The sequence below is a fragment of the Thermobia domestica genome, chromosome 7, assembly GCF_964235325.1.
Source record: "Thermobia domestica chromosome 7, izTheDome1.hap1.1, whole genome shotgun sequence".
NCBI classification, from domain to species: domain Eukaryota; kingdom Metazoa; phylum Arthropoda; class Insecta; order Zygentoma; family Lepismatidae; genus Thermobia; species Thermobia domestica.
In genome coordinates this window covers 185,290,995-185,363,083 of record NC_137460.1, presented here as the reverse complement: position 1 = coordinate 185,363,083, position 72,089 = coordinate 185,290,995, and the positions used below count along the sequence as shown (strand labels likewise).

Here is a 72,089-nt window from a genome sequence, read left to right as displayed (position 1 = left end):
TTTAAATAAATATTTGGAGGGCTAAGCCAACTTTTAGGGGGTCCGTGGCCCCCCCTGTCCTCTCCTAGCTACGTTCCTGGCACCGTTGTAAGCATGCGACGAATGTACAATTTTTAACAGTATGACATAAATGAACATTCTTTAGGGCTTAACGAAACGATCAACATAAAATATGTGGAACATTTCCATTAGAACAATAAATAACGCGAAAACACTTAAAACATATTCCTTAACCTATTGCCTAGAATCGAGCAGAAAACTTCAATATCATGAAATCCTTTCACTTAAAAGCGAATTTTTTACAATAAATTAAAAAAAATAAACAGACGCCACTTGGAAATGTCATCGACGAAAGACAGGGGGAAAAGTAGATAACGCCGATGTTAATAAATCTGAAAAAATCTACAAAGTGAAAAAAAACTGGCCTGTTCCTATTTCAGGGTGATTTACCCTGTACTTTAATGAAACGAAACGAAACGAAACCATTTGGTATGTTGAGATGGAAACACTTTGAGATGCAAGAACCAACTGAGTTCACTACAGGCGCTAGAAGCGACCTACGCAGGTGACCTCTCTTGATACTGATACAAACTACGTAGTGGATCCGCCCGCTTTAACTTTTCTATGTGATGAAGTATAGTAGGAAAAGTTATGCGGTCATACAACTCCTGCGATGGACTTGGGAGCTTTATTCGATAAGCTAAGCGGAAAGCATGGCGTTCGAGTACTTTCAATTTGGCATAGAAAAAAGGCAAAGCACTAACCCAGGCAGGGTAATCGTACGTCAAGATGGGACGTAAAAATACCTTATAGATATTCAGGACTGTGGTAGGCTGTAATCCCCAGGTATTGCCAATAAGACGTTTAAGTAGACTTAGACGATTGTAGACCTTGCGAATGATTTCTTTCAAATATGGCCGCCAAGTTAGATGATGATCGATAGTAAGACCTAGGTAAGTCATCGACACTGATGTTAAGAAGATTCGGATTTTCTGTATTCGAGAGCGCTTGCGAGGTGGAATAAAGACTATTGCCTGCGTCTTAGTGGAGTTGATGTGAAGTCGTCACGTATTGCAGCATCGAAGGAAGGAGTCAATCGCTATGCTGAGAGAAAAATTAATCTGTTGAACGGTCCGGGCTGTGCAGGGAAAAGCAGTCATCGGCATATTGGAAAGTGTGCACATTGAAAGGAAGTGCCGGCATGCCAGCTACAAACAATAGATATAGAAGGGGTGAAAGAGCGAAGCCTTAAGGTACACCAGAGTGAATAAAAATAGTATGAGATAGAGAGCTATTGATGGTTACATAAGAGAGGCGGTTAGAAAGAAAATGAAAGATGAAGCGGAGGTAAGATAGTGGAAGCCGGAAGCGGTTGTAATACGCATAATTTTATATATATATATATATATATATATATATATATATATATATATATATATATATATATATATATATTAATTAACTACATTCATTGCTTAATTATATATATTATTTAACTATATTCATTAAGGTTAACAAAGTAAAAAAAAACAAGACGGCTGCAAACATCCAATTCTTTTCTCCTTTTAAAAAAAACAAACAAAGGATAGTCCTCATTGTTTTACGGCCATACACAAGAGAAAAATAGGGAACAAGCATGTAAGTTTCGTGGTTTCTTTCATAAAATTTTAGACTGTAGCGTCTTTACCACCCTGGAGAGAAATTTTAACATAGACAATTCAGTGACTGATACAAAACAGACCATTTATTTATTTTAAGATTCTTACTTGTAGCTTGTCACCAAGGCACTTTCAAAAAAATGACCATAAATATAACAAACAAACTGCGGTTTTAAACCGTAGGTGAACCATTTCCCAAAACTAGCTAACATGCACACAGTTCAAACTAACTGGGGACAATACTAACAGAAACAAAATGTTCAATACGTTGTCACATTTATAAAAGCAATAAGCACGCTAAATTTTAAAGTATAAATAAAGCTTCGCTACTAAAAGCGTATAATAAAATAAATAACATTGCCGCGAGAGGGATAATACTATTTAGTAATGAGACGAGCGAGAATAATGAGCTATATAATGAATTATTAAAATTAGACGCGTAAAAATGTGGCAACAGTTAAACACATGTTTAAAAGAAGCTACCCAACGCCGTGAATCTGACACTTCGCTTCGGAAAAGAAGAGAAAACCACCCAAAATCGGCTACGTAAGGGGTCCAAAATGGCTGGCCATGACGCTAAAAAAATAGTTTAATTATTCAACACATAAGCAAAAACACAAACCGCATGGTAACAAAAAAAATAACACGACTAATTTTTATGGTCATTTTAAAAAAAATTCTCAAGACTCTCCGGCATCTCCCGATATTTATTAAAACAAGTAACATATACTACGAGGAAACCTAGTCCCCAAGAGCGGTCAGTCTGCAGCCGCAAGAGAAAGAGAAAAAAAGAAAAGGTCTTTGAAAAGCAACCCTAAGAAAGAAAAAAACATCACAAAACAAGGAACGTAAAAAGATGGGGGTAGAAATACACAGGAAAAAAAGTGGGGGAATTTTCTTAACTAAAATTACTGTAATACGTAACAATAATCAAAATTAAGTATATTTTATACGCAAAAATAAACAAATAAATAAAACACTATTTCTTTGAAAGAATTTCCCTATATCTATCTGTCTGTCTGTCTGTCTCTCTCTATCTCTATGTATATGAAATCTATATATTACGTATAATCATATAAGTATTAACAGCATCAATTTAGTGCTAGGCAAAAGATCATTCCTAAACTAGTTAAAAGCTGTACATAATCGGTAAAAATATTTAAAATAAAATATTATTATTATTATTATTATTATTATTATTATTATTATTATTATTATTATTATTATTACTGGTAACTAGTTTTTGCATAAAGAATTGTTAAAAAGGAGGATCATTTTAGTTGTGTATAACATATTCAAGTAGATATAGACATTTTATAGGGTTACCATAATTATCATTAGTCTTATTTAACCAACAAATATTATAATTATTAACACTATCAGTGATAGAAATATTGTTTTATTCAACATTATTAATACCACCATTATATATCAAGATAAGATTGTCATAAAAATATAAATATTCGTATTCCAGTAAGCAACGTCTAAGAAAATCAAATTAAATTGTCACAAAAGAATATAATATTTAATAAATCGGGTTTGATAAATAGTAAAATCTATATTTGAAAATAAGATAATTTCGTAAGGCATTCACATTTGTCACTGGAGGATCATTCAAAATTGGTAGCGCGGCAACCTCAGCGGGGTGTCTCTGGCTAAAGAGGGTGACTTAAATAAAAGGGAAGGTCTTTCTTAAGAAACAGGAAAAAACCAATGAAAAGAGAGGGTGGTCAAAAAAGGAGAAAAACCAATAAGACAGAAAATGGAACTTAATGAAACAAAATGAAAAAACAATTATTGGTTAGATTAGACAAGGGTTGTGTCAAAATGTAAAAAAATTGGTCAAGGGGTGTGTAAAGGACAAATAGGAAAGGAAAAACAAAAATGAATAAGTAATTAGTGTAAAATGATAAAAGAAGAGGACAGAAAAGTTTTTGGTTAGGTTGAGAGGGTCAGGTTGTCAAGGTCATCGAATCGCGAAGTCCAAACTAAATTCAGGGATAACAACCCATATAATAAGATATCTTCGCGCCCTGAGCGTTGAAAGACAGTTTCAGTGGGGCAAGTAGTGGTAAAAATGCGGGAGGCCGCAAGAGTACGCTATTTTCGGGCGGTAACAAAAGGACAGTAGTTACAATTCCATCTTATAACAAAAAACAAATAATAAATATAATCGTTTAGTCAACGTATTATACAAGTGCAACATTGCCTGTAGTAATAAAACTCCGTAAATGGAGTAAGCCTTTGGAACTCTGCGGACTTTTCAAGAGTGTGAACCATCTAAAACTTTCCGGGGAACGAAACAACAAAGCCACACCGAAACCTTCCACGGGGACAGCAGAGCTACCTTACTAGAAGAAAAGAAAGATGTTCAATGAACAGTAATCAAAAAGGAGGTAAAGTGGCAAACATTTCATTAACTAAATTTTGAGTGCAGTGCGCAATAAAACTAAAATTCCAAATAACACACCCTCAAGTTAAAGTTATTTATAATTTGAGCAAAATTAAATTTCCTCCCTTTTGTTTTGCAAAATAAATGTAATTATTGGTGTTAAAAAAAGGCCAACTTATATTCTTGTGTTGGGTGAGGTATAAAATATTTCCAATCAACCTGTAAATTCAGAGTTAAATACAATTCTACAAATAATATAAAGTTAATATTCTATAAATAACATTTATCATTCAACATCATAATAACTGTATGTGTATTTGTAACTTTTATTTTATTTTTCATTTCAATTATTAAAATAACTAAATAAACAATAAAGTTTTCATTAACCAAAATTTATTGTTAAACAAATAAAAAGTTAAAAAAGTTATGGTACAGGTAACTTTAAATAAAAAGCTAGCAGCAAACAAAGGCTCAACAAAAGCCCGAGGCCACAAAACCCTAAAATAAAAGTAAGTAATATTTTAACTTTAAAGTTTCAACAATATTTTCACATTTATTACGCAATACGCTTCCAGCCAGCGCGGCCCATTTCATTTACACGGTGAAGTTTAAACATGAGAGCTATGTGCCATACTTTATCAAAAGCTTTTTCGAGATCGAAAAGAATGAGACAAGACGGACGTGCAGTATTATAATGATTCCTAATGAGATTTATGAGTCTGAGTAATTGGTCATTGATGCTAAAATTAGGTCGGACACCAGCCTGATGCACAGGTAACAGATTATGGATAGTGAGATGAAGATGAAGCCTGATGACAATAAGGCGTTCTAGGATTTTATTAAAGACGGAGGTTAGTTGAATCGGTCAGTAAGATGCAACAGAAGCTGGAGGTTTGTTAGGCTTTAGAAACATGAGGGTAGAGGAGGTTTTGCAGTCTGGGGGAAAGTAGTCGGTACGGAGAATGAACGTATATATATAAGAAAGAAGGAGAAGAAGACAGTGAGGTGCTTCTTTGATGTGGCGGTACGTTATCCGATCCAGACCAGGAGCTGTATTCTTTTTACGAGTTACAACAGATGAGATGTCAGCAGTAGAGATAGGAGCGGTAAGAGAATTATTACCTGGGAGGATGTGCGTTTCACTTGGTTGTAGATATGGTGCTGATAATATTAAGATGTCAGTAGGATGCCTCCGGGGAAAGTCTGGTGAAATGTGTCTGAATGTAGTTTGCAGATGGTCAGCAAAAGCGTTGGCTTTTTCTTCATCTGTATGTAGCGGACAGTCTTTAATTAGCAATGGAAAAGGCGTCCGGGTAAGCTTGCCCGTTAGCATATTAAAGCGCTTCCTGTACTTAGTTGGGTGGGAAGTTTCTGCTAAGGTGTTGCAAGTCTTTACCCAGTTACGGAGTTTATATGCCTTGACATAATTTCGGACTGGCGCTGGAGCTTGCGATGATATCGAAGAGCTTCTAAGTTCCCAGTGCGCTGAAACTCACGGAAGAATTCACGGGAACGGTGTATAAGAGATAAGTAGCTTGGTGGTAAGCGAGGTTGATAACTGGTGATTGCAGTCGTTGTTATGTGGAGGTCAGAAGCATGACGGATAGAGCTGGTGATGTCGGAAATACGATTATATAGGTCTTCTTCTGTAGTAGGCGGCTCAATATGGGTAAGTCGGCGGTAATGGTTGAACGATAATCGTCCCAGTTTGCTTGGTCGAAGCGTGGAATACGACGAGGTTCCGGTAATTCTCGAGGAGTAGGAGCCTGTAGTTGATCTATGTGAAGCTTGATGGGAAGATGATCACTACCAATGAAATCTAGTACCTCAAGAGTGCACCGTTGTGAAAGGTTGATAGAGGAAATTACTACGTCTGGTGTGGATTCAGTGATAGGTCTAGTGGGCTTGGGGATGTGAAAAATATGGTCTGTGGTATAAGTTGTGATATAGCCACAGAAGCGTTATTTTTCATTATCCGGACGGGTGTGAATGTTGATGTTGGCCATGATGATGTAGTATTTAAAGGTATTGGATATATATTGAAAGAATGAATGGGGAATTGGGTGTCCAGGGCGTACATAGATGGTATCTATGGTAAGGTAAAGATAGTGAAAGTACAAAGTAATAATGTGACTCCGGCAGATTAGGCAAGGATGGATGATACTGGCGATGACTGATTGGAGAATAGAAACCGATGGCCACACCCCCATTTGCTCGACGTGCTGCTACCGTAGAGTTACAACGAAGGAATGTATATCGAGGTATTTTGAACGACATGGATGGAGTAAGATGAGTTTCGTTGATGAGGAAGGCTTGGATGGTTTCTTCTAAGAGAAGCTGCTCAAAAAGGGTATAGTGAGAGGCGAGTGACCGGATATTAACAAATAATAGAGAAATACCCATAATTACGGTGCAGCAGAAGGGTTGTAAGTTTCGGGTGATGCATGTTCCTCGAATGGGGTAACATGAAAGTATACGTGTGGGCCAGAGTAAATGGTTTGAAAGGAACATTTAAAGATGAGGCGAGCAGAATGGTTGACCAAGCCGAGAATGTGTTGGCGAAGAAAAGGGTGGATATTTTGAATAGCGATAGTGAAAAATGAAAGTAGTTGTTGGATAGTAATAGCTTCGTCGGCAGTTGGTGGTGGTAGAGCTTGCTGAGTTGGTGGTAAAACAGGTCTTAACGGAACAGTTAGCTCCGGATTTAGAGTCTCAGCTCTAGGCCGTGCTTTGCAGCGATGCTGCTCCGGACATGTAGAACATTGAGGGGGCTTAGCTAAGTTAGTGCAAGCCTTAGTGTTGTGGGTACCACTACAGTATCCACATTTGCTAGGTTGAGTGCATTTCGAAGTCGGATGAGAATTGTACGCCTGACAGCGTTCACATCTCTGTGGTAGAGGTGGTGGTGATTTGGACGGCTCGACTCTATGCTTCTTTTTATAGATGAGAGCGCCATAAGTTAACAGGTCATCAATGGTAGCTTGTGAATTAGTTAAAACTCGTATCATGTACGTGTCTCCATGATCGCTTTTAATGCGAAGACACTTAAGTATGGAGTGACCCTCGAGAGTAAGTTCTTCCTAAATCTCGTCGTATGTGAGGGAAGGATTAACACCCTAATAACAACTCACAGAGCCGGTGGTTTGCGTGGTGGTGGCGCATGTTTAAACTCCTTGGAGTCGAGTCGCTTCATTTGAGCATGCTTGCCAAAACTTTCAAAGCTGCATTTGTTACGTACAGTGGTTAACAATGTTGAATCATAGGATTTAAAGATTATCCCGTTTCGTGTACGAACAATTTGAGCGATTGAAGCGCGGGGTAGGTATTTGATGAGCTGTTGGGAAGCCAGCTTGGTGTTTTCAAATTTGGTATCGAAATTAGTAAGTAAGAATGAATGAAGACGAGGTTTGGAGTAATCTTGTAGAGACGGAAATTCATTACCGTCGTCGAGGTTCATGGACGAAACAGACTGGTCTGATTCACTCACGGTGTGATGACGCTTAGACGGTGGCTGAGTTGAGGAAGCGTTATGTTTATCCAGTGTGCGTGATCGAGATCTACCAGTATTTTTGCCTTGAGAAGCAGATGTATGCCTTCGGTCAGTCCCCTGGCCCACTGACGTGGGATTCAGAGGCTTCCTAGGAGGTTGCTGGGGTAGTCCCGGATGGCTACCTGAAGCCATCCAGATGGATGCAAAAGACTACGAGGGAATGAAGGATGAGGTTCAAAAAAACGTCCTAATCGGGTGAAACCCTCTGAATTCTCTCCTCAACACTTCGCCCTAAATTCAGGTCTACCTGATCTGCGTCCACAGAACAATAATAACCAGAACACAGTGCCTCGCTGGGAAAACCAAGGACAGGTTAGTATGTGCCATTAAAAGCGCCTGAGCTTCAACCTATAACTTTAGCTTTCAAATCTTTCATTTACGGTTATGTGTGATTTCACGTTAAATAGAGACAAACATTTTAAGTATATGTACTTTAAATAGTCTAAATTAGTTAACTATATCTTTTTCATAAAGTTTATGATATAAAATTGTTGTTCAAAGCCTTTGTATTTTAATAAGCCTTCTCTAAAATCAATGCATGTGAATTGTGCTTCCATCTTCCGAGTTCTTTTAAACTATGTTTATATGTTTGTGGTCAATCCTTTCGACAATGAGATCTCGGAAACTACAGGCTCTAGAAAGATGACGTTTTCACTGATCGATTGGAAATTTAGCGTAGATTGTCCAGTTCTAATTGAATATTTAAAAAAAAAACATGGCCACTATTTCTTTATTATATTTTCTTAAGGTACGCTGGAAGCGTTGAAATAAAAAAAAAAGAACTAAAGCATCATATCATATGCGTTATACATTCCAACACCACAATGTTGTATATTAGGGTTGTATATGTCTCAGGCGTTTGTTCCATGGCCAAATAATAGTGAAAAAGGAAGGATAACCATTTCTTAGTGTTAAGATAAATCTTTATTTTTTGAGTGTTTTGCCCAATGAATACCATATATAACTGACATTATAATTAATTGTATATGTAATGTATTTGCTTATTACATACTGCATGCAAGAAGAAAGAAAACACTGGTCATACATGAATTAGAAACTCCAACTGGAAGTAGGCTCAATTCTTGCAAACGGTGCGAGATATTGAGAAAAAGTAATCGAAAAACTCTCCCCTTTATAATATCCCTTGCCGATTTTTTTAAAAATCAAGACGTCTTTCGGGACGCAGACAAGGTTGGACGACGACAAGCCTGGACACTTAATTTTGGTCGCTCCCGACGAGGTTGGACAACGACAAGGTTGGACGACGATAAGCTTGGACAACGACAAGCTTGGACACTTCTCAATTTATCCTCTTGCGCCAGACTCGAACGAATTCTTGAGGTGTACAAGCTTGTCGTGGTCGATCCCGACAAGCCTGGACACATCTCATTTTGGGTCGCTGACGACAAGGTTGACCAACGACAAGCCTGGACACATAGTGTTATCAATGTACAAGGGCAACTATTCTCTCAGATTATACTGCAGTGTTATTTTTATAACACCGTGATATTCATAAAAATCGTAAGAAGTACCACAGACATGATTATTCAATTACAATATCATATATCAATACTGAAAAATAAAACCCGGTTTAAAATTTAAAAAAAAAACGAGTACTAAAACCCAAAAATACTTAGGGTTCAAACCTATTAAAGCCATCAGGCTTTGGGGCCACTACGTTTCGACAACACCGTTTCGACGCCAGCTCAGTTCGGCGAAAATTTTATGTACAAGGGCACACATCCCATTTGATTAACATAAGCGCCGAGCTGAAACGGTGGCTTCGAACTGAGCGGGTCCGTCAGGCTTTAACGCAGCACCTAGTCACAATTAACCGTACTTGTGTCTGCAAAGGGACATGTACATATGTTGTGAGGAATGAGAAGGAGATTTATGCTCATATGCGAATGATGCACTGTGTAGAGAGCGCAACTTCAGCTAGTAATACTCTTATTTGAGCAAAATGATGATAATCTCAATACCATTACAGGAATCGTTACAGAAATCTGACGCATGTCATATATTCTTTAGTTAACAGATGTAACCTTGCGATTATGGAGAAAAATATTCCAGCAATTGAATTATTTTCTTTCCTTACGAAGCATCCTCTCTCAAAAGAAAAATTGGGACACGTGAAAATACGTAGGAACAAACCATTCCTACCAGGAATGCATTAAACTAGCAGAGAAGAGAAAAAAGGCAAAATTACGTTGGCTACAAAATTCGAATGAAATAAGTACACAAAATTTCGTAAACATCAGGCGGGAAACTTCCAAAACTTTCAGAAAAAAGAAACGAAGTTTTTTGAAAGCTAAAATTAAGGAACTTGAAGATAATAGTAAAAATAAAAACATTCAGGACATGTATAAAGGGATCAACGAATTTAAGAAAGGCTATCAACCTCGTGCGTATATTAAAGAAAGCTGACGGAACAGTTCTCACTGATACAGACAGCATTTCAAATAAATGGAAAGATTTTTTGACGATTTGCTTAACACGCAACCAAAAACTAATGTGCGTGGAGAAAGGGAGATACACACCGCAGAACCATATATTCCAGAACCCAACCGAAGTAGAAATCGCTATAAAGAAATTAAAGAAACAAATCTCCGGGTGTAGACAAAATTCCGGCTGAATTAATTTTAGCTGGAGGCGAAAAATTGTGGAACAAGATACACAAACTCATTCTCCATATCTGGAACAAGGAAGAATTGCCACAAGAGTGGATAAAATCAATCATTGTTCCAATTCACAAGAAAGGCGACAAAACTGACTGTAATAATTATCGAGGCATTTCTCTTCTTTCAACATCCTATAAAATCCTTTCAAACATTCTATTAGCAAGATTGACCCCATACGTAGATAAAATTATTGGGGATTATCAGTGCGGATTTAGACGAAATCGATCAACTATCGACCAAATATTTACCATTAGCCAAATACTCGAAAATAAGTGAGAATACAATACCCTGGTACATCAACTATTTATTGATTTTAGAAACGCTTACTACTCGGTACAACGTTCTTACAGAATTTGGAATAGCGAGAAAGATAATTAGATTAATTAAAGCATGTTTAAATGAATCCCAAAGTAAAGTCCGGTTAGGAAAATTTTTATCCACGAGCTTTCACGTCCAGAATGTCCTGAAACATGGAGATGCGTTGTCGCCATTATTGTTCAACTTTGTCCTGGAATACGCTACAAGGAAAATCAAAGATAGCAACCAGGGCCTAGAGTTGAACGGTGTTCAGCAAGTTATGGCGTACGCTGATCATGTAAATTTAATCGGGGATGATAGGAGAACAATAGAATGAAATGCAGCGGTCTTATTAAACGCTTGCAGGGACATGGGTTTAGAAGTAAATGCAAAGAAAACTGAATACATGGAAGTGCATCGGGACCGTAATACGGCAAATTATGAATGTGTTAAAATATTAAATAATATTTCTAATAAAATGGATACTTTCAAATATCTAGGATCAATATTAACAGACGAAAATCATATTCACGAAGAAATTAAATGTCCACTAAAAACAGGGAATTCGTGTTACTATTCAGTTCAAAATCTCTTGTCGTCGCGAATTCTGTCGAGGAATTTGGAGCTTAAAATATATAAAATGATAATCATGCCTGTTGTTCTGTATGGTTGCGAAACATGGTCGTTTACTCTGAGGGAAGAACATAGACTGAAAGTATTTGAGAACAAGATCCTGAGACGAATATTCGGACCCAAGAGGAACGGGAATGGGGAATGGCGGAAACTTCACAACGAGGAACTACATAATTTATACGGATTACCAAACAGGTTAGGGTCATCATGTAATATGCCATTACAGTCTAATGAGATTACGTTTTGATAGGAGGGTGCCCGAAATTTTTTGCACCGACTGTACTTGACGTTCAACAAAAAATTTCTGGCTGTTCATATAATTCATAATATTGTTCGTTATTCTATTTCAAATTAACATGGAAAACTGTAAAAAATTCATTACGGATTATAGTTTTGGGAATCAATATCTTTATTTATATATTAAATTAGTTATAAGTCTTGTATATGGATATGTAAATGGATTATTACAATTCTTACGATGTCAGTGCTATTTGAAAACATAGGTCCACTATTGGACGGAACTTTTCAGATTAAATAACCAATCTAAAATTCGACAGAATTTTCAGGACCACCCTTCACCTCTCTTTAGATACCTAGGTCCCTCTAAAAACTAGTTTAATCCAGATTTTACCAAATTTTATTTGTTTCAAAGCCCCACCGCCAAAAATGCTTTGTTTTGATTGGATGATAAACCCACGCTATGATATTAGGGCGCAATTATTTCCATTCCATGCCGGGAAGTGTTACTGAAGACACTAGATTCTGATCGTCTAGCTTAAAAAGTCGAAAAGGAGCTAGAAAAGCTGCAAACAAGGTAATATTTGGGATTTTATTAACATGTACAATCACTGGAAGTCTTGAGGAGCCATGAACTATTAAATTTCATAGTAAAACTGGACTAAAAAGCTGAAATAGTAAGTGCAATATAGTGACGCCATGATTGCATCCACCGATCGCTATGGACAGGATTCCGAAGTAGTGTGATCTCCGTTTTCCTTTTCCTAAAACCGGTTCTGAAGATCAGTGTTTTCCCCTGATATTTTTCACCTTCCAATTTTCCTGCTAATTGAGGGTTATAAGACCTGTCCATATATAGATTTGTTTATGTAGGTAGCGAGTGATTTCTTTTTTTTTTTTTTTTGAACATATATGGCGGCATTTAATTTTGTTGTAGTTAGTATAGTAATCACAATGCACGTGTAAATTTACAGTAAGGGCTCCTATCTGACTCCCAAATTGGGAGTACGGCTTCCAGCGGGATGAGTTGAACATGTAGTTTGTTCCGGGTTCCTGCCCCTTCAGGGCAGGGGTCCTATTGTTAGCTAATACTTCGATACGTCCCCTCGGGGCATTGATTAAACTCTTAAGAATGTGATTCAGTGAATACAAGGGCCAGTTGGCCCTGTCCCTTTCTTTCCTTTTCCTTTCGAGCCGATTTAAAGTGGTAAAATATGAATGTTTTCTGTGTATATTTATTAGTATAACATTTATTAATGATAGTGACGATTGGTGTGTATTGGCATGATGTGTCTTGTAGTTTAAGTAGTATGTGTATATTTGTAATGTAGTATCAGTGGTAGTGGTAGTTAAGTGATGAAAGAGTGTGTGAGATAATTAAATATGGACAGTGTAGTATTTGCTATGCGATAATTTTTTTATTATTCCGTCATTAAGTGAACTCATACACAATATTTAAAAGTGAACGTAATATAGTACAATAATTCCGTGTACAAGGTCATATTCAGTTGTTCAAGGGTTGATTATATCGTCGCTAGCCCCTAGTGTCAAAAGTCAGTAGTAACCGCCATTCGCATGTCGATATTCTTAGTGATTTAGTTTCCATGAAATTGACCTTTCTTTTCGAAATAAAACCTAGAAGGTATAATTCACAGCCCATATGGATGTACAGTTAGGTCAAGTGACCCAAAATTAATATATCCTGAAAACTACAACATTCTGCTTAGTCTAGAAATCGAAATATTTAAGTAAATAAACAATACGAAATTTTTTAACAGAAGTCGGGCGATATGATGCTAGTTCTTCGCTTTGAAATTATATTAAATGTTCATTTTTCCTTCGTGGCTGCAGAATTTCATTGTTGTCAGAATTTCATAAACATTAAATATTATCGCAGATAATTCTATTTTCAGTGAACATACGTAGGATTTTTTTTCCGTTCTTAATAAAGCTACCAGGTATTACATAGCATTGTGTGTGTGGTGAAAGAGTCTTGAGTTCGAGTGAGGTTGTCGTGCGGTGATCGGAATGGGAAATGTTTGTAGTGATTATAGATTTTAAAGTGTTATGATGAAATGTGTATATGAGCCGGGCGTAGATAAAGGAGATAGGGTGTTTGTAAAATATAGCGTCGTAATAAATGAAAAAATGAAATGAAATCTTTGAGTTTTACGTCCCACGATTATGCCGGTTAGGCTAAAGGAGACGGTGATGATGAATAATGAATGAAATGGTGGAATGAAGAAAGTGGGAGGAAACGGGAGAACCCCGAGGAAACCCACGCACACGGTGTTTGTCCACCACAAAGTTCACTTGGCGGGGGCTGGGATCGAACCCGGGACCCCAAGCACCAGAGGTGAACGCTCTACCACTGAGCCACCGCGGCCCCTCGTAATAAATGAAAAGATGATGATATGAATATTATATGAATATTAATATGAATATGAATATGAAGTATATGAATATTGTTGTATATCAATATAGAAGATAGGACACCCATATAGTTAAATGTATAGTAGCCCAGTGAATACTTCGCCGCGTGTTGATATATAGATATTGAATAGATACGTGTAGCTACAAACATCTCAGGTTCTGACCCCTGCACCATAATATCACGCGGACCGGAGGGCGATATATAGTCGGACTATGGTAATACTTTGTAGTTTAATGTGTTATAATAATAATCAACCATAGTAATACCATCTGATAGAATAGGTAGCATCATATAATCGCTGACTATACATATTGAATAATAAATTATGAAAAGACAGTAGTAGTTATACAACAGGGCTGTAGTGAATTATATTTTCTGGTCGGTTTTAAAAATAGAATATCCTGCTCCGTGAGATTTTTTTTTCTTCACGTTACCTACTCGGGCTTCACCTTAATATGAATATGAATATGAAGTATATGAATATTGTATATCAATATAGAAGATAGGACACCCATATAGTTAAATGTATAGTAGCCCAGTGAATACTTCGCCGCGTGTTGATATATAGATATTGAATAGATACGTGTAGCTACAAACATCTCAGGTTCTGACCCCTGCACCATAATATCACGCGGACCGGAGGGCGATATATAGTCGGACTATGGTAATACTTTGTAGTTTAATGTGTTATAATAATAATCAACCATAGTAATACCATCTGATAGAATAGGTAGCATCATATAATCGCTGACTATACATATTGAATAATAAATTATGAAAAGACAGTAGTAGTTATACAACAGGGCTGTAGTGAATTATATTTTCTGGTCGGTTTTAAAAATAGAATATCCTGCTCCGTGAGATTTTTTTTTCTTCACGTTACCTACTCGGGCTAGCTTACAATGTTCATGGAGGCGACAGCTGTGACAGGGTTACAGAATCAAAACAATTAATTATTGAAATCTATTATACCGTACCCGGGCATCGACCTCTCCCCCCTTGAATATTTTCGTTTTCTTTTCTTAGTTTCTAAACTAGATAGTGATGGAAATTAATCGATGCCTCAGAATTTAGCGCATTCTGCGAAGGGGAGCTATCGGTGAAGTTTGGCAATAGAAATCACCGATCCAAAATCCAGTTTATTTATTTTTTTTTATTTTGGCAAATCACAAATTAGGGATATCTTAGCTATTACTCTAGTTTCATTACTGTCCTTGAACCTTCTTAGTTCTTCTGAGAGGCCGAATATTTTTATTCCTTACTTAGAGATTTCAAAATTGGGGACGCAGTTACCTGGTCCCTTCCCCCTCTCCCTTTATCCTGCTGGTCTGGGCCGGATACGGGGATCGGATTTCAATCTTACAAGCAAATTCTTGTGGGATTGGGATCTGATGGACACAGAACTTGCATCCTTGGCAGCAGGACCTCCCTCCTAGTTTACGTATTTAAGTAAACTACCCTCTTTCGGCATATGCGAATATTTTTGGCTATGAGTTGTTATATATTTAAATTCGATCACTCTTCTGTGTAGTGAGTAGTACTTTAATCTTTCTCCTTTCGTTGGCGCCGCTTTCTCTCCCTTGTCTCTTCCTTCTTACTTCGAGATTTTTTTTTAAATTTTCAACCTTCCCCCCCCCCGCCCGATTTTGAACTTGTCGCTTACGATTTATTTAACGTACAACTCTGATCTGAAATTACCAGCTGAGACGTTGCAAGACACGATTCATGGATAAAGTAGATAGTGATTGGGTCCTCCATCACATTTTGATCTATCGCCGAAATGAACAAAGACTTCGTAGTTGACGACACTTCAATTATGTTCTTTCACCGTCGTCCCTTTGAGTTTTTTTTAATCCGTTGGTCACTTTCCTTTCCGTTTTGGTTTTCGATTACCTTGTAGTTGATCTGGGCCCAGAAATTGTATTTTAGGTTATCTAGTTATATCTTTAGGAATGTTCTATGTTACGTGTCTGCCTCACAAAGTTTTTTTTTATTTACGCACGAATTGATTATATAAAAGTTGAAATTTATAGACGCGCGGTATCAGGTAAAAAATCAATTTTCTTTTTCATATGTAATGTCGGAAGTCATTTGTTTTCTTGGACAATGTTGCAACCTTTTCAAAAAATTTATTGTTGGGGTGATTAATTTAAATGTGTGCGCATTTATTATAAATATATATATAGAGAGAGGGAAATGAATACGTCGAAATGTATATGTAATTAGTATGTGAATATGATTTTAAAGTAAAAGTATGATATTAAATGTATTATGAATATATGTAAGAGAGCTCGTGTCTGTCCCCCTAAACGTGTATTGGTTGCTATAGTTTACCAGTGAGTTTTCCGACGAATTTAAGAATGTAGATTTGGTCAAGAATACCGCCGTGCACTCAAGTAATTTTCCTTTTCTTCTGAATCAATGTAAATGATAACCTCTGTAATTATGTAATGGCATGTATTGAAAAGTAACGGCAGGTCTAAACGTAACCCACATCATAACGAATATTATCCCTGAACAACTAACCTAAAATCATTGTGAAAGTGCACCTTGAATCCTTCTCACCTGCATATGTATCCTGTGACTTGACCAGTTTTTTTTTCTATCCTCAATTTAAACCATCATACTCCGTACACCTGTGGAAGATTGTTTTTCTTTTTTTTTTTAAATCCGAACCATGTATACAGATATATAAAAGTGATCTAAAGGAAAGGTCTCGTGACGTGTCCCAGTGTTGGATAAATAACTTGAAATTATTCAATTAATAAGTTTGGAAATAGACCGTCTAAGAGGAGAAACACCCTCTGGTGTAAGTGATTTTCTCGAAATCCCTAGATGGGTATAAACGTAGCAGTGTGCGATTGCAGATATAAACTGTTAAGAGTTACAAACCAAATATAGTCGATGAATGGTTTTTGTAAACCACTATATATATATATATATATATATATATATATATATATATATATATATATATATATATATAAACACAACCTAAGTTAAATGGAGCGAAATGTTTTGGACACTACGACTAGTGCGTGATTTGTGATTTGAACGCTCAAAATTATTAATATTTTATTGATTAATGTGAGGTAGAGACTCATATAAGTTCTAATACATCTAAAAGTTTTTTTTCTCTTTTCTTTCCTCTTTGTCCATTTTTTTTAAAGTGAAATAAGTGTCTTTTTTGCGTATGTGGCAAATCATAATTTTGCTTTAGCATGCCTAAGATATGATACATGTAATTATATTTTTTCTTTTCTTTCCATTTGTCAATATGATTGAATATACAAAAATTTACTAAAATATAACACTATGTACTCTATTAATATATAACCAAGAACTTGTGCTTTTAATATTTTCTTCATAATTACTTGTTTTGTCTTTTCTTTTCACTATGAATGTAATAAACTATTTGTACCCTTGTAGCTAGTTGATTTTCCTTTAAACATATATACACTGTCCTGAGTGAGTGAGCGTGCGAATGCATGATAGATTTAATTTAGGTAATTTTAGTGATATCCTTTGTCATATTAACATCTGTAATATATGTGACATGTTTTAATAGATGTGTTAAGGTAAATAACCTAGGTCATGAAGGACCGCTACTAATGGTTTAAATCGGCTCTAGGAGTGAAACAAAAATAGCAGGATGAGCCTAAATACGACATCTTTCTTCCAGGAAGTTGAGACTCTTATTGATACGATACATAAATTTATATTGAGCTTATAAGTTTGATTTTTTTTTCTCTTTCTTTCTTGGCTAATTCATATGTGTGGTCGATCCTAAAGAACAGAGTTCAGATGCTGGATGGTTATCAATCACCGGTTGGAATAACAGTACAAAGAATGATTTCACTTTCTCATTTCCAGGTCTAGGTCTGGGCAACCCCACGATCGTGGTGCCTGGAGCTAGGTCTGGGTGGTATGAGGGAACATGTGTCTATTCCGAAGCATTCCAAAATTGATTAGTCGTTAATAACATTTAGAATGATTCATCTTTCAACGACTTTCCCGACCTTTTACTATATTTCCGGAATTATCCAGTAATCTGGTTTTTTATTAAAATATCCTATTTCTTTTCTTTCTTCTTTTCCTACCTCCTTCTTTTACCCTTCTACTTTCTTCTCTTTCTTTTCTATTTCTAAATGAAAGAAAACGGAGTCATGATTGAGAGTAGTCGCTATTGGCACGTTCAATAAGTTGTTTAGATGAGTTTTCTTCGGGAGTCCGATATGGAATAATCAACAATAACAAGAAAGTTTATTGGAATTTACTTTATTGAAAAATAATCCGGATTTCAATCAGTAGGTGATGTTTCGTAATCGTCCTCGTTAAAGAGAATTAATTTTAGCGACTTCTCTCCAGTACATTGCTTTTTTCTTCGTTTCCTTTTTTTACGTTTTCTTTCAATTGGCGACCGTTGACATCGGACAGTTACCATGGAAACAATTGTTTTCCCTGGTAACGAATCTGAAATTATTTATTAAACACTGTTTAGGATCGAGCACATATTGACTTGGCCACAAAAGGTGAATAATTAAAAAGTCACAGTGAGATTAAATAATCATAGTCATTGGCTGTTCTGCTATCTTTGTCTCTCTCTGTAGAAAGGGGGAAATGAAGGAATTTGTCAAAGTGAATTCTAAAATTTGAAAATGCTGGAAGTTGACCCAAGGAGGGAATTAGATAGGAGTCCTTTAATTTATGAACAGTACCTGAATAATAAGTTTTGTTAGTCTATAAGTATATAATTGCATGTGTTTATATTGTGTCTTTTTGTATGGAAACTATGGCAACCAATAGAGAGGTTGTATCACACGAGAACGCGGAAGTCTCATGTACACAATGTACATTAGAAAGTAAAGAGAAAAGAGCTCGCGTCTCCCGTAGGCTAGTGAGGTGTCACGAGTGTGGGCTGAAATGGATTCATTTCAGTTGTATTAATTTAGAGGATACTGCTGAAAATGCAGAAAAGGTTCGGGCTGGTGAGATAGTTAAATACTGTAAAGAATGTGAGGGAAAGCTCCACCAGTCGCGTGAACCCATGAGTCTATCCTCTGAGAAAGAAAATGAACATCCCGATTCAGACGGTGAGCGAGGGTATAGTACCCCGAAGAACCGAGGCCAAATATCTCCAGTGGAGATATCTGACCTCGATGATGATGAAAGAAATGGGGATTCAATTGGTGATAAAACCAAAGAAGAGCAAAGGAAGACTGTGTCATCTAATAATGACGCTCTCCTCCTTTCATTACAACAGATGCTACAAAAAATAGATCGGGATAATCAACAGATGAGGTATGAAATAAATGAGAATAGCCGAGAAATGAGACGCGAAATAAATGAAAAAATAGATAAAAATAGCCTGGAGATGAGACGCGAAATAAATGAAAAATTTGATACCTCGAACCGAGAAACCGAATCTCGATTCGAGGTACTAACCCAGAAAATCGACAACATATGTTCGGACTTTGCTTCCTCAATAACCACATTGAGAGAGCAAATGTCTAATGAAATTGACTTGGTCAGATGCGAGGCTCAGCAATCCCTAAAGCAACTTCAGCAGGAGACTGAGGGTAAATTTGATCATGTAAATTCTGAATTTGAACAAATAGATACCTAATTGCATAAGATCAACAATAAACTAGAAACACAGCAGGCCGAAATTGATAGTTTAAAGTCAACCTTGTCAGATTTATCACTGGAAACCAAACTGGAAGTAACTGACCAAAAAATTTCGAAAATTCAGAACGAAATAGTAAATATTCAAAAAGAAATAACGAAACCTAGTCGCGAAAAATCAGAGGTAACCTATCCTTTCCCCGGTAGCGATTCCTCAGAAATATTACCTGCTATAACAACTACCTGTAGCGCAGGAAAAGAAAATTTAATGTCAGTTGATGCACGGGATATTGCGACGCACTACCCCATGCATCGGTCAGAACTAAAGTCGTGGTTCAATCCCAATAGTGTGCCGAATCAGTCGAGTGTTGTGACGACTACGGTCACTAGCGTGAGTGCTCCCTCCTTACATGGAGGTATACAATCACATAGCGTGTTGCCGGGAAGAGGAGATGGGTACTATTCTGAGTCGTTGTTCACGGGTGCGATTGGTCCGGGGCTGGAGCCCAACATATTTAATACGACCAATAGAATCCCTTTTAATTATATGGGTAATTATAACACCGCTACGACGTCGTCGGTGGCAAATCCGGTGACTACTCCGATTGTGCAGGATAATATGTTAATTCCCAGTAACTATTCCCCTGCTTATGTTAGCATGAGTTCCAAGGTTTCACTGAGGGACATCGAACGTTTTCCCACGTTTGATGGGAATATCACTAATGGACAGCCTCGTGTTTTCCTGCGTAGATTGCAGCAGTGCTTAGAAATGTATCGGCTGACCGATAGAGAACGTTTGCAAATAGTTGAGAAACTTTTAATTGCAGCATCAGGCGCGTGGTTTGCTTCTATTAAATATAGAATCCATACGTTTGACGATTTCCTGATCCTTTTTAAGGAAGAATACTGCAATGAACATATAGAGAGGCTTCAGAAACGCAACCTCCAATCTTTAAGATATGATCGAGCCAAGTATGGGTCCCTTTTGGACTATGCTTGGAAGATCATACCAGATCGCAGAAAATCCATCGCAAGCCGAACTAGTAGACATCATAGTGAACGCTCTTCCACCAGATGAGTCGCGGGCTATTGCTTCCCACTTGTGCCAAACGGTGCGAGAAGTTACGTCACGCCTAGCTGCCCTGTGTGGGAAAGAAACTGGAGGCCCATCAAAGAGATATTTCGCCCGACAAGCAAAAATTGTGAAAGCCGTGAAAAGCAAGGCAACGGCTAGTTGCCAAACGGACTTTCTGAGTTACACCCAAGCTGGATTTCGTTATCCGAGTGGGAGTGGCTCGGAAAGCAATCAATATAATGGTCGACGTCTGTATCGTAACCGACCGATGTTTAACAATCGCCGGGGTTATCGCCCCTATGACCGCACAATAGAGGAATCGAACCCGAATAGGGACGATAATAGGAGGAACTTCAACGGGGCGTACCGGAGAAGAGAAAACGGTAATGGTCAAGGCGGTAATGTTACTAATAACTGTGCAAGTAGATCTCAGAATTCTGCCCCTTCGCCAATACAAACTAATGGCGGAAATGGAATTCTAGCGAATCGAGGGAGTGATAGTCGAGGAACTAGATCTTAATGTCATTGGATATGCCAATTTGCGAGTGAAACCCTATGAGTTGTCTCTTTCAGTATCTCAGCTGGAACTCCTGTCCGTCCTGTTCCTTTGTGAACATTTTGAGCAGTTAAATTATTGAAAAATTGCGCCGTACTACACAATCTAAAAGGTGAAAGTATCGGAACTCACAATTTCCAGAATCTTAAGCTTTTCAACTGTACCGAGGACAAAAAACGGGAACTTCTATCTCAATATCCAAAGTGAATGTTACACTGTCTCATTTGAGTGTATGAGTGTATGAGTGAGTAGTTAGTTTATTAGTATTAATACATGTTAATTCTATTCAACAAAATTTTGTTATTCAAACAAATTTTTTTAACGACGCCGGAAAACTGTAATATGCCATTACAGTCTAATGAGATTACGTTTTGATAGGAGGGTGCCCGAAATTTTTTGCACCGACTGTACTTGACGTTCAACAAAAAATTTCTGGCTGTTCATATAATTCATAATATTGTTCGTTACTCTATTTCAAATTAACATGGAAAACTGTAAAAAATTCATTACGGTTATAGTTTTGGGAATCAATATCTTTATTTATATATTAAATTAGTTATAAGTCTTGTATATGGATATGTAAATGGATTATTACAATTCTTACGATGTCAGTGCTATTTGAAAACATAGGTCCACTATTGGACGGAACTTTTCAGATTAAATAACCAATCTAAAATTCGACAGAATTTTCAGGACCACCCTTCACCTCTCTTTAGATACCTAGGTCCCTCTAAAAACTAGTTTAATCCAGATTTTACCAAATTTTATTTGTTTCAAAGCCCCACCGCCAAAAATGCTTTGTTTTGATTGGATGATAAACCCACGCTATGATATTAGGGCGCAATTATTTCCATTCCATGCCGGGAAGTGTTACTGAAGACACTAGATTCTGATCGTCTAGCTTAAAAAGTCGAAAAGGAGCTAGAAAAGCTGCAAACAAGGTAATATTTGGGATTTTATTAACATGTACAATCACTGGAAGTCTTGAGGAGCCATGAACTATTAAATTTCATAGTAAAACTGGACTAAAAAGCTGAAATAGTAAGTGCAATATAGTGACGCCATGATTGCATCCACCGATCGCTATGGACAGGATTCCGAAGTAGTGTGATCTCCGTTTTCCTTTTCCTAAAACCGGTTCTGAAGATCAGTGTTTTCCCCTGATATTTTTCACCTTCCAATTTTCCTGCTAATTGAGGGTTATAAGACCTGTCCATATATAGATTTGTTTATGTAGGTAGCGAGTGATTTCTTTTTTTTTTTTTTTGAACATATATGGCGGCATTTAATTTTGTTGTAGTTAGTATAGTAATCACAATGCACGTGTAAATTTACAGTAAGGGCTCCTATCTGACTCCCAAATTGGGAGTACGGCTTCCAGCGGGATGAGTTGAACATGTAGTTTGTTCCGGGTTCCTGCCCCTTCAGGGCAGGGGTCCTATTGTTAGCTAATACTTCGATACGTCCCCTCGGGGCATTGATTAAACTCTTAAGAATGTGATTCAGTGAATACAAGGGCCAGTTGGCCCTGTCCCTTTCTTTCCTTTTCCTTTCGAGCCGATTTAAAGTGGTAAAATATGAATGTTTTCTGTGTATATTTATTAGTATAACATTTATTAATGATAGTGACGATTGGTGTGTATTGGCATGATGTGTCTTGTAGTTTAAGTAGTATGTGTATATTTGTAATGTAGTATCAGTGGTAGTGGTAGTTAAGTGATGAAAGAGTGTGTGAGATAATTAAATATGGACAGTGTAGTATTTGCTATGCGATAATTTTTTTATTATTCCGTCATTAAGTGAACTCATACACAATATTTAAAAGTGAACGTAATATAGTACAATAATTCCGTGTACAAGGTCACATTCAGTTGTTCAAGGGTTGATTATATCGTCGCTAGCCCCTAGTGTCAAAAGTCAGTAGTAACCGCCATTCGCATGTCGATATTCTTAGTGATTTAGTTTCCATGAAATTGACCTTTCTTTTCGAAATAAAACCTAGAAGGTATAATTCACAGCCCATATGGATGTACAGTTAGGTCAAGTGACCCAAAATTAATATATCCTGAAAACTACAACATTCTGCTTAGTCTAGAAATCGAAACAATACGAAATTTTTTAACAGAAGTCGGGCGATATGATGCTAGTTCTTCGCTTTGAAATTATATTAAATGTTCATTTTTCCTTCGTGGCTGTAGAATTTCATTGTTGTCAGAATTTCATAAACATTAAATATTATCGCAGATAATTCTATTTTCAGTGAACATACGTAGGATTTTTTTTCGTTCCTAATAAAGCTACCAGGTATTACATAGTATTGTGTGTGTGGTGAAAAAGTCTTGAGTTCGAGTGAGGTTGTCGTGCGGTGATCGGAATGGGAAATGTTTGTAGTGATTATAGATTTTAAAGTGTTATGATGAAATGTGTATATGAGCCGGGCGTAGATAGAGGAGACAGGGTGTTTGTAAAATATAGGGTCGTAATAAATGAAAAGATGATGATATGAATATTATATGAATATTAATATGAATATGAAGTATATGAATATTGTAGTATATGAATATAGAAGATAGGACACCCATATAGTTAAATGTATAGTAGCCCAGTGAATACTTCGCCGCGTGTTGATATATAGATATTGAATAGATACGTGTAGCTACAAACATCTCAGGTTCTGACCCCTGCACCATAATATCACGCGGACCGGAGGGCGATATATAGTCGGACTATGGTAATACTTTGTAGTTTAATGTGTTATAATAATAATCAACCATAGTAATACCATCTGATAGAATAGGTAGCATCATATAATCGCTGACTATACATATTGAATAATAAATTATGAAAAGACAGTAGTAGTTATACAACAGGGCTGTAGTGAATTATATTTTCTGGTCGGTTTTAAAAATAGAATATCCTGCTCCGTGAGATTTTTTTTCTTCACGTTACCTACTCGGGCTAGCTTACAATGTTCATGGAGGCGACAGCTGTGACAGGGTTACAGAATCAAAACAATTAATTATTGAAATCTATTATACCGTACCCGGGCATCGACCTCTCCCCCCTTGAATATTTTCGTTTTCTTTTCTTAGTTTCCAAACTAGATAGTGATGGAAATTAATCGATGCCTCAGAATTTAGCGCATTCTGCGAAGGGGAGCTATCGGTGAAGTTTGGCAATAGAAATCACCGATCCAAAATCCAGTTTATTTAATTTTTTTTTATTTTGGCAAATCACAAATTAGGGATATCTTAGCTATTACTCTAGTTTCATTACTGTCCTTGAACCTTCTTAGTTCTTCTGAGAGGCCGAATATTTTTTTCCTTACTTAGAGATTTCAAAATTGGGGACGCAGTTACCTGGTCCCTTCCCCCTCTCCCTTTATCCTGCTGGTCTGGGCCGGATACGGGGATCGGATTTCAATCTTACAAGCAAATTCTTGTGGGATTGGGATCTGATGGACACAGAACTTGCATCCTTGGCAGCAGGACCTCCCTCCTAGTTTACGTATTTAAGTAAACTACCCTCTTTCGGCATATGTGAATATTTTTGGCTATGAGTTGTTATATATTTAAATTCGATCACTCTTCTGTGTAGTGAGTAGTACTTTAATCTTTCTCCTTTCGTTGGCGCCGCTTTCTCTCCCTTGTCTCTTCCTTCTTACTTCGAGATTTTTTTTTTTAAATTTTCAACCTTCCCCCCCGATTTTTAACTTGTCGCTTACGATTTATTTAACGTACAACTCTGATCTGAAATTACCAGCTGAGACGTTGCAAGACACGATTCATGGATAAAGTAGATAGTGATTGTGTCCTCCATCACATTTTGACCTATCGCCGAAATGAACAAAGACTTCGTAGTTGACGACACTTCAATTATGTTCTTTCACCGTCGTCCCTTTGAGTTTTTTTTTAATCCGTTGGTCACTTTCCTTTCCGTTTTGGTTTTCGATTACCTTGTAGTTGATCTGGGCCCAGAAATTGTATTTTAGGTTATCTAGTTATATCTTTAGGAATGTTCTATGTTACGTGCCTCTCTCACAAAGTTTTTTTTTATTTACGCACGAATTGATTATATAAAAGTTGAAATTTATAGACGCGCGGTATCAGGTAAAAAATCAATTTTCTTTTTCATATGTAATGTCGGAAGTCATTTGTTTTCTTGGACAATGTTGCAACCTTTTCAAAAAATTTATTGTTGGGGTGATTAATTTAAATGTGTGCGCATTTATTATAAATATATATATATAGAGAGAGAAATGAATACGTCGAAATGTATATGTAATTAGTATGTGAATATGATTTTAAAGTAAAAGTATGATATTAAATGTATTATGAATATATGTAAGAGCGCTCGTGTCTGTCCCCCTAAACGTGTATTGGTTGCTATAGTTTACCAGTGAGTTTTCCGACGAATTTAAGAATGTAGATTTGGTCAAGAATACCGCCGTGCACTCAAGTAATTTTCCTTTTCTTCTGAATCAATGTAAATGATAACCTCTGTAATTATGTAATGGCATGTATTGAAAAGTAACGGCAGGTCTAAACGTAACCCACATCATAACGAATATTATCCCTGAACAACTAACCTAAAATCATTGTGAAAGTGCACCTTGAATCCTTCTCACCTGCATATGTATCCTGTGACTTGACCAGTTTTTTTTTCTATCCTCAATTTAAACCATCATACTCCGTACACCTGTGGAAGATTGTTTTTCTTTTTTTTTTTAATCCGAACCATGTATACAGATATATAAAAGTGATCTAAAGGAAAGGTCTCGTGACGTGTCCCAGTGTTGGATAAATAACTTGAAATTATTCAATTAATAAGTTTGGAAATAGACCGTCTAAGAGGAGAAACACCCTCTGGTGTAAGTGATTTTCTCGAAATCCCTAGATGGGTATAAACGTAGCAGTGTGCGATTGCAGATATAAACTGTTAAGAGTTACAAACCAAATATAGTCGATGAATGGTTTTTGTAAACCACTATATATATATATATATATATATATATATATATATATATATATAAACACAAACTAAGTTAAATGGAGCGAAATGTTTTGGACACTACGACTAGTGCGTGATTTGTGATTTGAACGCTCAAAATTATTAATATTTTATTGGTCAATGTGAGGTAGAGACTCATATAAGTTCTAATACATCTAAAAGTTTTTTTTCTCTTTTCTTTCCTCTTTGTCCATTTTTTTTAAAAGTGAAATAAGTGTCTTTTTTGCGTATGTCGCAAATCATAATTTTGCTTTAGCACGCCTAAGATATGATACATGTAATTATATTTTTTTTCTTTTCTTTCCATTTGTCAATATGATTGAATATACAAAAATTTACTAAAATATAACACTATGTACTCTATTAATATATAACCAAGAACTTGTGCTTTTAATATTTTCTTCATAATTACTTGTTTTGTCTTTTCTTTTCACTATGAATGTAATAAACTATTTGTACCCTTGTAGCTAGTTGATTTTCCTTTAAACATATATACACTGTCCTGAGTGAGTGAGCGTGCGAATGCATGATAGATTTAATTTAGGTAATTTTAGTGATATCCTTTGTCATATTAACATCTGTAATATATGTGACATGTTTTAATAGATGTGTTAAGGTAAATAACCTAGGTCATGAAGGACCGCTACTAATGGTTTAAATCGGCTCTAGGAGTGAAACAAAAATAGCAGGATGAGCCTAAATACGACATCTTTCTTCCAGGAAGTTGAGACTCTTATTGATACGATACATAAATTTATATTGAGCTTATAAGTTTGATTTTTTTCTCTTTCTTTCTTGGCTAATTCATATGTGTGGTCGATCCTAAAGAACAGAGTTCAGATGCTGGATGGTTATCAATCACCGGTTGGAATAACAGTACAAAGAATGATTTCACTTTCTCATTTCCAGGTCTAGGTCTGGGCAACCCCACGATCGTGGTGCCTGGAGCTAGGTCTGGGTGGTATGAGGGAACATGTGTCTATTCCGAAGCATTCCAAAATTGATTAGTCGTTAATAACATTTAGAATGATTCATCTTTCAACGACTTTCCCGACCTTTTACTATATTTCCGGAATTATCCAGTAATCTGGTTTTTTATTAAAATATCCTATTTCTTTTCTTTCTTCTTTTCCTACCTCCTTCTTTTACCCTTCTACTTTCTTCTCTTTCTTTTCTATTTCTAAATGAAAGAAAACGGAGTCATGATTGAGAGTAGTCGCTATTGGCACGTTCAATAAGTTGTTTAGATGAGTTTTCTTCGGGAATCCGATATAGAATAATCAACAATAACAAGAAAGTTTATTGGAATTTACTTTATTGGAAAATAATCCGGATTTCAATCAGTAGGTGATGTTTCGTAATCGTCCTCGTTAAAGAGAATTAATTTTAGCGACTTCTCTCCAGTACATTGCTCTTTTCTTCGTTTACTTTTTATACGTTTTCTTTCAATCAAGTCTAGGAGGCTTAGGTGGGCAGGTCATGTAGCTAGAATGGAAGAAAGTAGAAACGCTTTCAAAGTCTTGAGTGAAAGGCCAATCGGAAAACGACCATTAGGAAGACCTAGGCGCAGATGCAAGGACAATATTAAGATGGATCTCGCAGAAATAGGAATACAAAGTAGAAACTGGATCCAGTTGGCTAAGGATAGAAGTCAGTGGAGAGCTTTTGTGAACGCAGCATTGAACCTCCGGGTTCCAGAGGCCATTAGGAAGCATGAGTAGATGGCTAGGCTGATACTACAAATAGATGAAATGCACATTTACTGAAAAGATGGGTTCTACTGACATTGGGTAGTCTATATATTCTTCGTGTGCTAGGGCCTAGGGGGAGGAGGAAATAAGACTTCACATCAGATTACGTCGTGCACAGTCGCACACCTTCATTTTCATTAAAAATGGAAAAGCCAAGAGAAACCAACTTCATCTCACTTTCCTTTGTGGCAGTGGGATACAAATCATCACACTTATCTGCAAAAAGTGTCTTTCAAATTGGATTATGGGAGAGTTTGAAATACTACAGAATACGATCCTTTCTTTTAAGAAAATGGAAAAGCCAAGAGGAATCAATTTCATCTTACATTCCTTTGTGGCAGTCGGACACAAAACATCACACTTCTCCCAAAAAGCACTTTTCACGTCAGATTATTGGGGGGACCTTCCCCCCCAGGTCCAAGATATGGAGGGACATGCGCCCTTCGTCCCTTGGGATTTTCGCCAGTGATTATACGAAATATTATTTTCGTACTTATTAAATTATTATTATTATTAGGAAATATTATTAGGAAAAATTAACGAAATATAATTTTTCCTAACTTGAATCAGGAAAGCATAATGAAAACTATCGATTTAAGGTTGGTGTAAAAGGACAAGTTTTGCCGATAGATGTCACTACAGTCATCGTCTCTCTCTCGTGTATTTTTTTTATCTTTCACGAAAATTTACAATTTCTCTTAAACCTGTCTCAGACGGGACTGAAGCAAGGCTACGATTCACGATCTAAAACTCACGACCTTACTTAACCATCGTGTGAGAGGTAACTTGCCCTTAGGTCAGGTTGAAATTTTCTGCTGTCTTTATCTGGATCCTGACTTGGAAGAAATAGAAGCAGTTTCTATTTTCTTCTGGACTTCCGTACAACTACCAATCAGAAAAGAGTAACGCCTGACGACATTCAACTTTATATCTTGCTGTAATTTCAAAACAATGCTGCCTGGACAAGAGAAACATTAATAATATTAATAGAATCATATGAAAAGTATGAATTTTTAGATAATGTGAAGCACGATTAATATTATTTTTAAAAACTGCAAGAATAAAGACCTTAGAGAAGGTATGCAGTAAAGTAAGTAGTGTCCGCCCGAACACAACAGGTGTGAACAAATGTAATTAAATCTTTTAAACGAAAAAAAAAGGTTATTTAAGTATGTTGTTCAACTTGTATACCAAAAAATGTAACATGTTTTTAAAAGCGTGCTGGTTTACTTTTGGTGCACCACTCGAAATAATTGTTCAAAAATTAGAATTCCTTTACTAATTTCCCTCTTATTGTTTTCTAAATGATTTGTGCTGGGCGACATGAAAATATCCACAATGCATAATTAAAATTCAAGGGGGTATCATAAGCAATTGTTGAAAAATTATAATTCTTTTACTATTTGCCTATAAATACAGCGTCCGGATGCATGCATAAAAACTACAGCCAAGAAAACACAAACAACCTGCGCTAGGTCGCCACTAAAATGCACGAGTGGTATCTAACCGAAGCTGGGGGACCCGAGTGTTAGGGAGGGGGTGCGTCAGTGATAGTGGGTATCCGCATAAGTAAGGGTAGTGGAAACGAATGGGTTTTGGCAGTGATACGAGCTTCAATAGCATTTATCATGGTTTCATACTAGTAGCGTTCCACTTGTAAACGAAATAATACTTCTGTACACCTGTGCAGAAATTCACCGCTGAGGAAAATAGTTTCTATACAGGCACCTTTCATATGAACTCACTTATTTTATCCGTCGTAAAGCATTTGTAATAATTTTATACTAGTAATTCTACACATATAAACATAAAATTCAGGTGTGGTACGCGAAAAATAAACCAACACCAGAAACAGAAACAATGATAGTTAATGTGGCCGTCGTGCAATTTTTGTGAACAGTTCTACAATGCTGGCACAATACAGAAAGTCCGGGTGTAGTGCATGAGAAGAGCTCCCGGCGCGGTATAAGTTTCCTTTATGGGTTATGTGGGCATTTTTTGTTGGTAGTGAGCTGAGCGGATACACTCAGTACCTATACAAGAAATTTGCTCTTTTTTTTATTTTAGCATTTCGCGCCTGATAACTGTCCTCATTTACATATGTGGACAAGTCATTTGATTTTCAGTTCTACAATCTGGTGGATACAAGGATCTACAGACCTTTTTTCAGCTGATACAGACTCCCTCTTGTTCGTATCTCGCTGGCGAATTTTCGGAGTTACTAATTTCAATAGCGGATGGAATTCTGAATAGTCCACTCTGTAGATTTTTTTTAAGGAACCGGGATCTTCTGTATGCAGTTCATTATTCACCATTGAAAATACGGTGCTTTCGTGCATTATTGGGCGAACAATTCACTCCCAGACCAGCATCTCCTCTTTACTCTTTCTCTCTCGTTTTTTGGGAGGAGGAGAAGGCGGATTTTGTCTCAACAACGGAGCAGATATCACTGCTACTGCTATTTCATCTTCGGATGAACTCATATTCTGAAATAGATAAACAATAATATTTACAATTAGGACAGTTGATTGCCCTGTGCGTAACACATTCTTCAAGTGTTTTTCTCTGTTTAACACACCGACCACGAGAGGCTCTGCTGGTAAAACCTACCTAGTTTTAAGGATCATCTGAGATCCCTACATCACCTCAGGATAAAAGAAATTGTATGGAAGTTTGAGTTAAGCACCACTGTTAAGTTGTAGCCTGGATTGAGGCCTTAGTTCAGATTGGTGTGAGACGGGCTTTACAAAATTCAACCTAGAGATATTTTTTAGAGAAGGAACTTCATACCTTATCAAACACAACAGTCCTTGCCAAGGGCGCCCATGATGTGGTTTCTAAGGGTTGCAAATATAAGCAAGGTTTCAAATTTTGCTGTAACTAATGTAAAATTTCTATTGGGCTTTCGATATTCCCAAGTACGATTTACTTTTAGGGGTCTAGCGCACCCCTTGCCCCCTGATGGGAACCCTTGGTCCGTACCGATTCTTCATTTAGAATTTTCTTCATTGTTGAAATAGTTATATTGTTAAAGGTTTGGATATCCATTTCAACAATTCAGGACTGTTGTATTTGATAGGGTAGGAAGTTCTTTTCTAAAAAAATTGAAGTCTCTAGGCTGAAATTTGTAAGAGAAATTGTAAATTTTCGTGAAAGGAAAAAAATACACAAATGATACGAAGACTGTAGTGACACCTATCGGCAAAACTTGTGCTTTTAAACCAACGTTAACAAAGATCAAATATCCTTGACAAACATGAGAACGCAGTTCGATTTCGCGCGTGGTACTGTGTAGTTGAGTGATCACATAATCGCGAGTGAAGTGCTGAGTGTTATTAATTGACGTGTTTCATTAATTTGTTCTACTTGTGACAGTGATTCATATAATTCATATTACGCATTATATGATATAAGGAAGTGTTAATCATGGCTGAACAATCGGGAGGAGACCATCCTCCGGCACATTCCATGGTCACGGACCCTCCCACAGACACTACATTTGCTGATTCTGCAATCCCTATAGCGTCAGAGGTCACCGTTGAAACTATACCACCGGTGAATCTTTACCAAAACCATCACTTTCCTGATTTCGTAGTGCACGTGACATCCGATCCTTCTTCTAATACCAATCCAAATATTGGGCGCAAACACCCCTGAAGTCTTGGTAGATTACTATTTCACAATAAGGTTCCAGGAATAAAATCTTTTCAACCTACGGGGCGAAATCTAATTAAAGTGCTTTTTTATACCGGACAGCAAGCTAATGACTTTCTGACTAACCTGATTCTACGAGACAACGGATGGAAAGCATACATACCAACCTACGCCACACATTCCGTTGGCGTAATCACAGGTGTGGACACTGACATAACGGATGCCGAACTCAAAACAGATATAAAAAGTAGGGCAGAAATAACGCATATCCGCCGCATTCATCGCCGGCACGATAATGAGTTCGTCCCCACCACCACAGTGGTACTTACTTTTGCTTCTCAAAATCTGCCAGAGGAATGCTCGCTCTACTATTCGAAATTCCGAGTAGCAACGTATATTCCCTCAGTCAAACAGTGCTGGGGGGGATGTTTCCGCCTGGGACACCGTAAAGTTGGGTGCCGCTCCAAACAAACAATATGCGCTAAATGTGGAGATTCACATGATACTAACACTTGCATCAAGCCACTTAGCTGCATCAATTGTCGCGGATCGCATGCAGCCACTGAACGCACCTGCCCGGCCCGGAAACGACATGAGCGAATTAATCAACTCATGGTATTGGAAAAATTATCTTATAACGAAACGCAAAAACGAGTGCCTCCTTTGCAGCGCTCATCTCCTAACCCTTCCTCGGGTATACCTACCTCTAATTTCTACTCCCCACTCCTTGCACTACCTCAGCAGCACACGCCCGAGCACCCGCCAATTCCTTCCTCTTCCACGAAAGTTAACACCCTCTCTTACCACTATTCTCCGAAACCCCAACGACCTCCCTATCGTAAAGAAATAGAACTCCACGATGAACATCGCCACGTTCTTTCTCCAAAACGACGACGACCTACTGGACATGATTCTATCCAATCGGCTTCACAGAAACAATCGTTTATTCCAACCTCGACAAATTACTCTTCTTCAGAAGAACGTGCCTTAATAGGTTCTCCAGGATCCTCTCCGGTTAGACGGACTCGCACGTTCAGAGGAGATACCTTGTACACCGGCTCTTCGAAGCCAGTTTGGAACCAAGAAAGTGATACTAGTCATGCCAAGAAACAGGAACTATTACAAGAATTGCATCAGTTAACTCCCAAACTTCAGTCCGACACCCAGCCACTTACCGCATAAGATTTACAGGCGCTACTACTACGAATTATTCGCTTTCTGGAACATATCCAAGAATGACTCAGTTGCAGCAGTTAAGAATACTACAATGGAATCTCCAACAATTTCGTGGCAAGGAGGTGTTTTTATCGCAAATATGCCGCTTTTTTACTCCGGCTATCATACTGTTACAAGAAACCTGGACTCGCCTCGAAGACAACTTAAGAATTCCTGGGTACCAAGTTTATCACCGTCCTCGGGATGACCACTACGGAGGGATCGCCTTGGGTATCCACACTTCCTTACCGGCTAGTGTTATCTCAACACTTCCACCAACTGGCTCATCAAAAATACAAGTGCTCGGAGTGCTGTGTGCTGGACTCACTTTTATCAACATCTACGCCCCACCAGACAGCCCTCCTACAACTCATTACTGGCAACAATTATTTACTTCAATCCAAGGTCACTGTGTGATTGGGGATGATCCGAACTGTAAAAGTGTAAAATGGGGCAATCGTTACACCAACGTAGCTGCTCGGAACCTTCTCGCTGCAATGGACCATACAACTCAGCTCATTGCAAATGATGGGACTGCTACTCGCCTCCCGAACCTCAATGGTTATCCCAGTGCGCCTGATATCACCATCCTCAGTTCTGCTCTGTATGCCAACCATAGTTGGAGTGTATATGGATATACAGGTGGCAGCGATCATTTCCCTATTATAACTACACTTGAAGGAGTTACTTTTCCGAGACCGCCCAAGGCTCACCTTTCGCCATATGCTCCAACCGTTTCTCGCATTCCTCAATCATACAATCGTACAACATACCGGAATGCGACCGACGAACTTTTCCGGTATTTTTCAGTACAAGTCACTCCTATCAACACCTCTTCTTTCATACATATTATAGAAGCAGCATCATCAGAAGCCTCCACATCTACTTCTCAAATTCCTGGCCAGACCCGAACCCAAACATCCCGTTCCCATTTTCCTTGGTGGAACAGACGTTGCCAACAACTCTTAAATGATAGTAAACAGAAGCAAAAGGCATTTTTAAAAGAAAAGAGTCAACAAACATATGTACTCTATCGCCAGTCCCAAGCGATGTATAAACGATACATCCAGCAATGTCGCAAACAACACTGGCAACAATTTTGTGCCACGCTCCACCCACAGGCTACTTCGTCTTCTATCTGAACGTTTATACGGAACCAAATTACAGGATCTACTCCACGCGCAGTTCCTACTGACAGTCTACCGCCTTGGATTGATGAATTTCATCGCCTTCTCACGCCTCCAGAACCACTGAATGACAGACGAACTATACAACATCTTCTTGATCCGGCGTGTGATTCACCAATCTACAAGAATATCACCATCCAAGAATTGAATCTGGTGTTAACTGCTCGGCGATCCACAGCTCCTGGGAGAGATCAGATTAGATATCGACACTTGTACGATCTATCTCCATATGGTCGATCCGTACTTCTTCAAATCTACTCCCAGATATGGAGGACAGGACACATTCCATCTTCATGGAAAGATTTAGCGGTAGTCCCTATACTTAAACCACACAAACCTATCGGGTTGGCTCAGAGTTATCGTCCGATTACTCTTATTTCATGCGTCGTGAAAGTTTTTGAGAAGATCATCCTCTCTAAATTGAACTGGCACTTGGAATATTTTTCAGTCTTCCCACCCACATTAACTGGTTACCGGAAAGGCATGTCATCTTTGGACTCGGTTGCTGCTCTTCTTCTTGATATCTGGAACATATTCCAACATCGGCAGTATTTGATTGCTGTTAAACTGGATCTGGAACATGCATATGACTCCATCCTTCTCGATCGCCTCATCACTCACATGGCACAACTCCAACTTCCTACACCTTTTCTCCGATATACTCATAATTGATTGGTACAACGTCGTATCTGCATCAAATACCTTAACAGATATTGTTCTTATCGTTCAACATCATTGGGTATTCCTCAAGGCTCTAGTCTCTGTCCCACTTTATTTAATATATACACACTCTCTCTCCATCAACGACTTAGAAAACTGGTTCGTATTCAACAATACTGTGATGATATGTTGTTATATGTCAAAACTTCCAATATAGTGGATGGGATACGCATTTTGCACGACGCTCTCCTAGAACTTCACTCCTGGACCTCTGAAAACGGCATGTCAGTCAACTGGGCGAAATCTTCTTGCACTCTCTTCACCCGGAAACGTTTTCAACCTCCCATCCATCTCACGGTAAATAACTCTCCTTTACCAGTTACACCTACTTTACAATATCTTGGTTTTCATCTCGATTCTAAACTAAATTGGAAGCATCATCTCAAAACAATAGCACTTAAAGCCCAACCTTATTTTAAGTTGTTGTCTTGCATCAGCCACAAGGGGTGGGGAACAGATATATCCTCCCTGCAACAAGTCAGTATTCAATGTGTGGATGCAAAACTTCAATATGGCGGAATATTACTCTCTCCACTACCCAAACGGATCAGCGAACATCACATCCGTCTTCAAGCCACAACACAGCGAATTATATTCCGACAACCAAAGACGGCACCTTCCTCAGCACTTTTAGAAGAAGCTGGAATAATTCCTTTCCCAGTAAAAACATATTTTGTGGCTAAAAAATTCCTCCTTCAACGCATATGCTGCATCTCATCCCTATTACTACCGAAATTACAATTCCTATACAATAGCAACCTTCATACCCGACTTCCATATTATAAACAGCTACCTTGGATTTATCGAGCATTCGATAGTATTCATAACTGGCTCAATCAATTGCATCGAGGACCGAAACTACCATGTTATACTGCACAATATAATACTCTTCTACATTCTCCCACACTTGAGCAACCGGTGGTCTCTTTTAAACGTCTTCGCTCCACTCAGCCTCAGATAGTGCGCCATCTCTGGGAACACCACATTCAATCTCATCACTCCAATACCATTTTAATTTACACGGATGCTTCTAAACAGCATACCGAACATGGATCTGTGGTTGGAGCAGGAATTTATATACCAGCGCTTAATTACGCAGAGACTCACAGACTTCCACCGAATACATCCATCTATTTAGCAGAAAGCTGGGCAATTCGCACGGCATTGAAAGTCGCCCTACAACGACAACTACCTATCGTGGGGATTTGTAGTGATAGCCTTAGTGCGTTACAAGGAATATGTAGAACCCCATGGACATCCGCTAATACATGGTTACAAATCAATATTCGCCAACAGCTTCGAATATTACATAAGAATCATCAAGTGGTTACTTTAATTCATACACCCTCACACTGCGACATCCCCGGGAACGAAGTTAGCGATATCCTGAGCAGATATGCAACACAACATGGCAGACCGATTGATCTCCGGCTTCCAGCATCTTCTTTCGCCGAGATGCTGCTCCAGAAACGACAAACCGAATGGCGAACCTACCAACAACAACAACGATCAGGACCAGGGATTTATTATTGGCAACTAGAACCGATTCCCACCACGAAAAAATGGGAGGCCCCTCACAATTGGACAAGAAAACATCATTGTTTATATTCTCGCCTGCGTCTTAATACTGATCAGACTCCCATCCAGCAATATAAACAACAGCAGCGCCCCTCACGTTTGTGTTATTGTGGCATAAATGAGGGTTCTATTGACCACCTGACCTTTCAGTGCTCTCTAACGCCTGGTTACCGTCCAATACTCAACACACTCATTCATTCTGTTTATTTCACAAGCCCCGTAACAGTGTCTTTCTTACTAGCCAACAAAAACCACCTTGTTCTGTATCATCTGCTTCAATATTACATAGTGAACAACTACGACTTGTAATGGTGTCAAAGTGATCAACAGTGCAGTGCTCATGTTATTCATCGCAGTTTGTAATATATAGTTTCTTCGACATAGTTAGTGTTCCACATGAAGTGATTGTTTCTATTGTGTTTGTTTATTTTGTTCCCAAATTGATCCTGGACCATTCATCTCTACAAGTATAGATACCCATTTAACCGTCTGTATTGCTCAGCGGACGAGTTCCTGGAGCATCAAAACATTGAGAGAGAGAGAGAGAACATGAGAACTCCGTACTCCGAAGACAAAAGAAGCATGTAATTCGTATTGCAACTGACACATGGCGACAAGATAAGGAATAGGGTTAGCAAAATTAATGTAAGAATTTTTCTTCTCTTTTTTTAACATTGTACAACTTTTTGACTTAACTTGAGAACACTATGTTCCATCTTTCGGGCTATGTTTAGATGAAAGTTGCCAAAAGTACGTAAAATAAATAAATAAAAGATGTACAGGAGAAATGAGTGGGGGTAAGGGAAATGTAGAATTTAATTGATTTGTGTCTCATTTATGAATGGAATAGGAGTACATGAAGGAATGCGAAATGCTGTAGGACCATATATACTTACCGGAAGCGCATATGGAAATATGAATGCAATGACGCAAGTAGTTAGACTTAACCTAACCTAATATTAACAGAAATTAATGAAATTGTAAGAAAAATATGACCCTCTAAACATAGGCCTCTGTACGGATATATACGTATATTCATGGAATATAAACTTCTCTTAGTAGGAGATTTGGGTTAAATTCCAAAGTTGGTCGTCCTTTCCAGCAACATTTTGAAAATTTTCCGGGAAGAAATGGATAATTTGCTCGTTTGTGTGTTTGATAATATGTAATGAGATCGAAAGTTGTGTATTTTATTTTAAAGCGCTTATAAACATGGAAAAATTTTGCAAGCGGAGGGAACTAGTACTGTTCTAGTCTAAGTAAAATCTTGCCGGGTAACCTGACTTAACGATTTTTAATTTTTAAATGCTTTTTTATAGGTTTGAAACTGAAGGGGCAAAGTTAAGCTCTGCTTTGCAGAAAGTTACCGCATGATAAAAAGATTAGTAAATCGAATCTGTTAAGCATCCATCCGCTCATAAATAAGCTAATAACCACAGTATGCAAAGTGAAGTGGGTCTTTTTTAGCGATGGGTGTGCCAGCTTTTTGGCATTTATTGCGAAGTTGGGCGTCCGCTTTTGCCAAGTTTTTTGCTGTTATGTCCGTTGCACACTTTCTGCAATTTGTTATTAGGTTCATTAATCCGTGCTTTTCACAAACTTTTAAAAGATTTTGCTCGTTATCAACGTATTGCTTCACAAATGTTAAAACTGTTAGTTCATTGCCCTTGTACATTCGCCGTATTGATAACATAAATGCTCGTTTCTTTCCCACAATGCAACTGTTCGGTTACCTTGCGCCAAGTAGTTCCCTCCGCTCACCGTATAGTCCCATGTTTATAGTCGTTTATATATAACAAATAAACAGATTTTTCGAGACTCTCATATATTATCAAGCACACAAACGATCAAATTATCCGTATCTTTCCTGTAAATTTTAAAAATTTTGCTGGAAACGGACGTCCAACTTTGGAATTTAACCCGCTTTTTTTACCTACTTTTTTTTTGCTATCTTGTACTCAGATTCGTTCGTTCGTTTTATGGTTCCATAGGTTAAATTACCAATATTTAATTCACAAAGTATTGCAAAGCGAGCGTCAGCGAGTGAAGGCTGTGTACAGCCCCGCAAGGAACGTTTTCCGTCTTCGTTACGAATAGTTCACTTTTTTTACCCACACAAGTCTTTATAAAGTTCAGCTTCGGTAATCGAGAGTTAAGTTAGTTAAAATCAGGGTGAAAAAAATCATGATTTTTTTTTTAAAAAAATCATTTTTGTTGATTTTTTTGATTTAAATCGATTTTTTTGATTTAAATCAAATCTTTTTCCTCGTATAATACAAGTCGCGAACTGAAGAAAAAGCATTAGGAATTAGTATTAAATGCTAATTATGCCATTTAAGTGAAAGTATTGGGGTTGAATTTTGAATTATCCCCAATCGTTAACCTATATCAAACCCAAACAGTGTTTCTTAACCCTTTTAAATTATGGCTCTTTTTAAAGGTAAATTATAGACTTTCAGTCAAGCAGCTACAGCATCATCCCGATTTATCCTAGGATCATGGTACATTCATCACTCTCTTTAGAATAGAACAGCTTTTGAAACGGTAACATTCACATTTCCCTATCATGTCCCTGAAGCGGGAAATTTTGAGAGTAATCGGCATTTTTTTTTTTTTTTTAATGATCCCCTCTGGATTCCCCTGTGTTAACGCACAGATCTCAAAATCAACTAGGAAATACTAAGAGCTGTACTAAATGTGTATACAAAATTTCAAGATTCTATCTTGAGTAGTAAGGATGAGGAAACTATTTAACAATGAGCTAAGAACATTCCCACAATGCCCCAGATGACCCGGATGTAATATAAAGATTTCCTCAGACATCCCTATTTATCCTAGGATCATGATTTGTACATTATTCTCTTAAGAATAAAACAAATTTTCAGACGGTACCCTTTAAATGTCTCCATCATGTATCTGGGGCGGGGAAATCACGAAAAAAAGGAATTTTCTGTTAGAAATATCTTGTTTCTTAAATTTTTACCTCTGTGGACCCCTCCCCCTGTTTTAAGGCAGAGATCTGAAACAAATCTAAAAAATACTGAGGGGTGCACTGAGTAAATGTGCAAAATTTCAGTCTTGTAGGTGCAAAAGTAAGCCCGCGAAAAATAATATTCCCCAAATACCACAGATTCCCGTATAAAACAGAATCTCAGGTAACAGTTTCCTGAGACATTCCTATTTATCCTAGGAGCATAATATGTACATCATTTTCTTCAGAATAGAACAGCCTTTCAAACGGTACCATTCATATGTCTCCATCTGAGGCGGAAAAATCACGAAAAAAGCTATTTTTGTTAAAGATATCCTTTTTGAAACATTTTTGCCCCTCTGGACCCCGCTGTTTCCACGCAGAGATCTGAAAACATCTGAAAATTATAAAGGGGTGCACTGAACGAGTGTGTAAAATTTCAGTCTTCTGAATATAAAATGTAACCCGCCAAAAAAATAATAATAATACGCATAACAAAAAATATATTTTTAAATTTATGACGTCATCACACACTATGCCTCAACGCAGAAAGGCATGGAAGTATATGTAACGTGTTCTAAAATGCCTCCAGTCTTGAAGAAAACGAAGTAAAAAGTCTTATTGGTACTTTTTAATCGAATAATGAAGATTCTACCCTATCACCTAAAAATAGGTTATAGGTTAAGCATTAAGGAAAAAGTACAACAACGTTTATCAAAATGACACTTTTTTTTTTTTTTTTTTTTTTACAAAAGTTACTGATATTTGGCAAGGGCCTATTTTTAAAAACTCAGAACTAGCTTGCGGCATGAAATACATAAATTTCGCCTAAAGTTTAAAAAAAAAAGAGGTGATAGGACCCCTCTAAATACGCCCTATTATCTGGAAACAAACAGACAGACACGTACAAAAAAGAATTTTCGTCTTAAATGTCGATGGCAATTTCTTCGTTGGAATAGTTAACGATTTTAAAACCCAAACCCAATGTTACGAAAAGAAGAAAGCAGGATTGCTCCGTTACCTGTTCAAAACGGGATTTTCCCTAATCATCTTCTGCATGACACTTGTTTTCATACTATACTGTACATTTGAATCTCATTGTATTATGATTATTAACTTTCATAATCGAAATAACAGAACAGAAACGGGATTTTACTTATTTTCACTTTAAATTAATTTATTTCGGAATTCGATTTAAATCAACGATTTTTATTAAAAAAATCAAGTGATTTAAATCTTGATTTAAATCAGTCTGATTTAAATCAATCCACCCTGGTTAAAATGGTCCATGTTCCGTTGAGGGGGTCCAAAACTACACTGGACCCCCTTAAGCTAACCTAACCTAACCTGACCTGACCTAACTTAACCTAATATAACGTTATATTATGTGATCAAACGAAAATCAATAGAAGGAAATGGTGTCAAAGACACTGGACCCCCTTAACGGAACATTGACCGTTAAAATTTTCATCGTACTTTACTCAAATATTAATTGCCATTTGGCTGCCCATCTTTAAGCTTTTACCGTGAAGTGAAGTATCTGAAATCAGTGTGCTGACTCATGACGCGAACATAGAAATATCCGAGAGTTAAGAGATCTACATAATAGGGAAATATACGTTAGTAATGAGTTACCTCCTGTATGTTACTTTGAAACAGAAATATGCAACCAATAAAATCATATCGGGATAATACCTACAAAGTCTTTAGTAACAGACAATTATGTAATTCATCACGTAAGATAAGTAATTTTATGCCATATGTAGTGTTTTGCGCTATCCTCGTACATATGTATACCCACCTTTGCTAACGTTCCTGCTCCATGCTGCGCTCTGCAATGACTCGGTTAGATTGCATTCATGCTTTTTAGTAATCACCTAGCAAAAGTTGTGTAGTGTCTTTTGCACAACACTTCTTATCGTGTACGTACACTGAAGCCACTAAAGTTATTCTGTACATAATCTAACGATATTAACAGAGAAAAAACCTTTTCGTCGAAAACTAGGCGGGCGGAATAAATGCTGGAAATTCACTACCTTAAAAGTGTTTCTTGAGGTTAGAGTTGAATTAATGGGCGCAGATTGACTGCACGAGAGCAAAATATGTCAAATTTTTACTTTGGTCACTTCATTCATTTTACTGATTCAGTCATTTGGTTCGTTTGGTTCCGGTTTTGAAAGCTTATCTGTTCGAGGTTCAGTAGTGGTACCGAGTCGCGTGGTGAATTACTGTGAATAGTTGTTACTTCTCTGTTTGAGCGCAGAAGTAGATATTACCTGACGACAAGTGTTGTGATAATATTCTTCATGTAATCTTATTATTTGATTTCATGTGCAATACATCGTTGCTACAGGTACATTTCACGTGTATTGCTTAGTAGTGTGTGTTAAGCTATTTTGTTGGCGACACATGTTTATTGTAGTGAACGTTTCCTTTTACAAAGAACAAATTAGAAATTTGAATTTATATCGGTTATCATCGTTAGAATGTCAATAAAGTTAGACTTTTTTAGACTATTAACTGGGAATCACACTGGTCCCATTCTAGAAGAAGTTTGAAGTGTATTCAGGTTCTGAAGTAATGGTGATTCAGTTCGGCTGTTAATTGTGCAGTAGGACATTTTGTTTTATAGTAGTTGTAATATTAGAAAGGAATATATAGGCCCTATTCGTGAAGTAAGCTGCGGTATTATATTTACCACATTAAAATTCCAGGTATTTATTTCTAAATATTTCATTATTTTAAGATAGCATTGTTGGTTCTGGTCAGGGACTTGTTCCCTTTCAGGCAGAGTTTGAAAAAACCCAACCCACTTAAACCCATATGGGTTTTTCGGGTTAATTGGGTTTTTTCGAAATATTTCAATGTCTTTGGGGTAAAAATGTTAAAATATGATTTACATTTCAAGATTGTCATTGTCACAACTTGCAACAATTTTCTATTCACTGCTGTTTTAGAAAAATGGCCGCCATTTTGAAATTTTGTATTGGATAGCCGGAAAAATTTATACAGCAAATTTAGAATGTCTTGTGCTTCTACCCTAAAAATTTCAACTTAAAAAGTCCGAAAATTGCACCCTGTAGGATGGATACCCGCTATTTTGAATAATGGCCGGCATTTTAAAATTTTATGCCGCCAAAATATATACAGCTAATTTAATCTCTCGTGCTTCTACTTTGAAAATTTTAACTTAAAAGACCGAAAACTGCCCTTTGTAGCGTGGATATCCACTATTTTAAAAAGAAAAAAAAAAAAAAAAAAAAGAAAGAAAGAAAGAAATGGCGCCATTTTGTAATTTTACTTTGGTATGCCGAAAACCTCTATACAGAAAATTTAGTGTCTCCAGCTTGTATCCTGAAATTTAAAAGACCAAAAGTTGAACACTGTGTGGTACAGGTACACAAACGAACAAATGTAGATCGAGTCATTCCAGGAGCCTCTGACGTTCGCCAAATATGAGTACCAAATAAATTAATTTAAAACATAGACATACTTCATCAAAATGTCTTATATGAAGTAAATACTTTTCAACGTAAAATAAACGGTTTTATTGTTCATTTTCGATGCTTTGTGCGTTCAATTACGGGAATTTCCCGAGCACCTGTTGCAAGACGGTTCTTTCCTAAAAATTAATTTAAAACAATTAACAAAGATAGGCCTATAATTCATATTTTATTAAGGTAAATGTTCCAAAATGTCATAAATGAAATTAAATATTTTCCAACGTAAAATAAATAGTTTTATTGTTGAAGTATTCACTTCCGATGCGTTGTGGGTTCAGTTGCGGGAATTTCCCGAACACTTCTTTCACGACGGGTTTTCCTTGAAAATGCAACTTGCTTTACTGTACATCGAAACTTCCATTAATACTGAAGTTTGAATTCAGCACTTAAAATAGTAAGCGTTCCGTAGTCTTGAGAGCTCCGAGCATTAAGCTTCTTAATTTTGACAAGAATTTTTATGCTATTATTGGTGTTGATTCTAGAGAATGCTTATTTGAAGGGTAGCAACAAATGACTGAACTGAACTGTTGTTGTTGGAAAACCAAATTTTACTGAATACTTTTGTTACCGTGAAAAGTAAGAAAAAATACTAATAGTTTTACTAATGTATTTACATATTTACTGTTAGTACCGACACCTATGATATTAACCCTGTCAGCGTATGAGGGATAACGTCCCTCGACGGCACCGAGTCAGGAAGCACACTATTCACGGAAAGTATTTTTTAAAATACAAAATTGCTTGTTTACCTTCAAATAGGCTATAAGCATAATCCACACATTAATTTGTTCTCAAGCTGAGCTTTTTAAATTCATTCATTCAGTGCATTTAGAACTTGATAAACGTCTTATGTTGAATGTTGTTGGCTACCTTAACATGAAAGCATATAATTCTCCCAAAGAAAGTTCAAAATATTATAAAAATAACTTTCAATGTGATCACCTTAGTTGTACCAATAATATATTAATAGAAAAGTCAAAAACTCAGGAGTTTTTTTTTCAGGTGGGTCAAACCCGAAAAAAACCACTTGGGCAAACCCTCCTTTCAAGTATATAATTTTGTGGGTTAAGTGCCGGAGAGTATGTCCAGAAATATGAAAAGTACGTAAAATTTACAGGAAAGAAATGGTGAATTGATTATTTTTCGTGAAATTCATGGCCTCTCAACAAATTTAAAATAGTATTTGGACATGTGAAATGCAGCGTGTTGTTGGTAGGTCTACTAGTTCGAGTGGAACCGTGCTGACGTCAGACATTAGGGTGTAATGAGGAAATTAATTCCCCACATAGGAAGATAAAAGTTTTATGTGATGGATGTAACATTCCGATTGTGAGTGTTATAAGAACATATGTTGATGAAAAAGAGTTATTTGAACTAACTTCATTTTTTGATTTGAAATGCTAAGTGTTGTGATAAGACTTAAATAACAAAAATAACAATCTTGATCCTTCTCCTTTCTAATATGCTACTTTAGTGTTGGTTCCATGCTTGTCATCCCATCACATTGACAAATAGCCTGATAAACTCCAGCGTAGACTGAATCATTGAGAAAGTAGTTTTTGAAGCCCCTGAGATGTTTTTCAGTATTCATTGTTGATTTGTAACTAACTTGACTGTATTTTCTTAGCAGGGCAAGTCTTCCCGACAAAACGTTAGCCAATCGGAGACAGTTTTAGTACTTAAAGTTTTCGTCGTACCAGAACACTCATGAAGAATAAACTCATAATTACTGATTCCACACACGAAAAAAATAAAACAAGAACAACTTGCCCAATACTGAAGTTCACATTACCGGTACTGAAAAATGTTATCAACGTACTAAAGCCATTTAAAAACTTAATTAGGACAGTTAAGTAATAATTTTATTCTAAGGTAATTAAAATTGACATTTATATATTTTCTGTAATACAGGCTGTGGTGAATTGAATCCTTCATTTTAAAGATGTCAGAAATATCGGAAGCGAAGATCGAAGCAATCGGAAAGGTACTGAGTGATGACACCCGGCCGATGAAGGAGAGGTTCCGAGCTCTCTTTACTCTGAGAAACTTAGGAGGAGCCAAAGCCATTGAGTGCATTAGTCGCTGTTTTAGCGACCCTTCTGTTTTATTAAAACATGAATTAGCCTATTGTCTTGGCCAAATGCAGGATGTGAGAGCGATTCCTATACTATTACAGATTTTAGAAGATACAAGTCAGGCACCAATGGTTAGACACGAGGCAGGTAAGAACATTAAGTTTAGTTTTATGTAACGTACTGACTACCATTAAAGCAAATATATCTTTTTATAAACACACTTATGAACAATATATTAGTTTAATTCATCTGGTAGGGCATATCAAATAGAAACGCTGTTTAAGACACTAACATGAATTATGTGAACTAGATGCACTTATCCACGTTAAATTCACAATCTACGTAAAATAAATATATAATTTCAGTTCTTAATACAAATATCTTTCTCTTACAATTACAAGGAATTAACCTTAATTTAGGCTCTTTCTCCCCAAACTTCTGGTGCAGCACGTTCAGTTGTTTCCGGTGGGGGTTTCAAAACATCTTAAATCGTATAGATCATAACCACAGCATATCATGGTTATCGTGGGTCCATAGTTTAATTGTAAACCCACTTTGTAGAGGGATAAAGCTTTTATTTGTTATCTGTATTTCTTACCTCCTTTCGAAGTTTATAAGAAATCTTTCCAGGACAGTGAATATATCAGTTCCTCGTTTCACGTAACCGTATGAATAAGATGCTTATCTTGTGTGCTATAGTTTTTGGTTTGATTCTCATAGCCTTGTTTCCACAGGCCGCAAATCTTAAGTGTAAAACTTTAAAAAGAAGAAAGTTGCATATGGCTTCCTAAATTGTTATTTATGTTCATAAAATATTTGTTATAATGCAGAACATTTACAACTTCTCAATAAATTGCTCTTATGAGGGAGTTTGACTACGGGCCTATGATATAAAGTACTCTCCAACTACCTCCATAAAAATTGTTGCGTGAGTTTGAATAGAGCACATACTAGTTCCTAAGTGAAGTCTTGACCCGACTACAGTAGGTCCCATAGTTTTGGAGCTATGGACCTTTAAAATTCATTTTTTCATGTTTTCGGCAGCCTATAACACGAAAACTATGAGGTTTTCGCCCTATGTTTATTGGAACTTTTTTGTTTGTTTTACTCTCAGGAATCACTCCTCTGCTTTTGTACAACGAATTTAACGCCATACTGTATACATGTAACAAAAGTTCCTTTTTTCAGACTTCTTAAATCTATTCTTTAAATTGCATAAGCTCTATTTTGGGGGAAGCATGAAGTTAGTTCATGGTGACCCGTTACTGCCATAAAAATTTCGCCATTTTCCGAAAGCCAAAAATGACTTCGTTGAATACCAGTTATCGGTCGCACGCTTTCTCATTCTTGCATTTTTTTTTTCCCGGAAATTGTCGAATTTAGTTCTAGGCAACAAAACGAAAGTATTAATAATACCCGGAGTTTGTACTTGCACTATACTCACGAATTCTTCTGCAGTTTTAATAATGTGTATCTGTTTTTGCCTAAGATTATGCCGCGTTGCCACATTCTTTACAACCCCCCGAATACCGTCGCAGAGACTCTTGCATGTCCGGTTTCACTGAAAAAACACTGCTTTATCGGATCTGTCTGCATCTCGAACATCTGAAAGCGATTTTTATAGTGGAATGCAGCACCATCAGAAATCACAGACACGGTTTGGGAAATTGTAGACACTTATTTTCACGTATTCAAACCTTTTTATGTAACATATATTTTCGCATTTCTTCGAGTATTTTCAGAATCTTGTCTATGGTATGAGTACATGAGCTGAATCATGTGTTTTGTCGTCGTTTATTACAACAAAGCTGTCAGTTGTTTCATAATAATATATCACTGCCGTAAAGATGGAAATATGCTCGTTTTTCCAGTGACAGCTCTGAATTTCACTTTGCAGAATAACAGTCCAATTTTCAGCGAAGTCCACATGAAGTAAAATAGAATTTGTATCTTTAAATTTTATACGATGCCTTTCGGTAGCAATTAATTCTCTTTGGATTTTCTTGATGTCATGAATTACAATTCTTACAGTTAAACGAGCAACGTACGATACGAAAACAGAAAGTGGCACAGTTGTTTTAACGGGATCATTATTTTCCCATATGGCACACGTAACACTTTCATTTTCATCAGGGGGCGCGGTGGCTCAGTGGTAGTGTTCACCTCCACTGCTTGGGGTCCCTGGTTCGATGCCAGCTCGCACCGCATGGACTTTGTGATGGACAAACACTGTGCTCGTGGGTTTTTCTCGGGGTTTTCCCGTTTCCTCCCACTTTCTTCATTCCACCATTTCATTCATTTCTCATAATCACCGTTTCCTTTAGCCTAACCGGCATAAGCGTGGGACGTAAAACAAAGATTTTATTTCATTTTCATCAATATCAATAATTAAAGACTCCACACTTATTTCATCCACTCCAGGACATTCACCACATTCTTGAAGAAGACGGCTCTCATTTTCTACGGCTCATACTACTAAAGAAAATAGGTCACTCATGACAGCTTCTATACAGGTTGCACCTTTGATTTGTTGCAACGCAGTAGCAGCTAACTTTAAATTTGCACGATACACACTTCCCTCGCAGGTTGCGGACTGACCCACTTTAGTCGAATACTGTAAAATTTCGAGTGACCCATTCTTATGCTCGGATTGTTCTGTTTAAAAAGTTCGTAAATTTCTTTGATGGAACGCGTAAGAAAACGTTTTGATTTTTTAACTTTTTGTCTGTTTTCGATCACTGTAAAGATATCGCACGTATTGGGACTTAGTCTGAAGCATTCCAAATCATCACTGAGGTAGTAGTTCAGGCTTTTTATAGATCATCAGAATTTATTCGATGGTTGTTTCAAGTAAACTTAAAATTTGTGTGTTTCGTAATCATAATTTCCACCTCATATTACTTCGGTTTAAGAAAACGGATGACTAGGGGAGGTTCATTTTACTATTTCAGAGAGCATTTTTGATCAAAATAATAAAGAGCAGTCAGGAAAAACCTTTATTCTTCATTTAATGAATGCGAACCACAAATATCATCAAATTGTTGCACTTTGATTGTTTCCAGTGTTGCCAACTGTGACGCCGAAGTTAACGAAACTTCGCTAATTTCAAAAGGCTATAGTTATTTCATGAAGCATTGGTGGAGAATGGTATTTGGTGTATTTATTATTCATGTAAAGTTGAACCATCTGACAAAATTTCAGAATTTTAAAAAATGTTGTTTTCGAGAAAATGGCGATTTTTGAAAATTTGACAATTTCTCGAATTTTTTGCGACGAAACGGTTGCACACAGAAGCGATACATTTTTTTTTCGGAAAGCGGGTAACTAGGTCTTACCAACCGTGAAAACAGAATTTTAAAATTCGAACCGGAAGTGCTCGAAAAAAATCGCAAACTTCGACTTTTCAGATAAACTGACGTTCATTTGTTAATTTATGTACAAAAAGATACGCATGCGCAAACCAAACTATAATAAAATAGAGTTTATTTATATCCCTATGTACATACCAGAACAAGAATTATAGCTCTACCTGTCCCCATAGATGAATGGTGTTGCTCCGAAGTTGATCATTTTCCATGTCTTCTACAATTCATAAATTGTACTCCCCGTCTTTGATGGCCCATTACTTGGCGGGAAATTTTTTTTCGACAAAAAAAAAAAAAAAAAAATATATGGGTCTCTGAAAATATGTCTAGTTACTATTAAAAAAGTTTCAACAATATCTGAGATGGTAATAGTACATGCTCTGCCTGAATTGAAATGGAAGGCACTTAAGATGATATGTAAACGTACAGGTCGTACAAAATCAACTATAATGAAGGTCCGGGCAGTTGCCAAAGGACTGCCTCCGACTGTGGTTCCAAAGAACAGATTCGGTATTTGAAGGTCAAGAAAAGCAACGAAATCTAGAGACACTCTCCTAATGAGAGAAATGAAGAAGAATCCTCGACTGACGGCAGAAGTGCTCCCGAGTCAAAAAACGTTAGTGTTCGTATAATTCAGCACCGTTTGCAAAAAAGACCTGGATTTGCCATGTCGTACTGCTGCTAAGAAGCCTCTACCCACCGACCGCATGAAGAAACAACGTCTTGCTTTCGCAAAGAAATATGCACATTGTACATCAGCACAGTGGAAGAAAGTCACGTTTTCCGACGAAAGCACGTTCCAGCTGTTCCTAATGGGAGGTGTTAAGGTTCAACGTCCATCATCTTCAGGTCGGTACGACCCAAAGTATACGGTACCAACCGTTAGACACTGCCAGTTTTTCAGTTGAAATGGGGAGAGGAGGTTTATATTTCTTACCACAAAATTTGACGATGGTCGCTGATAGGTATATCAATGTTATTCAGAACCAGTTAGTGGATATGCTCCGTATCAACGACTGTGATTTTTTTAATGATAACGCTCCTTGTCACAAGGCTAAAAAGGTAACGAATTTTCTTGAGGAACAACATATCAAGATGTTAGAATGGCCTGGGAATATCCCCGATTTAAATCCAATTGAAAATTGTTGGCATCGTATGAAGGTTCAGAACCGCATCGTATTCTTGGGACAGAAGAAGGTTCAGAACCTACAGACCCTCCAAGCAGAACTGAAGAAAATGTGGTGTATTGATATGGACTTAAATTATTTTCGAACTCTTAATGATTCTATGCCCAAGCGCGTTCAAATGATTCTCAAAAGTAAAGGCAACATGACTCCGTACTAATTCATGTATTTTGTATGTGATACGTTAATATAGCTTTCCAAATGAATTGTATGTATTTATTGTGTTTTTCTATGATGTCCGAAGTGCTTTTGCGGCGGGTAGATATATATATAATGTGTGTGTGTGTGTGCATTATATAGTATTTTGACTCAGTTTCCTGACCAACGTTACGTTACATCTTAGGAATTTACAATTGTGTCACTTTTGAACAGAGACTATTATCCGTGTTTCCCCTACGTAGTTCATAACATCAACTCTCCTGATTCATTTAAAGAACCAATTGCCGGTTGGTTGCAAACTGGAATTATTGTTTTCGGCTGAGAAATCTTATCACTCTCAATCAAATCTGGCCGATAAACAGTAATGGCCTTGTCGCAGATTGAAATGATCACAAATCGCACGGAATCAATTAAAATAGATATACGGAAAGCTATATTTGTCCATATATCCACATTCTTGCATACTTTTTTTTTTTAATCCCAACTAAAATCTCGCCTGGCGAAAACCTCGCGGACCAAAATCTTGTTTAGTCGACATCTTTCCAGACGAAATCTATCCTGACCAGAACCTCGCGGGATAGAACTTAGCCATCTAAAATCTCGGATGCCACTTTTTATTTATTTTTGGAAAATTTACGTGTAAAACCTGTTAACTCAGAAACTAAGAAACGTTTGCTCCATACCATGATATTGTTCTATGTGAGCAATGCAATGATCATAGTATTTTGTAAAATTTTGAAGGATAATTTACATTTTTGCACTAATAATTATAACAACAATGTTTTCATCAGTGGTATATTTAGGGGACTATCGAGCTCTAGGCTCCCGAAAAAATTTCATTATTATTTTTTCGCATTATAAGTACAACACAAATGCTTCTTACCGGTTCTCAACCCCCTTTTCCCCCTCCCAAACAAGATCCTACATACGCCACAGGTTTTGATAATATTTGAATCGGTATTATAAGTAGAAATACTTTATAGGAAGTTCAAACCAGAATTATCACAGAAATAAGAACACGTAAGATGTTAGTAACTGTAGTTGTATTGCGGTTACGCTATGAGTTATCTATGATCTACATAGAACGGGACGTACGCAAGAGGTGTCATAGCAATAACCAAAACTTTCTTAATAATCTAGACATCGATAAGTTGTACACCAATAAATTCGTCATTAATCATTTCGGTTGAAATAAAAGAATAGGATCTGTGGGGAATGTTTTTAATGTGTGTAGTTTTGATCAGTAGCGTCTATTTGAAACTTCCCAAGCACTGACTCATGACTAGGCATTGACAAATATTAACAGGTACATACCTTTTCTTATTGATGTAGTCTAGATAAGCAATATGATCCACACTAGTGACTAGGTGTTCCTCCTGATGGATTTTCGAAGCTACTACCCCGACTTTGGAAGAGCCCAGTAGTTTTGTTACTCCACTCGAGACGAGGTTATGGAACTTCCTGTACTCGTGGTGGAATACGTAAAGACGTAAACCTCTGAAATTCACTTCTGTCATCATATTTGTCAATGCATAGATCTTACGTGTTGAATTGTGAAAGCTAGCTGACTTCAGTGCTTGGCAATGGTTTCAAAGACGGAATTACATAGCAGTTTTACAGATAAAGAATTCATTAATTAAACAGAATTTGATTTTTGAAATATCCATAATTTCCTTTCGCTGTTCGTTGAATGTCCTTTGAAGAACATTGAACTAAAATTACAATCACGGACAAAGTTTAACGATGATATCGATGAGCGTCCGTGACAGTATTTTCGAACGAACTCCCAAAAGGTTGACCTCTTGAATGAAAGTGTCAGAGATACTTGTTAATTTGCATTTGAAACTAACATTTCTACAAGTAACTCGACAGTTTACACTGAAAAATATTTGACTGTGGCATAAGAAAAACAAAAACTGGATATTGTACCTTTTTAACATTTTAAATTTGAGACGAGGCAAGAAACATAATAACTATCGTCTTGTTTTCGAGACGAGAAATTTCTCGAATCTCGTGGACAACACTAATTCATTCAAGTCATGGATCCCAAACACTGTTTTAGTGTTAGTATACAGGATTCATATGTAAGAAACTTCAAATTGATAAAATGATAGTATGAAAGCAATGAACCGCAATTATCTACGTTTAAAATATGCAAGTCATAATACAATTTACTTCAATAATAAGTATGGTTTAAATGTTGTTATATCACACTATTCGTGGACCAATCGTGATGCGGAACGGTTGTGGTAACTTTCAAATGAAATTAAGAAAAAAATAGCGTATATTTTTAAACATAACAAAACAAGAAAAAATTAGGGTATATCTTTTTTTACACAAATTAACAAAACGGAACAATAAAATTTCGAGACAAGACCGAAAAAGGCCTTCTAGGCTCGAGACCAGACGAGATCTAGTAAATTTAGGAGACGAGACGAGAAACCTTACTTGTTGTCTCGTCTCGTGTCGTCTCATGGAGAACACTATCTGAACGAAATACATATCACTCTTTCTTGTAGTGACTACCTGGTTCATGTTAGTGCTTTTTTTTTCATGAATAATCTATTTTATGGCATATCATCAATCTGTGCGCTATTATTGGGCATTAGCGAAGAATAGAACACTGTAGAATGCATTAGGTTATTATTTAGAAATGAAATTAAATCTTTGAGTTTTACGTCCCACAGTTATGCCGGCTAGGCTAAAGGAGACGGTGATGTTGGGAAGGAATGAAATGGTGGAATGAAGGAAATCGCTCCAATATCTCTGAAGAACAGATCCTTGGCGAGATTACTTTTTTGGCAGTTTTGAATAATGAATTCTCCGTCGTTTTTTCTTGCACATATATTACTATTTTGCAGGTCGCTATCAATCACAACAGGGTAAATCCTATTTAATCTCTATACAAACTTTTGTCAGTTGATGCTACAAATAAACAAGTTTACCTTACACTATACAGTTCAAAACTATTTTTATAAGATGAACACATCCCTCACTTGAAAGCAACATACAGATTTTCTGAAACTTTCGTACGATGTTACTTTCGTTCCAATATGCCACTACAGGTAATTATTCGCGGAAATGTTTACGTAGAATCAATGAAATCTTTGTGATCAATGAAGAGAGAGAAAACAGACTTTGCTCTTATGTGCTGTCAATCTGCATTCCATCGGTTTGTTTGTCTTCGGGGACAACCTGAAGTTAACGCACGTGACCTAGCGGGGGCAAAGAATGAAAGAAACCTCCTATCTGCTGTTCTGCGCTATTGCAACATGAAGACCATAAATTAAACAGCGTTTAACCCTTAACAGTTCACTAACTCTTAAAATTATCAAAACATATATGATACTTGCAGTAAGTCGTCTATTTGGTCTGTATATCATCGGAAAGTAGTTTTCTAAATTTTCTCGCCAATAGTTTTCGAGAACTGAGTTGTGTCCAAATGCTTACTGTGCACAGTTGTCCGTCAAGTGTTTTTTGAGTCCTTGTAGCCATATAGTAACACATTTCAATAAAGAATGGTAGTCTCATAAGAAATGAAACATGGAAGAGTTGTTTACTTTATAGGATTTAATATCTAAATCTGGAATATTAATTTTATAAGAAAATGTAAGGTACTATCAATGAGTCCACAACATTATAAAAAAAAAATAATAATATTTACATTTCGCTGAAAATACAGATTGAATAAAATATACGGTAATATTCAAATATATGCGTAGTTTTATAGAATATTCTTCATTTTTATTTCACTTTTTATATTTTTAAATTTGAATATATCAAAGTAGTGTAACAATGACTTAGGAATCCACAAAAGATATCAATTACCAAGTGCCAAAAACATTCCTTATCGTGATACATATACTTACAAATGGAACCGCATAGAGGAATTCTTGAGTGAGCTTGTTACTCCCGACTTACAAAAACGACATCTTCCCTGAGATGTGTGGGCTGGCCAATGAACAACAAAATCTTTTCTTGTGTCATCACATGGTCACGTAGCAACAGTTCGACATATTTTCACTTGAGGTTCGCCCAAGGTCTTCCTCGTTTAGGCTTTCCGCATCATACTACTGTAGATGCAGTATCAGCCCGAAACACTTTAAGATATTTGGATGATTTCCCAAGTACGTTACACTCTCTTTTGTAAGGTAACCAACTGTTTACGACAACTATCTCTAGCATGCACCCAAAAATTCTAAGACACCATCGTTTTGATTTCGTTCGTGTACGGCAAAGTTATATGAACATGTTTGACTTGTCTACACTCCTCATGTGTTTGCTATAACGTTTGATGATATCAGGACATGAAACACGCACCTAACTTTCTTCCGCTTTGTCATATCTCTTTACATACTCTAGTCGCTGAATTCCTGCTACCGTGCTACCCATCGTTACGCGCTTATTGTTTACCGACTTTACCACAATGATATCGTTACCACTATAATAATCATAATTTCCTCTTCCTTTCTTTGACAAAATCTTATCTTCTTCTATATGACATCCTCCTAAACGATTTTGTCTCATTTTTGGAAGAGTTGAGATTTTCATTACATCTTTCAAATATTGCATTAATTTCACACTTGTAAAAAGTTATCAAAGTACACGACTGAAAACTCAGACTCCTCTCTCTTGAATGAGGACGGTGATTTCCCATCCTTTTTCAGCAAGACGTAGCTCCACCTCACTATGCGTTATGTTCACTGCAATGGCTTAATAGACCATTTCCGGGACATTGGATAGGGCGACGGAGACGGATAGAGTGGCCCAGATTTTACGCCACTAGAGCTCTTCCTCTGGGATTATCTAAAGAATCTTATTTATTGAGAACCCATCCATGATATCCACCATCTAATGCAGCGAATTTTGCAATTTTGTGAAACCGTTGACCTGGACATGCTGTTGCGAATCCATGCGGATTGGCAGAGGCGCTTTGCAATTCGTCTTGCTCAAGAAGAATAGCACATAGAGCAAATAATGCTGTAATGCCAAATTTTCACCCTTTTAGAGGAAATAACTTCTGAACCAATAATGGTAGGTGAAATGGACTGCATCACTGTTTCCCTGAAACTGAGGTCATGTCAAATGATACCCCACATTTCCATTTTAAAAATCCAAAGTTGGATCCAATATTACGGCTTCCAAGATGGCCGCCAGGGCAACCATGTCAAACAATATGGTCCATTGCCCACCCGAAGAACATATGCCATGAACCGAATGTGGATACCAAGACGTTCCTGTGCTAATTACAGGGGTCTTAACTGACTGATGCCTCACTCTGTATTATACCTCAGGTATATAATCTGGATCTGAATCACTGCAAGTAAGATCAGGCTCTGAATCTGAGGTTCCGAAATCCGATAGATTAGAAGAGAAAGAGATCACTACTGTTGCCCTCATTCTTAGTTTCCTTCCATAGGATATATCAACGGACGTAAGATCTTCATCCATTTTTGACGAAACACACTCACCTGCAAAAGTGTAAATAGCCTAACACAATATTTCTCTTTTGCACCTGACGTGAGATTTCACAGTAAAATGTATTTACACACACACACGCGCGCACACACACACACACACACACACATTATATATACAGTATATCCCATACTCAGCCTCTGTATGAAATTTAAAATTTGACTAATAAACTGAGTACTATGTTTCTCTTTCACGTTAGGTTTTCTATAAAAATTTCAAATGATACATCAATATAAGTTAGTCCAATATGTTGTATTTTTTTTCCTGTACAAATTATACGTTTGATCCGTTGCCGAACAATGTAACCGAATGGTTACGTAGTATATTTTTATCGTAAATAATAATCAATTGTTGACATTATGCCGTTTTCATACTTGCACATTGTTGGACATTGACTTACAAACAAGAACATATCGAAAAACATAAAAACATAAACTGCTTACCTTCAGTATTTAATATTTCCTGTCTGCTTCTAGCACTGCTTGCAAAACAACAACATATCCACACACTACTTCCCGCGTAAACTTCACCAGAATTGTCACAAGGGGGTAATAGCTGCTCTCCCATCGCAGAAAGTATTTACAGAAATAACTACAAGGAACAATACCGAAATATAATACTCTTCAACCCAATAGGCAAGATCAAAAAATATGTAACCATATGGTTACGAAAACTCGTTAAGGGTTAAATAGAAGAAAATTAATTTTTAGTTAGCGTATTCTAATATTATTCTAGCAAGAAAAATTAAAAGTGAACATGCAATATTAATACTAACAAACATTTGGACGATTTCGAAATATATAAATTATATAGTTTTCATGATATTTTGGAAAGAAACATGCCATGTTATTATATAGGAAAATCCCATCGCATTCCGAGTTTAGACACAGCCTTAAGAAGCCCCTTTCGTATATCAATCAGAATTCGTACAAACTGGAATATCAGGAAAAGTCAGGCGAAAATTTAGTTTCTTCTGGCGTTTTTGTTTTGATAAATTAAGAGAAATATATTTAACGTAAAGCCTTTATGAATCAGTGATGGTACGATGAATTGGTTTACTGGAATATGTATAACCTACGACGCACTATTTATTCAGTGATTCTCCGGCTCGTCAAGGAAAGTTTACACAGATCAGAGGATACAACTCTGTAAAGTGCGGCATCCGCTGGTTGAAAAATGCCATTTGTTTCCTGTGGACATTGGAAATTTGGGACTATGTGATTAATTTTTTACAACAATCAAAGCTGCCAAGCACGAGACCTATTGAAACCCTGAAGAAAGCAGCATGCGACCTCTTTATTAAGAAAAATGGTATTTGCAGGATGGTATCTATTGAATGTCTGACCTTCCTTCATAGGTTTCAGACTTCAGGACCAATGTCTCCATTCGTCGTTGATGCTGCATGGAAACTTTTACAAGATCTCATGATTCAATGTGTGAAACCAGAACTGGTGAAATGTACAAATATAGAATTATTAAGTATTGGGGTGACAAAAGCAGAAAATCATACAGTGAGCAGAATTGTCGACATTAGATTTGCTGCCAGAGACCAGGGAACAAGAGAAATTGGAACTTTTACGACTGCTGCTGGAACTAATTTCTATGGTTACCAAACTTAACAGAACAGTCTTTTAGAATACAAAGGAGTTAAAGATCTGTCTTCGTTAGATCTAATTCAATATTAATTCCATGTGGGTCGAAAAAGGTTCTCTTCTTCTAGACCAACTTATATGTTTGACATCATAGATGATGTGCTTGTTGAAAATTGCAGGAAAGAATGTCTCTCTTTCCCCAGTCTAAACTCAGCAGAACTTCAAAAATTCTTTCAGAGTTGTTATAAACAAAAAATAAATCTCGTAAAAGACTTATGCAGGCTCTCCAAAAGTTTGGCAAAAAGAAAAATACAGTATCAAAATCAGGGTTGGCTGGTTTAAACCAAGATTGGTTCAAAAAAACCAACTGGTTTAAAGCAAAAAACAAAAAAATGTTCGTAAAAGTGTAAGTGTTTGTAAAATCTTGATGAACACACATTTGTGGGTTATCACGTTTCACTCCCGTATATTATTCGTATTATATTCAGACCTAAATTCCCCATTCATTACTCAAAAAGATTATACTACAAAAGCAACTTTTTTTTACAAGTTTTTAAATGTTTGTTTTGTGATTTTTTGTAGTTATTATTATTGTTATGTAATTGCAATCGAAGAAAAATTCTAAATATTGTTTCGTTTCAATGTTTACTATGGATAAAATACATCGAAAATGCCGTACTTTTTGTGTTTGTGTGTGTGTGTGGGGGGGGGGGGGGTATACAGATCCCACGAGAGGCATTTAGTGAAATAAGTATTTTTGGTATCTATTTATGTATAAATGAGTCTGAGCCAAAGTGGACTCAAATAATTCGTATCTCTATTCACTTTTCTTATTGATATGCAGATTAAGTCGGTGTATTTCTTTAATTTGGACAAATAAAAGTCGTTGTTAACTAACTTGAACTAAATTAGTTCTTCTGTACTTCGTAGTACTTTGAAATTGTTCATATGTAATTCTGTATAATGGTTTCACTTGTGCAACTGTTTATCTTTTTGTCCTTCTGAAATGACTTGACAGTTATATTAAGAAGCATGTAAAGATCAGTACAACGTATTTTTTTTATCAGGATTCCTTCGTGAGTGAGTCGGCAGACGTATCGCATTTGTGGCCAATTAGTCCTGGTTCCGAGTTCAAATGGAGGACAATTTCTCTCGGATGTAACTCGAGAAGCGGTTTTTATTCCGCTTTAAGCTTATGTGACCCCTTCCAGCATAACCAGGTTGTTGCATAATAACATCAAGGCGAAACAAACTTATTTCTGTCCATATATGATATGAATATGTAGAGCAAATCATTTAAACCATAAAAACCTGGTTTAAACAAAAAAAAAAAAAAACGTTTTTTTTTGTTTTTTTAATAAAAACCATGGTTTTTGCCAACCCTGATCAAAATTAAACAAGACACATACCTTTATTTGTTTTACTGCCACTTCTCATGCTAGAGGAAGTTGTTACGAAATTTAATCTAAAAATTACTGAAAATTTTTATCAGAAAAAGGGGGAAAATAAAAGCGTTTTTGAAGTGCTAGCAGAATAGTGCTTGATTTATGTTTTTCGCACGCTATGTGGTCTTTAATATCCAGTTTTTCCCCATGCGCTATATTAATGTAACACATTTTACATTTCAATTCATAGTCATGTTTTCTTCGTTTTATAAATGACGATTCCACTGAATATTTTTCCTGTGAAGAACACTTACGGTTGGGCATGATGGAAATACTTGATACATCAGACACCAGCAATATGAAAGAAGAACGTTGCCTTTACATCAGAGGCGGACCTAGGAGGTAAAAACTGAAGGGGGCAGTCAGAACCCACACTATGATAGATATATCATGAGTTTACTATAAACTTTCAAAAATATATAAATAATAGCTTCAATTATTTTTGTCACACAAAAAACTGAGGGGGGGCCTAGCTCCCCCGGTCTTAATCTCGATCCGCGACTGCTTTACACCGACAGATAAATTCAATTCACTTCACTTCACTTGCAAAGATATGTATAGTATACCCACTGGACTGGATACGTAAAACGCAGCCTCAGAAGACGGCAGACAGGAGGAAATAATTTAAGCGCGGTTAACATGCAGCGGCTGAGTGTATCGCCATTGTTGATGAAAGTTCTAACAATGAAGCAGTTCTCCGTTACCGATTTAAGTATAAAATTTTTAGGCTTCAATTTTTAGAAATTTAATTCTCCTTGTCTCTTATTCTGAATATGTATCACCTTTAAGTATCTCATACTGCTTCAATATGAAGTTATATCTCTTCAAATCTTCCTTTCTTTGTGTATTGCAGTGGCGTATTTACGATTTTGTTTCGGGAGGGGCTTTGCTAACTTTCGGGGGGCTTTGCCTGAAAATGTGAAAATTCTGCAAGATATTTCATATACTTTACTATAGTAACTAAGATTTTGGGGGGGGGCTTAAGCCCGGAAGCCCCCCCTAAATACGCCACTGGTGTATTGGTATCTCCTTTCGGAATTGATCTAAATTTCAATTTTATTTCTGAAAAGTCCATTTACCATTTAACCAATCAGAGGAAACTACTAAGACGCTATTCATCGTCTAATTAGTTGTGGTATTCAGTTCTTGTGAACAACTGTCGATAATGTAACATACACATACAAACATAACAGAAGAGAGAACATTTTCCATTTGGTGTCCAATTTGTGAACTCCTTTCTCTTGTCAACAAAATCACACACATATACAAACATAACGGAAGAGATAATTATTTCCATCTGATAACATTGCTTAATTTTTCTGTGCGAAATCCTGTACTTTGATAGCTTGTCAACGGTTTATCAGATAAGAGTGATAAAACCGAAAAAGTGTGCGCAATTTCATTGCAGGCGTAGTTAAAGCCCATTACCGGGAAAAAGGCGTTCATTTCTATTGAAAGTGATATTCAAGAAGTTATTTCTATATTTTTTAAAATTCTTTTTTCCTCTCTAGGAACTAAATAACCCATAGGACAGTAGAATGGATGTGATTTTCAAAATTTTTAATTTCAAGTAAAATAAATAAATAAATAACATCATTTGGCTACACAAATCTTCAGAAAACCTTTCAGTTCTTAGTGGAGACATACTAGTTCTTAAGGTTGAAGCATTATTTTTTCAATCTGAAGAACGAAAACCTGGACAAATAGGCGTCCCGAAAGGCTTTCTCCGGACAGTTAATTCTTTCATTGAAAACCGGGACGTCTGGCAACCCTACCCCCTCCTAATTTCTCCCCTAAGTTCTATCGTCAAAGTGGATACATAAATACAATCCAAGGCCCGAACCTCATTTACGTTGAAAACTTGATCGAGGTCGGTCAGGTGGTTCAAGATTGAAGTCACATAGACAGTCACTTTTATTTTTATTTTTTTACATATATATCTCCGCCTCCCCCTCCCTCTCCCCTACGTTGCACCGTCAAAATTAAATGATAAAAATTATCCCAAGCCCGAACGTCATCTATGTTGAAAATTTGATCGAGATCGGTTGGGTGGTTCAAGAATTATTAAGTTTCATTTATTTTTATAGATTTCTCCCCTGCCCTCCCCTCTTCTAAAGTCTATCTTCAAAGTGATATGATAAAAACCACCCCAGGTCCGAACTTCATCCATATTGAAAATTTGATTAAGATCGGTCCTGTGATTAAGCGTGATTAAGTCACGAAGACAGTCACTTTTATTTTTATTTTTTACATATATATATATCTCCCCCTCCCCTTCCCTAGGTTCCACTGTAAAAGTGAAATAACGAAAACATCTCAGGCCCGAACCTTATTTATGTTGAAAGTTTGATCGAGATCGGTCGGATGGTTCAAGAGTTATTAAGTTTTATTTATTTTCATATATTTCCCCTCCCCATCCCCTAAGATCTACTGTCGAAATGATATTAAAAAAAAAAAAAAAAAACTTCCCAGGTTTGAACTTCATATATGTTGAAAATTTGATTGAGATCGATTGGGTGGTTCAAAAGTAACTAATTCACGAACATAGTCACTTTTACTTTTATAGTTATTGATTTTTGTATATCTCCCCCTCCATCCCCTTCCCTACGTTGCTTCATCAAAGTGAAAGGATAAAAATCATTCCAGTCCCGAACCTCATCTACATTCAAAATTTCATCAAGATCGGTCGGGTGGTTCAAGAGTTATTAAGTTTTATTTATTTTTTTCTACGTCCCCCTTCCTCTCCCTCCCCTAAGTTGTACCGTCAAACTAAATAGCTAAAAAACACTCCCAGGCCAGAAACTCATCTAGGTTGAAAATTTGATCTAGATCGGTCGGGAGGTTCAAGAGATTAAAGAGTCACAAACATAGTCACTTTCAATTTTATAATATAGATTAATAATAATAATAGTTAATTCCAACGGTAACAGCTATTTAGTAATACTAAAACTATTGTTAATAATGGTAACAAGTAAAAAGGAGTTAATTACGAGTATGACAACTATTTGCTACGGAAAGAAAATATTATGTGTAAAACTAATTTACTTCAAATCAACACAAAGAAACCAAATTTATGACGTATATAACTAAAACACATTATATTACTAATACGAGGTGGAAATAAAAAAAAAATAAAAAAACAGATATTATGGAAGATCTGGGAATCACATTTGATAGGTAGTTAATATTTGTCACCACACAAATGCTATCATGCAAACAGCAAGAAAGAACAATAGGCTTTATTTATTATTATTATTATTATTATTATTTTTAATTTCAGAACGACAGAATATGTATTTATACAAATTACTTGTAAGAGCTAAGCTAGAATCTGATTCTGTAATATGAAACAGTACTTTGACTAACAGATTGGCAGTATTCTTGGCACGGACGCGTTGGTAGCGCCACTAGAGATTTTTAGGTCCAGTGCCATTTAGGAATTGTGCCGCGAAATGATTTTTAGGACTTGGGCCGCGAAATGATTTTTAGGTCTTGTGCCATTTAGGACTTTTGCCGTTTAGGACTAGTGCCGTGTCCCCTCCAACACATGTGAATATTGAGATTTGAGTCAGTGCTAGAGCGTTCGCCTCTGGTGCATGAGGTACCTGGTTCGATCCCAGCTCGCGCCAAGTTAACTTTGTGGTGGACAAACACCGTGTGCGTGGATTTCCTCGGGGCTCTGTCGTTTCCTCCCACTTTCTTCATTCCACCATTTCATTCATTTTTCATCATCACCGTCTCTTTAGCCTAGCCCTCATACCGTGGGGCATAAAATTCAAAAAATTCATTTCATTTTTGACATTTGGGATGTTTGCCAATGATAACTTTGGATTTCTTCCTGCAACACAACCATCCAGTTCTCTGCAAAATCAAAGTGCAAGACCAAAGTATCACTTGTTGATGTATACATCGGGACAGCTTTAAAGGGCTCTTTCCCCAATGTTTCGTATGTCCGTGTTGAAGAGAAATAGTATAATAGCTCTTGTTAAACGGTTCGGTTACTGATTTCAATACAGTCTTTGAAGACGGGATGCAAGTGTCATTTTAAAATTGTATCTGAAACCTAGATTCCGATTTCGTATTTACTTTTGGATAACATGGAAACTAATGGAAATTTTTTTCCGAATAATAATTTTTGTGTTTCTGTGTTGTTGGCTGCTAATAAATAGTATGTTCTATTTCAGAATACCATTCTCCCACTAAGTACTTTATATTCCTCCGTTTGGTCTGAATAATTCATTCAGTTTCTGATAAATAATTTTGACCGGAACCCTACACAAAACATTAGCTTCTCCATACATTGGTCTCCGTTATTGGGGAATGCACCGAGGCAGCATGAACACACTTCTATCGTGCCTACTGTGGTCTTCCTATGAATTTGTTATTTGTTCGTAGGTATAGAAGTCTAAAAATACTTACGACTATTATTTTTATGTTCAATGAAAAATATTACTTTAGGATTAATCGTGTTGATTTTGTTAAACAAAACTTTCATTTCCTTTGTATATGTATCCAAACAATGTGTCATCACGTAGTAATAGTTTAATATGTCGGAATTAGAACAGTTTTTACTATGCAGTTTTAATAGCCTTTCTCCCTCTATAACCGTCATAACAAGCTTATCTAATTTTCGTCACCAAGCCTGACAATTTTCAGACGAAATATCAAATAAATTAAATTTACTTACATACAAAGGGTGATGTGAGGTACGACTATTACATTATTAGTATCTCAATGATTGTAACAAAGATGTGGCTGAATTGCATTTAACTCTTAATCTTTTACATACAGGTGAAGCTCTTGGAGCAATCGGTTCTGTGGATGTGTTGGATACGCTACAAAAATACTCGAATGACCCTGTTCCTGAAGTGGCACAAACTTGTGAGCTGGCTTTTGAACGTATTAAATGGATTAAAAATAATGCAGAAAAGTGCAGTGATCTCCCTGTAAATCCTTATTGCTCCATAGATCCTACACCTCCATCGGAAGATTTGGATGTGGACACTCTAAAAAGCATTCTTTTGGACGATGAAAAACCATTATTTGATAGATATCGAGCGATGTTCACACTTAGAAATCAAAGAACTCCGGAAAGTATACAAGCATTGTGTGAAGGTAAGTGTTTTTATAAAGAGGTTTGCAGTAGTATATTTACGAAAGAAGAAAACAACCGATTTAAACTTATTTTTAATAGTGAAAATGCAATGAATGCTGCCTCACCCTTTATAAAAAATATTTTGTAACGAATGCAGGTTTTGTTCTAGTGGTTGGAGGGTATTCCCCCATGTGGACACCCCTGCTATCACCCCTCTCCAAAACTATGTAAGAAAGATTATATTTATTTATTTATTTTTTATTTAGCAGTTTGCAATGAAATTCGCAATCTTCACATAGTTGTGACAACTATCAGACTAGAAAATATTTGGATCAACATATATATTAGAGCATTTAGACTTCCTCTTCAGGGTGATTTGGTGAAAGAACTTAGAATTACTGAATTGGGTTTACTAATGAATGGCATACAGTCTCGGAGTTAAGCCTCCTATTAATATGGAAAGGTCCCTAAGTCATTACAAAAACTACTTCGTGGTAATATATACGTTAAGTGGTATTTACCAGACCGTGTGTTAATGCAGTGCTACATACATAGAGATAATCGAAAGAGATATTGGCACCAGAATAATGGGACATATTAGGGAATGTCGTGACGATAAAAAAAAAAATGTATCAAAATCGTTAAAACATCTCCATATCACTATACATTTAATACGAAATGTGGAAGTTGTACATCGGGCCTCCTCCTACATAGGAAGGACCGTATTTGAAGCATATTATATTAGAATAAAGAGAAATAACACGAATAAGAGGATCATTCAAAAAGATTGGGATACTATTATTACTAATAACATTAACAAAAACAGATTTTAGGACTTGTTAAACTTGTTAAAAATTACAAAAGTTCATAAATTGTGGATTGTAATAGTTATGAAATTTGCAGTAGCGTTTGATCTGACAACGCTGAACTCTAAAAAAAATTAAGCGTTCATCTGTTGATGGACGTAATGAAAATTAGTGCTGGGAAATCTCATTGAGTTACTCCTAAAACATCATAGAACAAGTTGAATTTATTTAAATAACGACAGGAGCTTTTAACTAGTAAATTACAATTGTTCGTGAATACCTTATATAAGGACATATTTATATATTACGTAACCACTGTTAGTTGTTGTGGGGGGCGCGGTGGCTTAGTGGTAGAGCTTTCATCTCCGGTGCTTGGGGTCTCTGGTTCGATCCCAGTTCGCGTCGTGTAGACTTTATGGTGGACAAACACCGTGCTCGTGGGTTTTCTCGGGGTTCTTCCGTTTCCTCCCACTTTCTTCATTCCACCATTTCACTCATTTCTCATTATCACCGTTTTCTTTAGCCTAACCGGCATAATCGTGGAACGTTAAACTTAACGATTTCATTTAATTTTTTACTGTAAGTTGTCACAACTATGTGAAGATTTGCATAGGAAAATAACCCTATGCCTTGAAGATGATTGACTACTCGTTCAATTGAAATATTAGCTAAAAAAAAAAAATACATAATATAGGAATTACAAGTGAGTCAGTATGTTATTATTACTGCAGATGTGTCCCATACGCTTAATAATTAAGTAAAAATAGATTACTCATGGTATCATCATTGTCATGTTTTCTTGGTCTTGTTTTTCCATATCCGTGTAGCAATTTGCATATCAGGGAAAATTTCATATAATGTTCTGGAAAGTCCGAAAAAGTAAGAGAATTCTTTCGTGCATTATTCAAAAAAATGCTGAATGCAAGCATACGCTGAAGTTAAAAGTGTTAAATTTGACAACTTTAACTAAAAATATAGTAATACATGTTTTATTGTTTTCAAAAATTTTTCTCCTAAGGGAGCAGAAAGGAAGGCAATTTCTATAATATTAATCTGTCTATATACTTCGTAAAATTATACAGGGTGTTTGGAAACATCAACAGAAGACAGTAAAAAATGAACCCTCACATGAAAACGTGAAATATATTATGGAACAACATGGCATTACAAATGTGTTGTTTCGAAGCTATAGCCCGCCGAGAATTTGTCCATTGATAAAATGAAGTGCAATTAGAGAACGAAATGTTGAATGAATGTCTGGTCAAATAACATAGTGTTTGTTTCAGGCCTAGACTTTATTAATATACCAGTAAATGTAAAACAGGAGCGGCGACAGGATTAGCTTTGAAGGAGATTCATCAGGTCTTCTGGAAACAAAAATATGATAGATCAGGAACTGAAAGGTGGCATATATTGCATATCTACTAGTATATTAATAGAATTTAGGCATAAAATAATGTAACATTGAATGTAGAACTGGAGCGGCGACTGGATTAGCCTCGAAGCATAGAAGTAGATTCATCAGGTCTTCTACAAAAAAATGATAGAAACTGGAAATTGACACATGTTTCATATCCACTAGTACATTAATGGGATCTAGAAATAGAATAATTACTATGTTCTTTTACGTGAACTTCATGCTACATTTCGCTCTCGAATTGTGACCCTTGTTATATCGTTTCACCCAATTTTCGGCGAGTTATAACTGAAATGATGCATTTGTGCACCCATATTAGCCCATTTTTAACCGACTTCAAACAAGAAGTTCGCGGTTTCACCTGTATGTATGTATGTTTGTAGGACTGTTCGCGATTATATCGAGAACGGTTGGTCATATTTCAGTGCGGTTCCCACTGATCGAATAAACTATTCCCAACTATATCTATAAAATATTTGAAAAAATTAATTAATAAATAAATATTTTGAGAAAATCAAATAACTCTCTCAACGCCTAGTAAGAAAAAACTCATCCTAAAATATGTTACAACCAGAGACTCAACATAGTAAGGTAGTTTGCACACAACCAAGTTGTTGAATACATCTTTGTAGCCAGTTTTCTCCAAATGGTTTAAAACGTGATGAATGTTTAGGTCATCAACGATGCCATACCGTTTTAAATGCCGGTCTTGCTCAATTTTGCGACGAGCATCTTACCGTCCACAGTTCCAGAATGAAAGCGAATAAATCATCTTTTGGCTGTTACTTTTGGTAACGTACTGTGGCTGTATACAGTACCAATTTCTTCATGGACCTGCCCAACATTTGTGCCTTTATCGAAATAAAATTATAAAATGCAGATCTGTTTTGCAGAAAATTCATTCATCGTCACAGCACAGTACCTTACGTCTGATTACAAGAATTCTAACTTTTTTTTTGGGGGGGGGGGAACATCTGCTAGCCTCGACTGTCAGCTGTGATGACATTAGGTTGGACCCGCTGCAACTCTTAAAATACTGTACGATTTGGGATAGTAACGCCATATCTTGCGCAAAAGGCTTACTACTTTTAAACTAGATGATATTTTAATACGGCTTCCACTAATGTAATGACCTATTTCCAAGGAAGATTCTTCCGTATTTTTTTTTTTTTAATCCGTAAATTTGATAGTTACTACGCATTTCTTCACACATGTTTCGTAGGGAGACCCTTTTTATAGGGAGTTAGTCTCCTACCTTTAGTTTAAGTATCTAGCTAAACAACAGGGGTAACAAAAACATAGAAACATTAAAAAATGTTTTTTTTTTAAAAAAAAAAACATAACAGTTCAGAAACGCATTAGAAACTAAAAATAAATAAAATAAATATATAAATAAGAACTTTAAAAAATATTAACCGGCTTCAAAAATTGCACTAAAAGACAGGAAACAATTAAAAGAAGACCTAAAAGCAGACAACAAAACCAATAATAATAATAATAATAATAATAATAATAATAATAATAAAGCGCTTGAAAACAGAAAATAATTTATTACTATTGTCTATGAAACTTTCTGTAGTCGTGCCAAATATTTTTATATTAGGCATTAATTTGTTCGGCTTGGCACGACTTCAATTTTTCTTATAGATAATAATAATAAATTTTTGCTTTTTAATGCGTTTTCTCAAGTCGGTTATTATTATTATTATTATTATTATTATTATTATTATTATTATTATTAATTTAAAGATTTTGTTTTTGTGTGAGGATTCATCTTCCAGTGTTTCTTGATGTTTCAGAACACCCTATATAAAAACGTAAAAGTAATTCATTCATGAACACCCAAGTTCATACCATGTGAAATTTGAGCACAAAACTTCTTTTGTCACAAAAACAAGATATAACAAATGACTTAAAAAAAGAAAAAAAAAAGGTGCATATCGAGTATATATAGCCTAAGGGAATAAATGGGATTCAATTTTCTGAAAAAGAAAATAATAATAATAATAAGATATCTCAAGTATTTCTGAAGTTAGAGAGATGAAACTCGACATATAAACTCCTCATTATAAAATGATAACGTGTTTTAATGTTTTCGAAAATTTTGGTATTGAAGGAGGTAAGACTAGCAATTTCTACAATATTATTATTATTTCTCAGAAAATCTCGAATATGAGGATTCGCTTAAATTGGAGGTGTAAAATTCGACGTAGGAACCCTTCATTTAAAAATTAGCGTACCTGTGATGTAGTGTTTTCGAAAATTCCTCTTCTAGCAGGTGGAAATTTGTTTAATGTTCCAATTTATTTAGTTTTATATTTATTAAACGTCATTCTCACCGTGTAAAGGATGTGCACTTGTGCTAATATTCAAATAAGAAATTTATTAACTGAATATGTACGCATGAAAATTACATACGGTTAAAACAAGTTCAAAATTATTTCTGATAGTCATTTTGTAAGCCGAGTACACCCCTCAGAATCAAGAAAAAGATTTCGGAACAAAAAATTGATCAAGGTTTAGGTACTGGTCAGAACTTTGAGAAGCAATGAGGAGACCTTCGAACACAAACAATTGAAGAAAAATGTCTGTCAATTCAGCAAATCGAGAAAAACATTCAAAAACAGGAGGCTTTCTGAGCTACTTCATAGTAAGTTCGTAATTATTGATTATATGATGTAAACATTTCTGTCTTGAATAATTCCACTGTGTGTTAAGGAAGTGTATAATTATGTAATTTTAACCTACAAATAACGTTGAATATAATTTGAAAATTATAAAAACATTCTCATTCTCATAAAATGACTGTTAGAAATGGGGAGTTAATGGGAAGTTCTGCAAATCGCCTTTTTCTTCTTCTTCTTTTTTTTTTAAACTTTTTCATAAGTTTTTCACAGCACAAAAGCTTATCTAAAAAAGGAGTTCAGATTCAAGGAATGTCTATCATGACACTATCAAGCTTTTGAACTCACTGTGCACACGGAATAATCCAAGATGAAATTCTAAAAAGTGAGATAAATTGCATGTGAGTTGCCCATATAACTGAGGAAAGTGACAGGGAATACCGAAACAGTACAATTAGTAGTGCATTAAATATTATTATTAAATAAAACACTTTATAAATTATTATTATTATTAACTTGTTCCAGTTTATATCCCTAAATAATTATCCTAATGACATTACTTCAGGTTTTCTTTACTGGAATTTCCAATCTTCTAATTCACGTAGTTCCCCAGTAGTCTCACTGTAGTCAGTTAATGTCGAAAATTTGCGTTTCCATCGGCCATAGAACCTGTTAACATCTAGCGCCAGTAGTGCTTAGGATCCTGTGTAGTAGTAATATATTTCCCAGTTACAATATCTGTCCAACCAGAGTTCTCTAGGGACTGTTTTTCCACGAAATTTCAAGCGACTCTGTTGAAAAATCATTGAGTTGAAGCAAAGTGTACTTTTAACACAGAGAATGAAAAAATGAATGACTGGACCGAGACTCGAACTCGGGCCTAGCTATAACACCAAAGTACAAATCATATACAAACATCTGGTCTGACTGGAGAGCACCGACTTCGAAAATGAAAGAGTGCGTGGCTATTCTGGGAAGCGGACTGGGTAGCGCAGTGGTTAAAGCATCGGCACAGTATACTGGAGATTCCGGGTTCGAATCCAGTCATTCACTTTTCCACTGTGTGTTATTGGAATTCACCTTACAGAGGATCTGGTGTGTAAAGTATTCGGTTGTTTTCTCCTCTTATTAATATATGTGTAGTCACTTGTTCAGCTACAAGTTTTTTTTTAAGATAACTTTTGGCTCAGTTGCGAATTTTAGATAATATATTGGACTGTCTGCCCCTCAATAATAAAGGAAAAACTATAGATCATAGTGACAACTTTGTATACATCACTGGTTTGCTGCTTAAACGGAACAAAGTACGGTAGTCACTAGTTCAGTAGCGTTTCAGTTCATGCATTAAGCAGGCACATGTCCATTATCTTTCAGGAATAAAACTTGGTCTGTGCACCTTCCAATCACTTTCTAGGTTCTATTTGATTAAACATTTAAACACATATTGCAGTTATTATTTAATTCATGCTAGTGAGCATTCTCTCTCTGATTAACTAAATAAAAATGTTTTTGCAATGAACTATTTCGTGTGTACTGCTCACTGAACGAACGGAAATACCCATGACATATTTCATTAGAAAAATTGTTAAAAGGAAAGTTTAGAATTTAACATTTCCTTTCAACGTTAGAACTATAACAGACATGAACCCTCAGTTCAGTGTAGGATCGATTTGACATGTATTCAATGAGGATCGCAGTCGGAGTCTGGTATGTTGGTCAGTTAAAATTCGGGAGTGCAGACGAAGCTTGGATCATTGGTATATTTTAAAGTAAATATAATTTTTCCTGAGTCTAATTACATTTTTTTCGTTGTGTTAGGCTTGAAGACTGGTAGTAGTTTGTTTCGTCACGAAATTGCATTCGTTTTGGGCCAGATGCAGGACGAGGCAGCTGTTCCTTCCCTCGTAGAATCATTGCGTAATAAGGAAGAAAACGAAATGGTTCGTCATGAATGTGCAGAGGCGTTGGGAGCCATCGCCACGGAAGACTGCATGTCTGTTTTGGAACATTATTTGAAGGACGAGAAGCAAGTTGTGCGGGAGAGTTGTGAAGTGGCACTCGATATGTGTGAATATGAAAGTAGTTCAGAATTCCAATACGCAGATACCTTATTGAAGGTGTCATCTTAACTGTTTCAGGTTCTGTCACAGAAAACAAACATTCAACTACGATCAGCTTAAATTTAAGAAAGACAAAACAAGTGTATTTTAAAGGGACATTCAAAATCATAAACATTTACTGTTACATATTGGTCTCTACAAAATCTTCATTTATATTATATTTGTACAGCTCGCTACTTGTAGTATTACCATCTTGAACAGAAAGGGGTGTTTGAAATACAACATAGAAACTTTATCAACAAGTTCGGTATATCAACATCAACTACATTCAATGTCCGTAGCTAACTTCCTTCTTCAAAGTCATTGCCAAATATAGTACCCAATAAATTCCTTCTAAGTTCGTCTATGGAGTGTTTATTTTTGATTTTGACAATTTTTACTTATATTTTTAACGACTATTAGAATGCCCTCTGTATAAATCAAATATACTTTACCCTTTTATTTCGTTGTTTTACAAAAGTAGAACTGCATATTTCATTGGTATTATGTCGTGATCTGTCTAGTTTTCACTTCCAGTTTTGAAGTCTTATTCATCTATCGACATTCAAAAACGAAATTGATATGCTTATTTATTTTTTTGATTTCAAATTTTTGTGGTTTTTAACCTGAATACTATAATCATAAGTAGCAAAGCCCAGATGTTCAGGCATTAAAAACCTTGAAAATAAAGGTGCAAGCAAGTAAACGCTAAAAATCTTGAAAATAATTACTAAATGGTCATTATAATAACTTAAGTTAGAAAAATTTTATTCTACAATTTTTAGTTTTTAAATAATGTTAAGTGAACACATAATATGTCTTAGTACGGCCTGTACAAGAACCTCTGCATAACAGAACTACTTGAAATACAACGTTAATACTCTGTTAATTGCTTCCAGGACTGGTTTATTCAAACACTTGATCGCAGTGCTTCCATTAATTGCGAGTATACACTAATACTTTCATTCATCCACGAAATAATAATTATTGCTGCTTCCACATAACTACAAGATTCTTTTTCAAGTTATCCATAGTTTGATATTGTCTCAGTAATCACATTCTTCATAACAGAAATCGATTTTTTTTTTTTTTTTTTTTTTTTTAACTTCTACTGACATTATTGGTATATATTTGAAAAGGCCTATAGTGCCTGGATTAATGTCGGTTGAAACATTGTTTTCTCCTTTAAGAATCAGTGCAGTGTCTTCTAACTTTCGGAGGTCCGCATTTTCAGCAATGATACTTTCACATTTTTCGCGCACGATACGTGCTTTCTCACCCGAAACCTAGGATCTGCACATCATTGAAAAGTTCGAGCGACTTTATTAATGGTTCGTTCTGCCTTTCAGCAAAAGTAAGCGTGTTGGATATTACAGAATAGTCACAGCAATGAAAGATAATTCGCTTTGTATACTTCCATTAAGAAATAACTGTTTTACAGTTCTTATTAAGGAGGCATCATCTTCAGACAGATTATTAATAATGTTCGCTATTTTCTCAAAGTGATTGGCGTAATATATTGCTGCAGAAATGTAAGTGCCCCATTTTTTTCAAAATTGATTATGATGGTAATTGTAGTTTTTAATCTGAACGCGTGAGAGACTTCTAAAAATATTTTCTTCGTGTTAAGTTTCGAAGAATCCACATCCGTAAATACAGTAAACTACGGATTTTTTCTGCAATTCCATATTTGCTGTGCACATAATATGAAACATCAGTAAACAGAATTCGAAGAACCTTTGCAGCTTTTGTTATATATGGCGCCGTATCTGTCAACAACAGAAGAATGTCCTCATGTTTTTCATCTGGCCATAGTAAATTCAAAGCCTTGATAAACGCTTGAACAGTTATTGTCCTATTAATATTTTTTTAATTGTTCACGTGCAAGCAAATGTATTTTTGACAGTTCATTAGTATTGATTGTCTCAACCAGAAAATTTGCAATGTACGCTCATGTCCAAAATGATTGTCGCATATCTATAACTGTCTTCTTGTAAGAATATAATATGATAATGATTTTGCA

At 36.3% G+C, this 72,089-nt stretch overlaps 2 protein-coding genes across 2 annotated transcripts; both read left to right on the top strand.

The window, feature by feature from the left end:
* Positions 1-31,117: 31,117 nt before the first annotated feature.
* Positions 31,118-70,431, top strand: nero (deoxyhypusine hydroxylase nero). The gene is made up of 5 exons (XM_081765664.1): positions 31,118-31,163; positions 36,811-36,898; positions 44,639-44,949; positions 62,817-63,140; positions 69,786-70,431. Exons 3-5 carry the CDS (start codon positions 44,670-44,672, stop codon positions 70,094-70,096), a joined length of 915 nt encoding a protein of 304 aa, XP_081621790.1. The 5' UTR covers positions 31,118-31,163; positions 36,811-36,898; positions 44,639-44,669; the 3' UTR covers positions 70,097-70,431.
* On the top strand, positions 34,898-36,562 carry LOC145689439 (uncharacterized). The gene has a single exon (XM_081763594.1). The coding sequence runs from the start codon at positions 34,898-34,900 to the stop codon at positions 36,560-36,562; it is 1,665 nt and encodes a 554-aa protein (XP_081619720.1).
* Positions 70,432-72,089: the final 1,658 nt, after the last annotated feature.

Bases quoted from the DNA above. Each gene is read 5' to 3' on its own strand.
- LOC145689439 (XM_081763594.1), top strand. From the start codon at position 34,898: ATGTCAGTCAACTGGGCGAAATCTTCTTGCACTCTCTTCACCCGGAAA.
- nero (XM_081765664.1), top strand. From the start codon at position 44,670: ATGTCAGAAATATCGGAAGCGAAGATCGAAGCAATCGGAAAGGTACTG. The intron at 44,950-62,816 runs GTAAGAACATTA...TTTTACATACAG, and splicing joins AATGGTTAGACACGAGGCAG to GTGAAGCTCTTGGAGCAATC. The intron at 63,141-69,785 runs GTAAGTGTTTTT...TCGTTGTGTTAG, and splicing joins TATACAAGCATTGTGTGAAG to GCTTGAAGACTGGTAGTAGT.